This window comes from Narcine bancroftii, chromosome 1, assembly GCF_036971445.1.
Source record: "Narcine bancroftii isolate sNarBan1 chromosome 1, sNarBan1.hap1, whole genome shotgun sequence".
NCBI classification, from domain to species: Eukaryota; Metazoa; Chordata; class Chondrichthyes; order Torpediniformes; family Narcinidae; genus Narcine; species Narcine bancroftii.
Genome location: NC_091469.1, coordinates 449,536,241 through 449,608,329, shown reverse-complemented (window position 1 = coordinate 449,608,329; position 72,089 = coordinate 449,536,241). Strand labels below are relative to the sequence as shown.

Below are 72,089 nucleotides of genomic sequence, written 5' to 3'. Positions count from 1 at the left end.
CTCCCCAATGAACTCTATTCAATCAGATCACTCCTATGTACAGCCACCAATGCCACCACCCAAGAAAGGATGTTTTCGTTCCCTAGGAAGTCCTACTCCGGAAGCACGCGAGGAGCCATAATTCTGACCCATTGGTCGAAAAGGTCCAACTCCTCCATGCCAACCCCAAATATGCCTCCATGGTATACTTTGGTGAGCGCGAGGACATGGTCTGGATCTCCAGTTACAGAGGGGTGTTGAATCTCAGCAAGGACAGCTTCACCACCTACCTCTGGGGAATGATCATATAAAATGCCAAGCTTAAGTTGATGAACTGTAGCCTGGCATGAAGCATTGTTCCCCACTGTGGATAGAGTGAAGCGTCAAGGCTAAAGCACCATCTGTGGAACACTTTCTTCTATAGGCAGATTGAAATGGATCCAGTGTCTCTAGGAGGTGTGCTTTAATGATTTCCATCACCAGACGCTCGAAGCATTTCATAATGGTGGAGGTCAGTGCCACAGTTATTGAGGCTTGTTACTGTCACGCTTTTGGGTACTGGGATGATGGTGGCTGAACTGAACCCTGCGGGAATGATGGACTTCTGCAGTGAGGTGTTGAAGACATCTATCAATAGGTCTGCGCAGTCCTTCACTACCTGACCAGGCATGATGTCTGATCGGGACCTGCACTCTCAGGAGTCCCTGAGACCATTGCTGACTACCCTGTACCCCTTTCACCTACTGCTACCCACAATGCACCAGGACCATGGCATGTTACCCCAGTCCCTGTGAATGACAGGCCAGATCTGTCTCCATTCATCCATCAAGCTGATGCTGACGGCAACGTTCATGTGTTCCAGACTGCCCAGGATTCAACTGCACCACAGCCAGTACTACCACAGTCACAGTGGCAGACCAGACTGCCCGAAAAATTTAATTTGTTTTTTAAAAATATTTTATTTATAATTTTTAAATCATATAAGATCAATTATAATACATTCATACACAAAGTATATAATTGAAGAAAAACTTTTAATTTGTAAGAACATTTAATTTACTTCACCCCACTGCACTCTTTCTAAAACAAAACAATATGTTTGGCTGTGTTAGGAGATGCCCCTTCTGACTGCCTGAGGTTCCTCCCACAGATCCCTGAATAAAGGTGACTGTTCCACAGCTCCCTCCTCAGTCCAGGGCAGTCGACCAGCACGGGCATGCTTTCATTCTGTTGTCAATAAAAGCCTATCAGTTTCTCTATAACTTCTAGTCTTTGAAGTAATTGATGGTGCATCAAGAACTCCACTTTAAATGTACCCAATGGCTTAGCCTCCACAATGTGGCAATGATTTCCACCCTCTGGCTCAAGAAATTTCTCCTGTCTCTGCTCGAAAGGGACATCCATTTATTCTGAGGCTGTCTTCTCTGGTTGGAGACTCTCCCACATTGGAAACATCATCTCTATGTCTACTCTATCCATTCCTTTCAAGGTTCATCCTGCTAAATTCAAGAGAGTACAATGAAAAATGACATGATTTATGAGTACATCCGAATACACGTGAGGCAAATTACATGTGAAAAATTAAGACCAATATCAAAATAATTAAGAGAGTATTTAAGATGATTAGGGCAATGGAAGCATAATCCCAATATGCTTTTATGAAGTAGTGGATAAATATAAAAAAATTAGTAAAGAAGATGGAGTGAGATAAATGAAATATAATGATATTATTGCACTGGATGGACTAAATGATCACACTCCATGCTGTTAATTTTCTGCATTTGCTTGCAACAATAATTTTTATTGAAACAATATTTGTTTGATACATATTTAGAATTCATGCTAATGCAGTAGAAACATATTGGAGACATTTAGACCTTTGTTGAATAAAGGTAAAGAGACATGACAAAACATATGTTCATTAGAAAACAGAATTCTTTGACATGATTAATTAACGGTTTCAGAAAAGAAGAGGAAAACACAGAAGTCAGCAGACTCCATGGTTGAAGTAAAAACACAACGCGGGATATTATTTAAATGGAGTTAAGCCAGGGAGTGGGGTAATGCAAAGGGATCTGGGCGTATTTGTTCACCAGTCATTGAAAACTAGCATGCAGGTTCAGCAAGCGGTGAAGAAGGTATGTTGGCTTTCATAAAGAGGGGATTAGAGTATAAGAGTAGAGAAGCCCTCCTGCAGTTGTACAGGGCCCTGTTGAGACCTCACCTGGAGTATTTCATCCAGTTCTGGTCCCCAAATTTGAGGAAGGACATACTTGCTATAGAGGGAGTGCAGCGCAGGTTTACAAGGTTAGTCCCCGGGATGGCAGGATTGTCATACGTGGATAGGTTAGAAAGGTTATGAGATTGTATGCGATGGAGTTTCAAAGGATGAGAGGAGATATGATTGAAGTATTTAGGATTATCAAAGGGCTTGAGAGGGTGAAATCAGAGTACATGTTCCCAATGATGGGAGAGACTAGGACTAAAGGGCATATTTTAAGAATACTGGGAAGGCCATTTAACATAGAAATGAGGAGAAACTTTTTTACCCAGAGGGTTGTGGATCTGTGGAATGCATTGCCACAGAGGGTAGTGGGGGCAGATTCATTGGATAGATTTAAGAGAGAGTTGGATAAGGCTCTTGCGGGCAGGGAGTTAAGGGTTATGGGGATAAGGCTGGGATTGGTTATTGAAAGGGAAAGATCAGCCATGATCCGATAAATGGCGGTGCTGGCTCGAAGGGCCAATTGGCCTACTCCAGCACCTATTGTCTATTGTCTAATCATGGGAATGTTTCCTCGCACTCTCCACTCCCTTCCACACCTGGCCAGAAGTCCCATGTTTAGAGATAAGACTCTTTCATCTGTTCCCTTACAAAGATCAACATGAATCTCAAAGCCTCCCCAGAGGTTCTGATATGACCATTTTTAATCTTAGCCATGAGTCACCCTGTATTATCTCAGGCTCACAGCTTGGTATTCTCATTAATTCTGTTTGTAACCCTTGATCTTCCATAATTTTTTTTGTTTTTGCCATTATTGTATTTTATGGTCAATTTTTTTGGGGGTAGTGAATGTGATGATGTTATGGGGGGCGTATTATACTGATTGCTTGCTATTGGCTATGGCTGTAGAGATACTCCACCCTACTTGTACAACAGATGGAGATGCTTTTCCACTGGCCAGTTTAATGGTGGTTATATTAATAAAAGCCCAGTATTAGTATAACACTTGTCTAGTCCATGTCTATGGCATATCAGGATGGAACTGGAGATGAGGGCTGGAGGCATTTCATCAGGGCTGATTGATATAAAATATATGATCCTATTCATTTGAAGGGGACTACTGACCATGTGTGAAAGGGGAAGTGAAAATGCTTATAACAAATTTCTTAAAGTGTTAATTGTTTTTAAAATTGGAATGATTCCCTTAATACTCATTGACATTAATCCAACATTGGCTTTTATTCTCCCCAACTTTTACCAGATTCTACCACTCACCTACAAACTAGGGGCAATTTACAGTGGTCAATTAAGCTACCAACCAGCATTTTTCTGGGATGTGGGAGGGAACAGTAGGATCTGGAGAAAAGACTGTGTCAAGATCAAACCCAGGTCTATGGCACTTGCGAGGCAGAAACCGCTGGCTGTACCACCATATATTAGGGACATTTAAAGCCACTTCCTAAAACCTTGCTAGGCAGATGCTGCTCATTTGCAGAAAGCCACCCTGGCCAACCTATATATCCTGAACAAGCAACTGTGGGTAGCAAACTCAGGCAAACAGATATCAATGGGTCCACAAAGAAATTGATTGTTAAAGTATTGGTATTTTTGTCGATAGATTTCCTCAAGGAAAAACAATCACCAATTAGTTAAAAAAAAATTGCAAACAATCCTTTTTAATTTTTTTTCTTTTGAAGAGAGAAGAAATCAGACTCCTCAATGACAAACTCAATCAGAGACTCATTTAAGGACTCTTACTTGTGCACTTTATTGATTTTCTTTTTGTTCTCTCTGTATTGCACAGTCAGTTTGTTTACATTCATTATCTGTTTATAGTTCTTGTTTGTTTACATGTGTACGTTATGTGCACTACCAATTCGTGGTAATTCTGCCATGCCTGCAGGAAAAAGGAATCTCAGGTTTGTATGTGATGTCATGTATGTACAGGTGCCTAACCTTTTATCAGGAATTGTCAGGACTGAACACCTGCCCTTGTTCAGAATCTTCAGCATCTCAGAATCATTTTAACATGGAGACCCCTTTAAGCAAATGCGATGTTTCAAAATTGCGCAAAACAGGAGGAGTGGGAAGTTAAATAAATTTAGATAAATAAAGACCGTTAAAAAACCGTAATATCACCCATATGTTTTTAAATTTTAAAGTAAATCTTCAAAATAAAACTGGTTCAGACACATCAAACAGTGCAAATGCAGTAAATGCACATTACAGCTTGTTCCTCTGTGTTACTTGGGAGGCTTCTTCAATAACTTAGTTATTTAAATAACAAAAGAGATTTTACTTACTGATGCCTTCCACCATCTCAGGAAACTGTTCACACACTCACATATACATACACCCCACAATGGGGCACTACAGTTACTACAGTGAGAAAGGTGTATTCTTACGCAGTTACAAAATAGTTCTCATTATCCTAACTAAATAACATCCCTCCTCATGATAAAGAAAAATTTAGTGCTCTTTATCACTTTCTTTCCAGTGCAACTTAAGTAACTGAACTTGTACTTTGCTTGGCAAAGACTTTAGCCATGAACAATGTTCAATGACAATGAACCTCCAGGTGAAGACTTTGAAGCTTATCGTGTCAGTAATGAGAAGAGGATGATCACTAACCTCATTGCCAACACCAAAACTGTTGCAGCAAAATATGTAAACATGTTAGAGGAGCTGAAAGAAGTGTTGAACATTGACAATGATGGACCCATTGTGCATTCCTTGAGTGATGGGGCAATTGCTGAAATGGTATTAGACACCGATAAGCACGAGGAGAGTGGTGATGAAGACAAAGACATTGTGCACACAGGTGAAAAAAATGCCCATTTATGATATGGTTAAAATGTGCGATCAGTTAATTGGTGGAATGTTAGGCGCCTAAGTTATTTAGTCAGGATATGCCAAGCATATCTTAATGTTACTTCACTTACATTTTACATGCATTAACAAGTGCATAATCTGCAGAAGCTTTTTCACCACAGGTTTTAAGATATTTTATCCTGTGATACTCCTTAAATTTTTGCAGCCAACCATTTGAATATTCACACTCACCCTCAAGGTTCAGTTCTTCGTGGAATTTTTGAGCTTGTTTAATTACAAGCTGACCAGTTGGCGGTGTGTGTTCACTTCTTTGTTGTCGCACCCACTCAATAAGCACTCAGCCAATATCTTTTTTTTTGCCTTTTGCAAAGTTTTCCTTTTATTCATCACTCTCACTGTAAAACTTCAACAACTGTTCTTTTGTTTCCTCAACTCGTATATGGTGGACAATTCCACACCATAATCTTCCATTCGAGAATGCACAGGTGCACCACAAATGAGAGACGCTTCCTTTTCTGCATCTCACTGCTACCCGTAGGGGATTCTGCAGCTCTCTTTGCCGGGTTCATAAGCTTTACAGGGACTACCAACTGGTAGTCTTGACTGGGAGGGCAGGTGGCGATGGCACTTGACAGAGAGGTGCTCTAATAAAGTAACAATCAGCGATGGTGCCTGACAGGGAGTTGCTCTTATTAAGTGATCATCGTACTAATTAGCAATGGTGTGTGCCATGAAGGGCCACTTATTAGGTAATGATACCACAAATTATTGACACGGAATGCAACAGAATACATGAGAGTCATGGTCACGTTGGGCCATGTTAGGCGCCAAACTCCATCTTTGATGAGCACATGTTATCTATCGGAAAAAGTGCCGGGTTTTGGAGGTTGCCAGCTTTTTGAATTCTGGATAAAAGATTAGGCACCTGTACTCTGACAATAAATCTGAAATTTAAGTATAATTAATGAAATCCAGTAGAAAATATCTTCTATTTTGTTTAAACACTTACTAAAATATGGATTGTGCCTCTTGGTCTGTTCAGAACCTGAACAGTTGCTGTAATTTTTTTGATTGAATTAATTTGATAAGTGATGTATTGCCATCTAGTGTGAGCTGATGTCTATTTTCACACTTTGATGCAATGATCCAAGGATTATTTTCCTTTCTGCAAGGGAAACATCATGCTGAAAACTCATGGAGGAGTATAACGGTTAGAGGGGATCAGAGGACATTCTTTTTCACCCACAGGTGGGTGCACTCTGGAATTCTCTGCCTGAGGCAAATAGTCTCAAAACATTTCAAATGAGCACTTGAAATCCCCAAAGCATTGAAGCCTGTGGCTTAGCTGCTGGTAAATGGGATTAATTTGTTTCTGTACTGTATGATTAAATTTTAGCTAATGACAGTTTATGTACAAAATGAAATCAAAACACGTGTTAGCAGACCTGCACTATTTCGAATATAGAATTTCGAAATGTCATTAAATGAGTGAGAAAGGAGGCCTCCTTATCTGACCACAGAAAAGAACAAGGCCACACTTCTGAAACAACCCATAGAAAAATCAAATTTCCCTCCAATACATATGTGTTAGGTCATTGATCTGATCATTTCTGGTTATTTAAATCACTTTAGATTGTCCCACATTTCAATAGACAAAGCAATTTCCTTAAATTCATTTAACATTTCATTCTTATTAATTATAAATTATTCAGAGTAGGATGGAGTATTTTTGAGGAACCTAAGAAAATATTACTGCAATAAATGGATACTGTACTTTTGTAACATTACATTGTTTAACACTCTAGTCCTTTTCAATGATATACAATTAAATTAGTTGAAAGCTGAACTGAAAACAAAGCACTGATTGACTTATCGTGCCTTACATCTCTCTTATCCTTAGGTATTGGCATAGACGATATGTTCATTATGCTTGCCAGCTGGCAAAAGACAAAAGTACACGATAAAGTTGAGGAACGCTTGGCAGAGACTTACGCTGAAGCAGCTGTCTCCATCACAATCACCACTCTGACTGATATTCTGGCCTTTTATATTGGCATCATGACACCCTTTCGATCCGTGCAATCATTTTGTGTTTACACTGGTACAACTGTTCTGTTCTGCTTCATTTACAACATTACATTTTTTGGAGCTGTTCTTGCACTGAATGGGAGAAGAGAAGCCAGTAACAGGCATTGGCTGACATTCAGAAAGGTGGAAACAGATTCCAAACCGGGACAATCTACATTCAGTGCAATGTGTTGTGTAGGAGGGGCTTATGATGCAGAATCAGGGGTTGAATCAGAGCATGCAGCTTACTTCTTCTTTAAGGAACATTATGGCCCATTCCTTACAAACGGATGGACGAAGGCAGGCGTGGTGCTCCTGTACTTGGGATATTTAGCCGCCAGTATTTATGGCTGTTTACAGCTCAAAGAAGGGATTGATCTTCGAAATCTGTCCTTCGATGATTCATACGTGATTAAATTCTACGATTCTGAGAGTGATTTTTTTTCAGTGTATGGACCGCGAGTCATGGTCACTGTCACTGAACCTGTAGATTATTGGAATTCTACCATTCAGGATGAAATAGAAGTTTGCATGGACAGATTAGAGAACAACACGTATGTAAACCGTGAATTGTCCGAGTCCTGGCTTCGAGCCCACATTGATTTTTCTAAAAAGATGCATATAGATATAAAAGATAAAAACACATTCATTGGAAACTTACCTAAATTTTTTAAGTCTGTTCCTGCATTTCAAGAAGACGTTGAGATCTCCCAAGATGAGATGAGCATTAGAACATCAAGATTTTTCATTCAAATTGTGAATGCCAGTGATTCATTAGATCAAAAAAACATGTTGATTGAATTAAGAAGTTTGGTAAAGGAATGTAGAATCCCTTTACTTGTGTATCATCCTGCTTTCATCTACTTTGACCAATTTCTTGTGATAGTGGCCAATACAATTCAGAATGTAATCATGGCAACATTTGCCATGTTGGTTATTTCTTTACTATTAATACCAAATCCAATTTGTTCGTTATGGGTGACATTTGCAATAATATCAGTTTTAGTGGGTGTGGCTGGTTTTATGGCTTTTTGGAATGTCAACTTAGATTCTATATCTATGATCGACCTCATCATCTGTATTGGGTTTTCTGTAGATTTTACTGCTCATATTTCATATGCTTTTGTTGCAAATGATAAGACAAATGCCAACGAACGAGCTATTGATGTGCTACACACTCTTGGCTATCCTGTCATCCAGGGGGCTATTTCAACAATATTGGGTGTTGTTGTATTGTCTACTGCAGCGAGTTACATATTCAGGACATTTTTTAAGATCATGTTTCTGGTCATCTTTTTTGGTGCTCTTCACGGCATTGTATTTATGCCAGTGTTTCTGACTTTTTATCATATTTGCGGCAACCAGAATAATGACACATCAAGTGAAGTGAAAGACCGTGAAGAGAGAAGCCAGAGGAGAAATCCCAATGCCTATCAGGGTGTATATCATTGCGAAGTGAATGTAGGCAACTCTAGTGAAGTAATAGAAATATCATAACAGAAGCATGCTCAGTAAGGTAGCACCATTTTCCTGGGATTTAAAGACAGGAACAACTGAATTGAGATTTTGTTTTTACAAACTTATGTATCATAATTTATGTAATTTGAGATACTGGGAAAAAAAAGAGCCTAACAATGACACTGAATACACAGAATTAGCTATTGTAAAGTACCTTGTTTTTCATATGTTGCAACATGAAACGTATGTTAAATCGTTCTGATGAAGAATCATTAACTTGAAGGTTTATTTGCTTTTCTTTTCACACTGGTAGCTCGGTTCGCATAGCATAGCCTAATGTTAGCACAATGCTGTTACTACGCCAGTGAGCGGGACTGGAATTTGAATCCCGTGCTGTCTGTAAGGAGTTTGTATGTTCTCCCTGTGTCTACATAGATTTCCTCCAGGTTTCTTCCCACTCTTCAAAATATATGGGTTTGTAGGTCAATTGGGTATAATTGGGCAGCATGGGTTTGTGGGCCAAAAGAGTCTCTACCCATGCTGTATGACTAAATAGAAGTTTAAAGTTACTGTCTGACCTGCTGTGTATTTCCAGTTCTTTGTTTCATTTCAGACTTCCTGCATTTGCAGTTAATTTTATTTTCACTTTGGCCAGTCTTCTGTCATTGTGTTGGATTCAAGAATCATATTCTTATTATTAACAAGCACTACCCTCTCACTTATAATTTGCCAGAATTTAAAAACTCTGATGCTCCTTCAGTCTTCCAGTTCAGTGCAATTGAAGATTAATGATTATGAATTTGAACAAATGATTTAATTCTACTTTTTCAGTGTTTTCAGAATTAGCATGCTTCATTATTCTCAATAAAATTATTGTTTTTGTAGCCATTTTTCATAGAGGATATAAATTCCAAGATGACCATCTCCCTCACTGCTTCTCTATGTCAGGGATCAAACGGCAGAGAATGTACTATAGCTCCAACTGGTGAAGTTTCTTAATGATAAAACAACATGTGATAGACAAGGCCAATCAATTTCATAACCGATGGATGACATAAAAACTTTGCAGACCATCACTTTTTTCATGAATGTGGGTGGAAATTAAATAGCTGATGTGAGCATGGACCAACTCCATCCCAATCTTCAACAACAGTGAGGCAAAGGATACAAGTGCTGGAGAGAAGACATTTGCAATAGGGTTTGTCCAGAAGTGCTGAGTGCAGGTTTCATTTTAGTTCCCCTTGTGAGCATCACCATCACAGAAGTGAAACATTGCCCAAATCATTTCACTTTCATATGATATTGAGAAATGGATTATTATAATGGATACAACAAAGGCTTCAAGACTAGATGACAGCTCAGCAGAAGACCTAAATTATAAACAAAATATGATTCAAGTTATTTATTCCTTGAAGAAAGGTTCAGGCCCAAAACATTGGCAATATATCTTTGTCTCATATGGACACTGAAAGACTGGCTAAGTTCCTCCAGCATTTCTGTGTGTTTTTGCTTCAAGCTGAATGATTCTGATTAAGTTACAATGCAAGCATCCATGTAGTAGAGTAGGAATTTCTTAGATAATTCTTGTTGACAAGAAGAATGACAAATCCAACCTAGCTAATAACTGTCATATCAGTTTATTCTCAACTATTACTGACAGTCCTAGCAACCACCACTTACTTACCAACAACTTGGTCACAGGAGCCTAGTTTGTGTTCTTCCAAGATCACTTAGCTTCAGATCTTATCAGAGTATTGGTCCAAATGTGAACCTTAGAGCTTAATTCTAGAAGCAAGGAAAGAATTACTGCCTTTGTTATCCAGGTAATATTGGAATGAGTATGTCATCAAAAAGTTCTGAAGTTAAAGGATATCAAAGGGAAATCATTCCAGTGTTTGCAGTGATGTTTGCATTTGTCGACTAAACATCACGTGGTGGCTGAAGTGATAGATATAACCATGTAATAATTACAGCTCAGGAACAGGCATCTCAGCACTTCTAGTCCACACTGAACCAAGTACTCTCCTCTAGTCCACCTACCTGCACCCTGCCCATAAACTTCCATTCCCCTCCATCCATATACCTATTCATTTTTTCCTTAAATGACAAAATTGACCCTGCAGCCATTACTTCTCCTGGAAGTTCATACCACACAGCTACCAGTCTCTGAGTGAAGAAGTTTCCCCTCATGTTACTTCTAAACTTTTGCCCCTTAACTCTTAACTCATGACTTCTGTTTCCATCTCTCCTACCCTCAATGGAAAAAGCCTATCCACATAAACTCTATCTATTCCCCTCATAATCTTAAATACCTCTATACAATCCCCCCTCAACCGTCTATGCTCCAAGGAATAAAGAGCTAATCTGCTCACTTTTTTGTAATCTAGATGCTGAATCCCAGGAAACATTTTCATAAATCTTCTCTGCAGTCTCTCTTCCTTGATGATATCCTTCCTATAATTCTGACCAGAACTGCGCACAGTATTCCAAATTTTGCCTCACCAATGCCTTGAACAGTCTTAAGATCACCTCCCAAATCCTGCATTCTATGCTTTGATTTATAAAGGCCAGCATAAAAAATAAAAGCCGCCTTCACTACCCCATCCACATGAGATTCTACATTCAGGGAATGATGCACTGTTATTCCAAGGTCTTTCTGCCCCGCTGCATTCCTTTATGTCCTCCCATTTACTACTCATGTCCTGTTTTGATTATTCCTTCCAAAATGAAGCACTTCACACCTCTCAGTATTAAACTCCATCTGCCATCTTTCAGCCCACTCTTCTAAGCAGTTCAAATCCCTCAGCAATCTTTGAAAACCTTCTTCATTATCCACAATTCCACCTATTTTCGTATCATCCTCATATTTGCTAATCCAATTTACCACCCCATCATCCAGATCATTAATGTAAATGACAAACAGCAAGGGACCTAATACAGATCCCTGAGGTACACCGCTCATCACCGGCCCCCAGCCTGACAAGCAGTTATCCTCTACAACTCTCTTGCATGTCCCTTCCAGCCACTGTTGAATCCATTTGATTATCTCAAAGTTAATACCTAGCACCTGAACCTTCCTAGCTAACCTTCCATGCGGAACCTTATCGAAGGACCTATTGAAGTCCATATATACAATATCCACTGCTCTACCCTCATCAATATTCCTAGTCACTTCTTCAAAAAATACTACAAGATTGGGCAAACATGATCTTCCACGTATAAACCCATGTTGAGTGTTCCTGATCAGACCCTGACTCTCCAGATACTTGTATATATTATCTCTGAATGCTTTCCATGAACTTACCTATCATAGACGTCAAACCTACAGGACTATAACTGCTAGGTTTGCTCCTTGAACCTTTTTTTTTTAAACAAAGGAACCACATTATAGTTTAATTATAGTGCCAATTCTCCGGCACTATACCCAGCTCTTCAGCGCTTGACGTCCTGTTTTGTGGAAACTGCCAAAATGTTTGGCCTAGAAGTCAGCCTGAAGAAAACTGAGGTCCTCCATCAGCCAGCTCCCCACCATGACTACCAGCCCCCCCACATCTCCATCGGGCACACAAAACTCAAAACGGTCAACCAGTTTACCTATCTCGGCTGCACCATTTGATCGGATGCAAGGATCGACAACGAGATAGACAACAGACTCGCCAAGGCAAATAGCGCCTTTGGAAGACTACACAAAAGAGTCTGGAAAAACAACCAACTGAAAAACCTCACAAAGATAAGCGTATACAGAGCCATTGTCATACCCACACTCCTGTTTGGCTCCGAATCATGGGTCCTCTACTGGCATCACCTACGGCTCCTAGAACGCTTCCACCGGCGTTGTCTCCGCTCCATCCTCAACATTCATTGGAGCGACTTCATCCCTAACATCGAAGTACTCGAGATGGCAGAGGCCGACAGCATTGAATCCACGCTGTTGAAGATCCAACTGCGCTGGGTGGGTCACGTCTCTAGAATGGAGGACCATCGCCTCCCCAAGATCATGTTATATGGCGAGCTCTCCACTGGCCATCTTGTCAGAGGTGCACCAAAGAAGAGGTACAAGGACTGCCTAAAGAAATCTCTGGGTGCCTGCCACATTGACCACCGCCAGTGGGCTGATATCGCCTCAAACCATGCATCTTGGTGCCTCACAGTTCGGCGGGCAGCAACCTCCTTTGAAGAAGACCGCAGAGTCCACCTCACTGACAAAAGACAAAGGAGGAAAAACCCAACACCCAACCCCAACCAACCAATTTTCCCCTGCAACTGCTGCAACCGTGTCTGCCTGTTCCGCATCGGACTTGTCAGCCACAAACGAGCCTGCAGCTGATGTGAACATTTACCCCCTCCATAAATCTTCGTCCGCGAAGCCAAGCCAAAGAAGAAAGATACCCATTTCGAATGACATTTGAAAAATCACTGTCAGATCCACTGTTATTTCCACATTAACTTCTCTAAAGGTCCTGTGGAATATCTGTCGGAATCTGGAGATTTATCCACCTTTATATGCTTCAAAAGCTCCAGTATTTCAATGTACAAGGCATTGTGTGGCCAAATTTGGAGTACTGTGTACAGTTTTGGTCACCAAATTATAGGAAAGATATAAACAAAATAGAGAGAGTGCAGAGAAGGTTCACGAGAATGTTGACAGGATTTCAAGGTTTGAGTTACAGGGAAAGGTTGTGCAGACTAGGGCTTTTTTCTTTGGAGCGTAGAAGATTGAGGGGGACTTGTTAGAGGTGTTTAAGATTTTAAAAGGGACAGACAGAGTAAATGTGGATAGGCTTTTTCAATTAAGAGTGGGGGAGATTCAAACCAGAGGGCATGGTTTAAGGTTGAAGGGGAGAATTATAAGGGGAACATGAGGGGAAATTTCTTTACGCAAAGGGTGGTAGGGATGTGGAATGAGCTTCCGGCAGACGTGGTCGAGGCGGGATCATTGGTTACATTTAAGGATAGACTGGATAGTTACATGGAGAGGAGAGGACTGGAGGGGTATGGACCGGGTGCTGGTCAGTGGGACTAGGAGGGTGGGGATTTGTTACAGCATGGACTAGTAAGGCCGAACTGGCCTGTTCTGTGCTGTAAGTGGTTATATGGTTAATACAGTTTCTATAATGACCCTCTTTGCTTCCTTTACCGCACACAATTCAATATCCATCTCCTTAGTGAATACTGAAGAACTTGTTCAAAATCTCCCCCATCTCATTTGGATATACACACAGTTGTCCATTCTGATAAGATGTCAAAGTGGTGAGAGGGTGGGAAATATCTTCGTAGAACCTCCATGATCATTGAGGTTTTAAATTATTTAATTATAGGGGGAACAACAATTGACCAAATACAGTTTCAATAATGGGGGACGTCACGTGATGCCGTGAGAAGCACCAACGCATCCTGTCGACTCCCATGGGATTAATTTCACTTTCAATAATAACAATTGTAGAGTTTACTTTTACGGATGCAAATCCCTTGGAATTCCATATTTGCAAGGTGTTACGGGCCCAGAGGACCCCAAAAGCCAGCGGCAATTGAAATTCACCAAGACAAATAGTTACTTAGATAAAACTCATTTTTAATTTGCTTTATACATGATAAACAGGATTAAACTTTAACTTATTACTATAAACTTAACTTAACTAATACTAAGCGCATGTGTATGTAATGTGTACAAGTTCAAAAAAGTTCTTTGATTCAAAGTCCAATCTCACTTATCACTCCTCCAAGTTTACTGGTATCAGGCAGTTCTTATACCATACACAGAATTAAACATTTGTGAATTTTCACCAAGCTCTGGTGCTTAAAGGGTTACCACTCAGGAAGGTTATTGTTGGTTTCAGAGAGAGATTTGTTGCTTGTTGGACACACACAAACTGATTCCCTCCGATCAACCACTTCAGTGTCTTACCGAAGAAACTTGACCCATCAGGATTTTCCAAATGATAACCTCTTCTTCTCCAGGTCACCACAGAGTTCCTTTTGTTTTCCTTATTTCAGGTGAAACACTCTAGCCAGCCATTTCCTCTTGCATGGACCACAAGGGTTTTCAACAGGCTGAACTCAGAAATCACAACCCATTTTCAAAATGAGGTTTCAACAAGCTGCCAGCTTGCCATGACTGCAGAAACTGGTTCCTTCTTTCTCTGTTTGGTTTCCTCTCTCCCTCTGCTTGCCAAAACGTCAACCAGACAGATTGTGGCACCGGACCCAAACTTCTGAGTCAGTTCATCTGTTGCTTTCAAAACAATAATCCATTTCCACAGCATCAGTCCAATTAACACCTACTTGTGAAGTCTCTTGAGCTCAGGTTCTTCTATTTGTACCTCCTTGTGAAAACATTTAGCAAAGCAGTTTTCATTGTCCCTACAAAGGGATTGGACCAGGAGTGTCTGGGTTGAGCAAAGCTCTTGCGTTTTAAATGAGATCTGTTTTGTGAAGTATTTGTGTTTGTTTGTGACCTACATTATCCCCACAATCTGTCTCCTTCAAAAACATATCTATATACAATATAAAACATGAAATAATCTGTCACAAAGGGAACTCATCTCAAATGACAAGAACAACTCTGAATACTCAAGCATCTTTGCTGGAGACTCAGACAGCCAAAACCGTCTGTTTTTCTTTCCATTCTACTGAAGAATGGCACTTTGGATACGCAGAACAAATATGACCATGATTATGTTTGATGTATGTGGTTGCAAATTACTGTTTGATATATCCTTTGATCTCTTTTGTAATAGTGCAATGTTTCTTAGCTGAAGATGCCCATTGCTTCATTTGATGTAAGCCAATTAAGACAGTTGTATTGTTTGCATATGAAGAATTCACATGGTCCTGTCAGTTTTCATACCATATTTCTTACCTAGCTTCCCAGTGTGAGCCGGTAGTCTTCTCCCTTCACAGACAGTGCTCTTTGTTTATGTAACTGTCTTTGTAGTTTCAAATCCAATTATTGCTTATAATTTGCATTTGATAAAACATGAAGGCTCGTTCTTGCTTGAAATAAATTGCTATTTTGTCTTAAACTGTCATTATGGCTACTTCTCCCTACAAGGGAAAATGGGGACTGCAGTCATATTAGAGGGGAAACAGGGCTTTTCTGAGTTGACAGGGAGATCAAGAAATGCCTCGATGGAAATTCAGGCCCTGGTGCGTTCGTTTGAAGGGATCATTAACATCAGAACTCTATTATAGTAGATGGGAGAACTGAAGACAGGGCCCAGCAAATTTAAAGGGAGGATGGGATCTGAGTGTGTTTAAAAAGACCATTGGAAACATGGCCCACATAAGCCAGGTGTCAAAGAAGATGGACTTTTGAACCACGTGTTAGTGCATTATCAGGGTTTTACTGTAGTAAGCTGTTTCCACGTAATAATAAAAGACTTGGTAATAAGGTTGTTGTCTGTGTCCCAGAACCATTATTTCTCATAATTACCATCATTATAATCTCTCGAGAGATTTCCACATTGACTCATGGTCCAAAGTAGAATGTGTCTGGTGTAGAAAAATGGGGAAAGATTCCTCAATATTACTGATTCTGATATCAGAAATCAGTAATGAGGAAATGTACTGGAGAGAGGTAGAGCAGTTCTTTGAATCGTACTACGACAACAACCTTGCACTCAACATCAGCAAAATGAAGGAGATGATTGTAAAGTCAGGGGAACACAACCCGATCCTCATCGAGGGCTCAGTAGTGGAGAGGGTCAAGAACTTCAAATTTCTGGATGTCCAAATTTCCAAGGATCTGTCCTAGAGCCTCCATGTTAATGCAATCACAAAGAAGGCTTTATGAGGTCTCTGAGGAGATTTGGTATGGCACAGAAGACTCTCAAAAACTTCTACAGGAGTACCGTGGAGAGCATTCTGGCTGGTTGCATCACTGCCTGGTATGAAGGCACCAACTCTCAGGACAAAAATAAACTCCAGAGGGTTGTTAACTCCGCCTGCAACATCACAGACACCAGACTTCACTCCATCAAGGACATCTGTATAAGGCGGTGTATTAAAAAAAGCAGCCTCCATCCTCAAAGACCCCCACCACCCAGGCCATGCCCTCTTCATTCTGCTACCATTAGGAAAAAGGTTCAGAAGCCTAAAGACGAGCACTCAATGGCACAAGGACAGCTTCTCCTCGCTGTCATCAGATTCCAGAATAATCAAAGACACTGACTTACTTTTTGTGCACTATTATTTTTGTTTATAGTAATGTTGTAAGATGGTTATAATATGAATGTTTGCACCATGATGTTGCCACAAAACACCAAATTTCATGACTTGTTCTTGACAATTGATTCTGATTCTGATCTACTTTTGTGTAAAACTGCCTCAGGAAGATTGTGGAGCCCAGATAGGCCCTGATTAGCAAATTGCCTGAGAACACTGATTAACTCCTTTGGCGAATCTCTCACTAGTACAATTGAAGAAGTTCACATGAACTTTAAATATATGTACACACTTTCGAGAATCTAAATATTCTATTGCATAAAATTAAGAATGTGGAAGGTGCAGAATGTAGAGCGGGAAGATATACCTGGCAGATCTGGTTGGGCATGTCCTCCATTCCCATGGAGAAAAAGAGGTAAAATGAAAAAAAATAAAGCCAATGTCACATATAATACTGAGAAAAATTGTAAACGAGAAATCAAGTTACCTGAAGTTGTTGAATTCATTATCGAGACCAGAAGGCCATAACAGAGCCAGATGGAAGAGGAAGCGCTGCACCTGAAGCTTACATTTGGTCTCGTGACAGAGCAGGAGTCCACAGAGTATGAAAGGCATAGAGAATTAAATTGTACGGTTCCCCTGCAGACTGAATGCAGGTGTTTCATAAAGCAATCTCCCAATCAATGTTTAATTTTTCCAATGAACATAAAAAGCACATTGTGAACACTTAATGTAGGGTATTCAGTTGGTGGTCCTACAACTGAAACCTCTTCAAGTGCAAAGACTATTTAGGTTCCTGAATGATGAGGAAGGAAGGGAACAAATGATACATCTGGTTTGATTGCAAAGGGGTGTGGTTAGAGGCAATAGAATTATGAAGATAATGGTTCCTGCAAAATGCTGACAGGGGAGGAAAGTGAGGATATGTCTGGAGGTGAAATCACTTAGAAGGTCCAAGTAATTGTGGAGGATGTTGAAACTTGAGGATTTAAAATTTAAAAAAAGTTAGACATACAGCACAGTAACAGGCCCTTCCAGCATATCTGCATGAGCTTCCCAAATAATCCAATTAAGCTACAACCCTTGTATGTTTTAAAGGATGGAAGCAAACCAAAGAGCCCGGAGGAAACCTTCGCAGACACTGGGAGAGCGTACAAACTGTTTACAGACAGTGCTGGATTGGAACCAGGGTCGCTGGGACTATAATAGCACCGTGTTAACTATTACACTCATGGAGTGGAAAGGTGGGGCATTTAGGGGATCTCTACTCTTGACCTGTTCAGGAAAAGAGAGGGTGAAAGTCGGGGTTCAGGAAATTGTTGAGATTTTGTTAAGGGCTTTGATAAAGATGATGAAGCCACAGATTAGGAAGAGGGAAGACACTTGTACAGAATGATTTGCTATTGGAGTAAATGTGATGGAAACAGAGGGACTGGGAGAATGAATTTCCTTACACAGGATAGAATGGGATGAGAGCAATAAAGTTGGAAGGCTTTTAATGGATGTTACCAGCTATAGATGGAGACTGAAAGAAGTGGAGGAGTCAGATATGAGCAGTCAAAGTGAGGGCCTGATGGAAATGATTGAGGTTTGCATGAATACAGGAGACAGCACCAATATATTCAGTGAGGTTGCACAAGAAAAAAAATAGTTGAGGGAATAACTCAGGTAGGACTGAAACAAATACTGCTCCACATGAAATTCGCCTTCCATCAGCCACTGGGAGACACTGGACAACAAATATGAGGAAGACCACAAACCAAAATGATGCTCAACTGTGGTCCCACAATGTATTTTCTTAATCAAGGCTGGATATATACATAGCATCAAAGCATAATTGAGTCATACTGTATGGAACATGCTCTTCACCCATGCCAACAAAGTTGACATTCTGGGCTAGTCCATAACCTTCCAAACCCTTCCCATCTCTACAAGTCTCCAAATGTTTTTTTAAACTTTGTAATTATATCCACTTCAACAGCTTCTTCTGGCAGTTCATTCCAAATAAATTAAAAAGGAAACTTTTCACTCATGTCCCTCTAATGTCTCTCCCTCTCTCCTGAAACCTGACCCTCTGACTTTAGAGTCATCTAATCCTGGGAAAAAGACTCCACGTTCTCTTTATTTGCACCCCTCATGATTTTATGTACCTCTGCAATGTCACCCCTCATCCTCCTACACTCCAGGGAATACAGACTTAGCCTATCTAACCTCTCCTTGTACTTCAAGCTCTCCAGTTCTAGCATCACCCTGGACCCTTTCCAACTCAATGACTCTATCATGCTCTATCATAATGCAGTTATTCCCTGCTGTAATATTGAAAAATGTAGAAATATAAAAGTTGATGGTTCCTTTAAAAGAAAATATTGTAAAAAAATTACTTATTGAAATTTAGTCTACAGCACAGTAACAGGCCCTTTCAGCTCATGAGCCTGTGCTGGCCAATTACATCCAATTGACCTACACTCATGATACCTTTTTGAAGGGTGGGAGGAAACCAGAGCATCCAGGGCAAACTCATGCAGATTCGGGGAGAACATACAAACTCCTTACAGGGGGGATTCGAACCATGGTTCTGATCTCTGGCGCTGTAACAGCACTGCATTAACCATGCCATCCTAAAGTACTCACATTATTCTTTCCTTGATTTATATTGGCAGGCATGACTATATCTCGTGGCACAACCCTGCCAGGACCTTGCAAAATATGTAGAGGTGTCTCATGCGTTGATCTCTGCTGCAAAAGAGTTCCTTTAAGAATGATTGCTGGATGTTCTTTCCTCATAATGATCCTCCACTCCCTCCTCCTTTTCTTTCCGTGGTTGTAATGCTGTTTGCCCTCTTCTCATTCTCTCTAATCTTCATCCCTCTTGAAAAATGGTCAGCAAAGCATGCATGCAATATATTGGAGGTTCTTAAAATGGATTGAACAGCATCAGTGGAAGATAAAATAATTGTCAATGTTGCGGGCAGGAACCCTTCATCAGGACTGAGAGTCTGGAGGAGAGAGAGAGCTGGTATAATGAGGAGAAGCTGGGAGGGGTAGGATCAGGATTCCCCATTTAAAATCTTCCTCCCTCTCTCACCCTCACTGTAATTGGTTCTAAGTGGCCTGTCATTCTACTTCTATTGTTATTAGATGCAGGAGTGAATGCCTAGAACTGTAAAGCACAGGAACAGGTTCTTATCACTGAATCATGAATCTTTCTCCATCTCGCCTCTTTGTTTCTTTTGCTTCTTTCTTCCTCTATCTGGCTTCTGTCAGTCAACAGCCTCTGTCCATCATCCTTCACCCCTCCTTGGTCCATCAATTTCCACTGGCCCCAGTTCCACCCCTCCCATCCTATCCTTGATTCTTGATTCCTTGCCAAGTTCACAGGAGAGGCATTTTATTCACCCTGGCATTTGTTTTAATCTGAGTACTGGAGTTTTTCCTTCCAATATTCAGATTAAAACAATTGCAAGGCAATTAAATCAGTTCCACTCCAATTAAATTGTCTGGTTTCAGCCTATTTCCTCTAATTCAGAGTGGTAGGAATCTTCATTTTAAACTAGCCTTCATTAGGCATGGTACATTCAATTCATAACAGATAGGTGTGTCCATACATTCTTTAGATGACTTAACCTGGCTCTCAAGTGCAGTCGTCAAAAGGACAGATATTGAGGTATGATTTGCTGTGGTAGAGAATTTAAAAGGTCATCATAATAATTGGGACACATAGAAACAGTCCTTTCAAACTCCGAGCATGTGGGACCATCAACTGCCCATTTCTATTAATTTGACAATAATCCTATTATTTGCCCTCTGATAGACTTGATTCAAGATTAAATGTTTATGAGGAACCAGGCTGTTGGTTATGACACCTCACTTGTTTGGAGCCACTGACTGTTGTGTTATCGTCAGTGACATCTGAAATAAAAAGAAAATACTCAGCAGGTCTGACAAAATCTGTGGAGAGAGAACTGACAAGAGTAGTTGGAAATAATTCCTACTAAGATTCATCTGTGTGCACTAACCACAGCATTTTTGGCCTCCAGTTTAGCAAGGCAATATAAAATCTACCATTGCATGGCCCCAGCAACAAAAGGTGTCCTAATTTTGTGACCTTTGATATTTAGTTGAAAAGTATCTTCATTGATGAATATTTGTGATGTAAAACAGTAGCCCTGTTTGTCATTCCCTAGATGCTCACCTCACTGACAAAAGGCAAAGGAGGAAAAACCCAACACCCAACCCCAACCCACCAATTTTCCCCTGCAACCATGTCTGCCTGTCCCGCATCGGACTTGTCAGCCACAAACGAGCCTGCAGCTGACGTGGACTTTTTACCCCCTCCATAAATCTTCGTCCGCGAAGCCAAGCCAAAGAGAGATGCTATTTAACCGATTTTTGTTTTCATTTTACTGCAGTTTTTTGATTTTCAATTAATTTTTAGATTTTATTTGTGAAAGCATAAAGTGCAATCTTTCAATAACAGGATCTTTCAACTTTTAATAATTTACAGTTTAATAATTAAACTAGGAACATGATGAGTCTGACCATTTAGAATTTCCTGAACTGCTAGCAGTATAAATATAATTGACTTCCTCTTGACAAATAATAAGATTCCAAGGAAAGCCTTTACAAGGTTCTCAAGCTGAACTAGTAATGGAATAAAATACAAGGTAAGAACCATAATGCTGAATGCAATTTTTGATATTTACATTTTTAAATATTTGAAACTTAGTCTTTAGTTTTCCATACTGTCATTTGCATGTCAGTGCCATTGTTTTCAATAGGCAAGTTTGCTGGGTTATGTAGATTACAAAAAAAAAACACCAAATTTTGCCAAGTTGTGATGATTTTCATCTAAACCCTTTGAATACTATTTAGTCAAAGCATATCTGTTCTGGACATTGACCAGCTTCCTCTACACTGATTTTAGTGGGCTAAAAATCAACAATGCTATCCAATGGACAATGCTGTCTATGTGTCTGTATCAAGCATGATGCCCAAGATAAACTAAAACTCTCTGCTTTGTCACCCCTCAGCCTCTGTCACTCCAGAGAAAACAACTTGTTTGTTCATCTTCTCCAAAATATCCATTTCAGAATCAGAATTTATTGTCGTAAACAAGTCATGAAATTGTATTGCAACAGCGTCACAGTGTAAACATTCATATTTTAACCATCTTACAACATGACTATAAATAAGAAAAAGAAAAATAATAGTGCAGCAATGTGATGGCAGCGGGGAAAAAGTGCCATTGAGTGCTCACCTTTAGGCTCCTGTACCTTTTCCCTGATGGTAGCAGAGTGAAGAGGGCTAGGCCTGGGGGGGGGGGGGGGGGTGGGGGTGGGGGTCTTTGAGGATAGAGGCAGCTTTTTTAAGACACCGCCTCATGTAGATGTCCTCAATAGAGTGAAGGCTGATGCCTGTGATGTCGCAGGCCCCTTCACATACATAATATTACCTGTTTATACTTTAGTATCAATAAAGGGTCACAACTCCAAACTGACCATTTGTATCCAGAGATGCTATGTGACCCCTTGAGTTCTTCCAGCACTCAATGTTTGCTCAAGATTCCAACATCTGCAGCTTTTGTGTTTCTCAAAACAAAAATATTCAGTATTTTTATCTTTAGCTCACCATGTCACTTAGCATAAAAGAACAGTCTTCTATCTCAGGTGGTTTTTCACTCATAAATTGTTTCGATTTACTTCTTAGCAAAATAATTTTTGAATCTAAATACATAAATTCTTTTAATTGAAAAATTGAAAAACACTTCATATGCATGGATCAGGAACTTTGCTAATTTTACTTTTTACATGTTAAGAGCTCAATGAATTGTAATTTATTTCAAATACTTTAATTTTTTCACTGATTACTGATAAAATTATGTTGGCTTGTGATACAATTCCAAAGGTGTGTAATGTTTGATTTTCACAGACTGGGTCATTTTAAATCATTAAAAATGTATTTTCTCAACCTAAATGGAGCAGCCAACAAATCTTTAACATAACCAGGTAGAGTTGTATTGTATAATCAACCATTTGATTCTAAAATTCTGCTGGAGTCTAATCAGTAATTTAAAGAAAGATTATGTGGTCTTTTTGACAACATAATTAATTCCAAACAAAACATAAATGTTTACTGAGAATTGTGAACAACTAATGATACACTGCCAGTTTAAGTGGTGAATGTGGGCTCAATTTTGACATTTAAGAAAAAAAAATGGATAATTGCATAGATGAGAAGGGTATGGAGGTTTATCGCCCAGGTACAGTCATTGGGACTAAATACATTATTTCTTTTCAGAATAATCGTTTGGGACAGACTAGATGGGCTAAAGAGCCTGTTTCTGACCTGTAGTGTTTTATTGTTCTATCTAAAATTTTGTTACATTCTCATTTTAACAATAGGCTTGAATGGTTAAATATGGAAAACATAGCTGAAGATATCGCTATTGTTGGAATAGGATGTAATTTTCCTGGAGGTAAGGAAATTAAATTTGGAAAACTAAACTTTCACCAATGTTATTGTGCATGATTAACACATTAAGTTGATTTTTCCTTTTATTGTGCTTGAGCATTTAACAAACGGCCAGCTCAAAGAATTTTTTTAAAAATTACTGAATGACAATAGGAAGAACCAATTTTCTTCCCTTTTAGTTTTTTCCGTCGGCAGAAATCTCTTTCCAATGTTCACCTCTGTGTTAATGTCGCTGATTCTTTATGCCTATGTATGATGTAAGTAAAGTGACCCCTGTAAAACAAAGAAATCATAGTTTACGCTTTGCAAAATGGTAGCCGAAAATCGAACACCGACGTGCTGAGCATTGGTGCACATCGGAGCTGTGTGCTCAGCCCACTCCTGCCACTGACCCACGGCGGCATCACCAGATCCAGCTCCAACTGGGTCATCAAGTCTGCAGATGATACAACAGTAGTTGGCCTCATCAGCAACAATGATGAATTGCAGTTCAGAGAAGAGGTGGAAAATCTCATGATATGGTATGAAAACGACAACCTGAGCCCCAAAGCGGTCAAGACTAAGGAGATGATCATGGACTTCGGGAGGACCAAGAACAACCACCCTCCACTACACATCAATAACTGTGTAGTGGAGAGCACAAAATTCCTTGGAGTCCACTAAACTAGTGACCTATTATGGACACTCAACATCTCCTCACTTGCCAGGAAGGTGCAACAATGACTGAATTTCATGAGAAGATTGAAGTAGGCAAGGCTACCAGCCGCCATCATCGAGAATGCCCTAGCCAGCTGCATCAGAGTGTGGGTACATTTGCCGCAGAGAAATGGATCGGAAGTCAATCCACAGTATGTTAAGAGTGGCAGAGATGTTCACTGCGGTCTCCCTTCCTCCTCATCAATGTGATCCACCAGGGTTGTTATCTGAAGAGAGTGTGCGAAATTGTTAAGTAACCCTTCCACCCTGCCCACAGCATCTTTCAGCTACTTCCGACAGGAAAGAGAAACAGGAATATCAGAGCCAGCACAACGAGGCTGAGGAACAGCTTCTTCCCATGGGCAGTGAACTGCTCACACTAACTATCCAAGACTCTCATATTCATAAATCAATATTTATTTATTTGTATATATGCATGGTTGCAGAGAATCAATATATGGGTAATATGGTTAACATGGTGGTTAATGCAATGCTGTTACAGCACCAGCGATTGGGACCAGTGTTCGAAAACCACACTGTCTGTAAGGAAGTTGTACATTCGCCTGTTGGATGGGTTTCCTCCGGGTGATTCAGTTTCCTCCCACTGTTCAAAATGTACTCGTGGGGGGTGTCGGTTGATTGGATGTAATTGGCGGCACAGGATCATGGGCTGAAAGGGTCTGTTATTGTGCTGTATGTCTAAATTTAATGTATTTTTCTTTTTTTAATCTTTTAATTGGATTTTGAGAAAAATAATAACACAAAATACATAGACACATATGATATAAATTTCAGGTGAAAGTAATTTGAAATTACAGATTGTAAACAATGGTAACAAGATACATATGATCCATGTTGTCAATAAAAAAGGAAAAGAAAAAAGAAAAAAACCTATAACTAATGTAATTTCTAACCTCAACCTATTATCTGAGTGATTACAATCAAAGCCAGGTGTCAACTACTAATTTCAATTCTAATAGTTCAAAAAATGAAGAAAAAGAAAAAAAAAGATTTTTAATGAACAAATAATAATAATGTCCTTATGTGATAATGACACTGAATTAAAGCACCAGTGTCTTTTATCTTGAGGAAAATTAGGAAGAGACAATGACATTATAACAGGAGCATGATCAGATATTACAATACTGTGGTATTCACCGATTATCATTAAAAAAAATAATCAATACGTAAGGTGTGATGAACTGAGGAAAAAAATACTCTCTATTAGTAGGATAAAAAAAACACCAAACATCTGAAATGCCATAATCAGATATAAAAAAAAAGAATGTATCAACGAGACAGATTTGTTTAATGTACTCAGGTTAGAAGATGAACGATCTCGGATAGGGTCCAACCAGCAGTTGAAATTCCCACCTAGAATGTGTGAATATAAGCTTAAATCCAGCAAGGAAGTAAAAAAAAATTCAAAACCCCAGATCATTAACATTGGGAACATAAACATTTGCAAAAATGACCTTTTTATCATGTAATTTCCCTGAAACAATAACAACACAACCGTTAGAATCTGAAACAACATTATATATACTAAAAGGAATATACTGATTAATAAGGATTGATACCCCTCTAGATTTAGGTAGAAAATAAGAATAATATTGCTGCCCATTCCAACATGACATTGGGAGCAAAACATTACTGTCACATATATGTGTCTCCTGTAAAAATATAATCACAGCTTTCAGTATTTTTTGAATGTGAAGACACTTTCCTTCATTTTAGTAGATTATTTAAGACTTTCATGTTCAAACTCAGGAACTTAATAGGATAATCCATGATCACTCAGTTATAAAAAGTATAATTTCAGAAATTCCAATGCGCATGAGCAAAGCCGAGTTTGTGTAGCATGTGCAACGACCTCACATCTGCTGATGGCCTTATTAAATTAAAAAATACAACTCCATAAGCTGGAACCAGAATGACCATAACTGTAAATCACCATGGGAACTCAAAACACCCATGATCCCACCCCTGTTCTTCTCCAATCCCACCCCATTAGGCTAACAGAAAGACCGACAGCAAGCGAATTAATTCTAAGGACCCACTATCTTCCAGTAGAGATTTGATGTTCTTGCTCCGAAGTTTAATAATACACAATAGCTGTTCATAACAAACCAAAAGTAGCCATGTTTAGTCTAAATACAGTACACATCAACAAAAATTAAAGACTTCTCATGAAGTTTTAAAAAAAATCTTACAGGATATATAAAAAAAATTATTTTATCCTGTTTTTATAGAATAATCTTAACCGTAAGTATAATCAAAGTGTGTCGAATTCTTTTCCTTCAACAATTCCAAATTAAATCAACTCACAATGAAAATGCTTTCCCTGTGGAAGCCTTCAAAACAAATGAATGAACCTTTAACATATTAAAATTCAATCATCAGTTCAAAGCAGCCATTCAACAGAAAAAAAGAGAGAATGTCATTCAGGAGTTGGAGCGGGGAGGATACGAATGTATTCCACTGAGCCAAACCATTCCTTGCTTCTGCTGGGAAGATAGATGAGCAAACAAGATGGGAACAGCAGTGAAAGCTTATACCAACGCTTGTATAATTCTGACATAACTTCCCTGTAAGCGCTCGCTGCCTTATAACTTTGAGAGAGTAATCTTTCATGATTCTAAATATTTTGCCTTGGTATTGCAGGGTGTCTTTCTGTCAGGCTTCACGAATTAGCAGTTCCTTTGTTTGATAATGATGTGGCATACAACCACCGAACATGATTTTTGCCCTTATTTAGGCTTAGGCAAGTTCCAGTGGTGTTGGAAACATATTGTCCCCAAACACTGTTACTACCAAATCAGAGAAAAATTTAGTAAGCATACAAGTTTCAGTATTTTCTGCCAAGCCTACAATGAACAGGTTCTGCCTCCTAGTTTGACTTTCCAAATCGATAATTCTCATTGTTAGACTCTCATTATTGTCTTCCAGATGGCAGACCCGGTCGTTCAAATTCTTAGGTCAAACATTGACCTTGTTCTTCTGTAGAACAACAGACCTGTGCAAGTCGATTTTCCATTGCCAAAAGTTTACCATCTTGATGTTTAAATCCTGTATCAATAAAGTCTTTGATTTGTTCAAGTACCTCAGAGGAGCCCTCAGCAGTCGAGTTGGCTGTGGATTAGGAGACATACTTGTTTCTTCCCATTTTTTCTGCTTTTACTGATCTTTCCAGCTCTTGTAGCCATATTCAAATGCAGAATATGCAATTCGATACCACTTCGAAAGTTAAAAAAAATGTAAACAGGGAATTAGTATACTCAAGGTGTGGAGCTGTGATAAAGACGTCTACTCCATATCATTCCAAAATAAAAAAATTAAATTTGTTTTATTGATCAATCAATATAAATCAGTGGTTTTCAAACTGCCTCCCTAAACTCACATTCCACCTTAAACAATCCCTATGCCTTAAGTGCTCTGTGATTAGTGAGGGATTGCTTAAGGTGGTATGTGAGTGGAAAGGGAAGGTTGAGAATCACTGCTCTAGATCCAATTGTTACTGAAATGTTTTGCTTAAGAAAAATTGTCATTGGCCCATTTCCTTTGGAGATATGAAACCGTGCACATAACGAGTCAATTAGGTACGATTAGAACAGTAATTTTCAAACTTTTTCTTTTCACTCACATACCATTTTAAGCAGTACCTTACTAATCACAGAGAACCTATGGCATAGGGATTACTTAAGGTAGAATGTGAGTTTAGAGGGGTAGTTTGAAAACCATTGATATATAATGATTTTGAAATCATTGGTGTTTTCTTAATGGAAGGACATTCTAGGGAATTAATCAAATGCTTATCCATTTTCAAACACTGTGAATACAGTCTTTTTCTCAGAATTATTTGGAATCTGATAGTTATTTAGATTGACACTTCGGCTGGAGGATCTATGCAATGACAGAACTAGAAGTCAACCTGCTTGATGTTACTTCAGAGCCCATCTCATGAACTATGGCACAGAGGAAATAGTATGAGGCCACCTAGTCACAATATCCAGATATCCATCTTCCTCATAAGGAGATTTATCTCAGTTCAATTACCCTCTGGTAGGTGAAAAGAAGATAGTCATCTCCAGAGGTAAAGGTCCTGCAACTGCACATTTGAGAAACGCCAGAATACCAAAATACTTCATTTGGAATATAGAAGCACACTTTCTGGAAAGTGGTACCAGTCCTCTGGTATATTCAGATGGCATTTTAATAAGGAAACACACTAATTTGGTGCTGGTAATGTATTAATTAAAGCATTTTGGGTTGAAGGATACAGCATTTATTGTAAAGCAGGGGTGAAAAAGTTGAGGAAATGTTGATGCAGATGGTGACACTTTAAATAGAACTAATATTTTGGTTATCCGCTACGTTCTCAGGCTCTCAGAAACCCTCAGAAAAAAAAGAAGCAAAGGCTGGAAATCTAATATAAAAACAGAAAATGCCAAAAATATTCAGCAAGTCAAACAACATCTGTAGAACAAGAAACAAAGTCAAATTTTCAGGTTGAAGATACTTTGAATTCTGATGAAGGGTCTTTGACCAAATGATAAAAACTATTCCTCTTCCTACAGAAGCATCCCAGGATTTTCTATGGTCTTTCTCCAGATCCATCTGCTTTGAAAGCAGCTATACTCTTCTCCCTAGCAATACTCGATGTCAGGCCTTTCTATATGGTAATAACAGGATGGGCACCATGGATTTTTTTTTAACAGAACAATTTCATTCTCCTACTAACTTTCCATATAATACACTCTCTCCCCGTTACCCACAAGGACATGGGCAGAATGTACAAAATCCTTACAGACACCATGCTGCCCAGCAGCTAATTAACATACCAGCTTGCACTACCTCTGGACAGAGACTGAAGCATGTGGATAAAACCCATACAGTCGCAGGAAGGTTGTGCCAAACAGCACCGGAAGTCAAAACTGAACCTCATGTGGCTGGAGGTAGCAACTTTACTCACTGCCCACATATAAAACCGAGGACATTGTATTGGTCCTCATTACCTGTTCAACCAAACTCCCTGACCTTTGCATTCTCCGAAGCCATGGTAGGTTAATATCAATAAGGGCCGTGGTATGCCTTTTCACGTTGAAGACATTTTTATTCTTTTATCAATGAGATTACGGAGATCCAGATTTCAAAATCGTAATGAATGGTGGCAAATTTCAACAATTCCTTATCAGCATGCAACATCAATATTTTGTCTTTCAAAATTCAAAACACAAATGCATTTTTTTTTAAAGAGGAAGACTTGCATCCAATGAAAATAATTTTGAAAATAAGTCATTTTGGAAAGTAGGAAACAGAATGACAAATTTGTACACAATGTGCACCCAACCAACATGATGAAAAATGACAAAATCATCGGCATGTTGAGTAATGTTCGGCAAAGAACACGAGGGATAATTCTCCTCTTCTTAAATGACATTTCGACTTCTGTGGCCAACTGAGAGAACAGACAAATTTTGCATCTCATTCCAAAATGACATTGCCAACAGTATGATCTTCCTTTGTAGTCCCCTGGAGTGTTAACTAAGATCTTTGCTCATGTCTCTGAAGTGAAACCTGAAAGTGGAACCTTCTCGCAGAGAGCATACGAGGAATGTAAGCCATTCTAGGAATTTAAGTCCCTGCTTGCATTTGTCACCCTCACCTCCTTGAGAAGCCTGTAGCTTCATAAAAATGAATGCTCATATTTTCTCATTATTATGTGAATCTTAAGTGAAGTAGAAATTACAGCTAGCAGCAAGACACCTATAAGCTGGCACTGGTATTCATAACAAGTATTTGGTTCACATGCTTGAATTTGCAGGCAACAGCTACAGTAATACAAAATGACCAGGATCCGCATTTGAGGAGGGCTCTGCACAATAAAGGCAGTTGTGCAGGCAAGCTCCCAACACAACTGAATAAGTTGACAAATGGCATTGACATGCTCACTGACTGATGTGAAGTGGAATTTTGAGTTCAAGTGTGATGAATCCATGATGAAGTGGGTGTCAATATTTATTGTCCAGGCGTGAAATTGCAGAGTAAGGATATTGGCGACTCACATGAGAGCTGTCTCAGTCCATGCAGTGTTGTCTTCCTCATGGACCAATGAATAGATTACATTGCTATTATCTAAATGTTTTTCATTTTTCTCCCCCAGGTGAAGGGATTGATAATTTCTGGAAAGTTCTTCTTCAGGGAAGAAACTGCGTGGATGATATTCCACCAAATCGCTTTGATGCACAGTTCTGGTATGATACAGATGACAACAAAGCAGGAAAAATGATCACAAGACGAGCTTGTTTAATTGAAGGGTAATACTGTCTAAAACATTCCCGAAACAATGAACTCAATGATCAAAATATTAATAATTACAAATCAATATGTATTTTTAATCTTGGGGTCTATTTGAACTTGGAAGTAAATATGAAAATCACCATGGTTAAAGATTGTAGCACAAGTCAGAGGCGAGAGTGTGTCTGACATAACTAGTACACAGGTTAGGCGAAGTTAGCGATATTTTCATCCCTTTCATAAAAGTGCATTGAATCAAAAGCCCCTGATGCAGCATTCCCCTAAAATTTATGCTGCCCATTTATCCCCTATCCCCTAAAATTTTTGCTGTCCATTTATCCCCTAAAATTTATGCTGCCCATTTATCTCCTATCCCCTAAAATTTTTGCTGTCCATTTATCCCCTAAAATTTATGCTGCCCATTTATCCCCTATCCCCTAAAATTTATGCTGCCCATTTATCCCCTCTCCCCTAAAATTTATGCTGCCCATTTTTATTGCTTCTCATTGCTCTTCTTTACAAAATAAATAATCACCTTACATTTCTTCATTAAAACAATTTGCCAACATTGTAGATTAATTTCCGTGAAGGTTGTCCAGATGGTCCGAATTCAGCAGAAGAAGTGGCCTGGAAAACTTCTCATTAGGTGATATTAATGATTCCCCGCCCCCCACTCCCTCTCCCACAAATAACTTGTGATGAGTTACAGTATATGAGCATATGTGCACCCCAGAAAATCATTCACCAATAGTTAATACAATCTTTTTTTAATTAACAGATTTAATGAATTTGATCACAAGCTCTTTAACATAAATCAAACAGAAGCCAATAGTATGGACCCACAGCATAAACTTCTGTTAGAGTGTACATACAAAGTGTTTGAAAATGCAGGAATGCCAATGGAAGATATCAGTGGGAGTAAAACAGGCGTTTTCATTGGTGAGTACATTTTACTTGATCATGCAAACTAAAGATTATTTAGACCAGTGGTTTTCAAACCTTTTCTTTCCACTCACCTACTTCCTTAAGTAATCCCTATGTCATAGGTGCTCTGTGATTAGTAAATGATTACTTAAGGTGGTAGGTGAGTGAAAAGAAAAAGTTTGAAAACCACTGTTTCAATTGAACCTAATTGACTCGTTATGTGAATGGTTTCATATCTCCAAAGGAAATGGGCCAATGACAATTTTTCTCAAGCAAAATATTTCAGTAACAATTGGGTCTAGAGCAGTGATTCTCAACTTTCCCTTCTCATTAACATACCACCTTAAGCAATCCCTTACTAATCACAGACCTTTTTTTTCCTACTCAAATGCCACCTTAAGTAGCCCCTTACCAATCAATCATAGAGCACCAATAGCATAAGGATTACTTAAGGTGGTATGTGTGTGGAAATAAAAAGTTTGAAAACCACTGATTTAGACCCTCTAAACTTGTTTGGCCATCTATTACTCAGTTTGTATTAATAGCCTTTTTGCAGGGAATTCTAGATTATCTTTAGTGTGTGTTGGAACTGATAAAATCTAAGGAACTGTAGATTAGCTAGCTGGATGATCTGACCCAATACATTGATCCCTGTACCTTTGATGTGTAATGGAATGTGTTGATCCAACTTTTCTGTCTAATCTATTATTTTATATGAATATGCATTCCATTGTTCCAAGGACAGCATATACCGTAAAACCCCTAGTATCTGGAATTCAAGTAACCAGCAGCCTCAAGCAACTGGCAAAAAAGAAATGGAAGAAAATTAATAAAAAATTTAAATGAATAAGAATAGAATAATAGATAAAATTAAGTGAGTTTAAAATTGTAAAAGAAAACGTTCTCTTAAGTAACATAAAACTTTGGTAAAGATGGGAGCAAATATCCAGCCAGTGGAGTGCCTTAGTTGTGCAGTTGTTTGAATAAAGTTGAATGAAACAATAATGGCATCACCAAGGATGAAGATCTGGTTGATGCCACTTGCCATTGGGGTGACTCTCTTAAATGGTCTCCTTATCCCAGTTTAGTAATAGTCACCCTGGTCAAAGGCTTTCTCTGTAAACTTAGTGGCGGTGGGGGTTTGTAATTATCTATAATGTTATTGATTGTCTTTCATGTGGCTCTGTGGAGGGCAAGGAACCTGCAGATGGTTAAATGTTTTCAAAGAATATGACTGAAAATTAAGTAAAATGCTTTAAGGTTTTTATATTCATGCAGGCGAAGTTTATTCAGTGTAAGTACAGAATAGTATTTTTGTCTTTTAAACTGTTTATTATTAATGCAGGTTCAGCATTGTAAGTGAAAGTCTCAAGCAGGGAAATACACTTATCTGGCATCTACCAATCCCAAATAGGTGCCAAATACCAGGGGTTTCACTGTAATTCCTGAGGTGCGGTAGTCCGAAACTGTGGTGGAACACTGTATAACAGTCATTGTACTGGTTGGCCTGCCTCCAATACTGTAACTACTTCCCTTCCAGGATCCCTAATAAAAGCGGTATTTCCCAATCCCCCTCCATCAGTACAGCCTTGGAATCGGGCCAACTCCATGTAAGATATGACTGTAAGTTTATAGTGATCAAAGTCTATTAATCTCGACTTCTGGCCTGTTGGGTCCAATTAATAGACCTACAATTTAGTCACTATACCCATGTGCCTTGGACAAGGCTATTCGAGCAGAGAAGCTGGACACTGACCCTAAAGGATCCAAAGGCCTCTGTAAAATGTGATCAGTGGCTTCACTGCCTGGACATCTTCATGAGGTGAGACAACATTCAGAATGAGGATGATAAGAGAGACCTGCGGTTTGCACAGGTCAGCCACCATGTCTTCCAGGTGATTAGAAACTGTTAAACTTACTCAGCTGTTATGGGGCTCCTCCGTTGATGAATATATTTGAGCCTTGCGGGAGCTGGGGAGAGCTTGTGTCTGCATCAAAGTTACTACAGCTGTTTACCAGGAGGAACTGATCAGGGATGCCTGTTTGGCTGGCCTCAGACAAAGGTTCCTGAGAAGGGCCATCGAACCCTGCTAGATGTGGCCGACCTCACAAAGGCACTAGAGACAGCCCAACAGAATCTGGAGGTTTACTCCACAGGCAGCGTGGCTGCCATGGGGAGAATTTGGGTGCTATCATCTTGAGACGCGGGGTCTCAACCTGTAGCTGCTATTGCTGAACACCCGAAGTGTTATTACTACAGCCAGACAAAGCACCTGCGGAAGAATTGCACTGCTAGAAGCTGTGGAAGAAAAGAATACTATGTACAGGTATGTAGGTCCAGACCTTCCCCTTGCAGCACTACATGTGAACAGCGACCATCACCATGTTGGACTGCGTCACTTCTGGCCCTACTTCCGGTCACGTTAAACAGCATGGCGTGGGCCCGAGCATGACGACCAGGGTCAACGCCACTTCTGGCTTCACTTCTGGTGGTAACCACATGCAAACCATGGGGGCAGCCATCTTTGGGACGGAAAACTTGGAGGTCACGAATGCACACATACAGCAGCAGCGAGTCAGACAACAAACTGATGCTGGCATCCATCGTTTTGGATCAAAGCAGCCCACACCAATTAGCGAAGTCTACCATGGACATTGAGGAAAATGGGTGGATTATGAACTGTTTGTTTGACACAGGGAGCAGCACTGAAAGCTTCATACACCTGGGTATTGTACAGCATTGCTCCTTCACAGTGATCCCAGTCCAGTGTAAAATCTCTTTGGCCTCCAAGTCCTATTCGACCGAAATCCAGTAACATTAAGAATGGGTGGCACCAAGTACAAGAATTTTAAATTGCTCATGATGCCACAACTCTGTGCATTGGTTATACTGGGGCTTGACTTCCAGTGCCAACTTAAAAATGTTCTGATGGCTTATGATGGGCTCTGCCCCTCCCTCATTGTCTGTAATAACCAACTTTTAAACCCCCCTCCATTTTCCTGAAAACAGCCAATCAAAAACCTGACTACCACCCAATGATCATAACCTGCAGTCTGTCCACCCTCCACCTCACCCCCAACTGTAAGGAGGTGATACAATCTTGCGGACAGAGACTTTATCAAGGTTAAATGACTCCTGGCAGAGGGCATCATAGAGCCCATACCAGCCCTTGGAGAGCGCAGGTGGTGGTGGTAAAGAGTGGAGAGAAGCACAGGATGGTCACAGTCAGACCATCAACTGGTTCACCCTCTTGGACGCCTATCCCCTCAGCTGCATGGCCAACATGGTGAATGAGATTGCCCAATACCGAGTCTTCTCCACCATTGACCTCAAATCACCCTATCACCAGCTCCCGATCCGCCCAGAGGACAGCCCATACACAGCGTACAAGGGGGATGGCCACCTTTACCATTTCCTCAAGGTCCCCTTTGGAGTCATGAATGAAGTTTCGGTCTTACAGAGGGAGATGGGCCGAATGTCCCCTACTTGGACAACTTGACCATCTGTGGCACGATGCAAACCTGCAGAAATTCCGCCAGACAGCAAAAGCCCTAAATCTCACATATAACCAGAAGAAATGCATGTTCCGTACCATGTCTGGCTATATGAGGGTGTGTGGTGGAGAATGGAATCATTAGACCTGAAACTAAGTATATGCAGTCCCTGCTGTAGCTCCTATTCCCCCATAACGTCAAGGACCTGAAAAGGTGCTCCATAGGACCCAAATGAAGTGGACAAAGCCCGCCCCTTGGTTAAAAACTATTTTTCCCCCATTGGGAGAACCTCAAGCGGCCTTCACTCACATAAAAGGCAACATTGTCAAGGCTGCGATGCATACTGTAGACAAATCCATTCCATTCCAGGTGGATAGTGATGTGTCTGACTTCGCCCTGGCTGCCATGGTTAACCAGATGGGCAGGCCAGTGGCATTTATTTCCCATACCCTCCAGGGTCCCAAACTCCAGCATTCAGCCATTGAGAAAGAGGCCCAAGATATGCGCCATTGGAGGCATTAACCAGCCGGCAAACCATTCACCCTGCTGACTGACTAACATGCAGTCACATTTATGTTTAACAAACAGTGGGGAAAAATTAAGAATGACAAGACCCTGAGATGGAGAATTGAGCTGTCCACCTACAACTATGATATCTTGGGAAACTCAACAAGCCTCCTGTTGTCCTATCCCAAGGTACCTGCGCCAATTCACAAGCAGATCACCTCCAAGCCCTTCACAACAGCCTCTGCCACCCTGGGGTCACCAGATTCTTTCATTTTGTGAGAGCCCACAACCTTCCATACTTGGTTGAGGACATCAGGGAGCTGACCCACAGCTGCCTGGTCTGCGCGGAGTGCAAGCCACACTTCTACTAGCCAGAGAAAGCTTACCTTATCAAGGTCCCCACCCCTTAGAACATCTAAGTATGGACTTCAAGGCCCTCCTCTCCTCCATGAACCGGAACATGTAACTCCGCAACATTGTTGACGAATACTCACAATTCCCGTTCGTCATCCCCTGCTCAGATATCACTAAGTCCCTGTGTAACCTCCTCACACTCTTCAGATACCTGAGTTACATTCACAGTGACCAGGGATCCTCATTTATGTGTGAGGAGTTGTGCCAATACCTGCTGGGCAAAGGCATAGCCACAAGTAGAACCATCAGCTATAACCCCCAAAGGGAATGGCCAGGTGGAAAGGGAGAATGGCACCATTTGGAGGGCAGTCCTCCTGACACTTAAATGAAAAGGGCTGCCTGTCTCCCAATGGCAAGAGGTCCTACCAGAGGCACTCCACACCACCAGGTCCCTCCTCTGTTCGGTGATAAATGCGACCCCGCATGAAAAATTATTCTCCTTTCCCAGGAGATCAGCGTCGGGAGCAACGTTACCAGTCTGGCTGACAATCCCAGGAGCTGTGCCGTTCTGGAGACACTCCAGAACTGACAAAGCAGACTCCCTGCTCGAGAAGATCCACCTCTTCGATGTGAATCCCCAGTATGCCTACATGCAGTACCAGGAAGGGCAGAGAGACAATGTCTCTGTCTGGGACCTGGCTTATTCAGGGACCCCCACAAATGAGGTGCTCGATCGACCAGCATCTCTCCCCTTCCCCGTGACTAGCAGAGACACAGCCGAGGAACCGACCCCATCGTTGGCACCAGCTACACTGCCCCAATGCCAACCCCCCTTCCCGAACCAGCCCCAACTGATTCTGTTCAGCCATCTAAATTGCAGCCTATCATACAGAGCACTGCCCAGAAGCCTACAGCCACACCATTGCAATGGTCACTTTGACAGACTAAAACACCGGACAGGCTAACCTGTAAATAGACTCTGAATTGACTCTGACACTTTCAAAAGAAGGGGTGAATATGGCGGAACACTGTATTGGTCATTGTATTGGTTGGCCTGCCCCTCCAGAATTCCTAATAAAGACGGTATTGCTTAATCCCCCTCCCTCAGTACTGCCTTGGAATCGGGCCAACAGCATGTAAGATATAACTGTAAAATTATAATGATTAAAGCCTATTAATCTCGACTTCTGATTTATTGGGTCTAATTGAACCAAACACAGATTCTGACATCACAAGCACAATTTCTTTCCCATTTTTATTCCAACCCTCATGAAATAAATGTCAACTTTCCTTGCACCTTTGATTACTTCTGTAATTGGTAGTTGGAGAAATGCCGACATGATGTCGAGACTCCATGATTTTTCATTGTGTCTGGTCTCTTGGGGTTTAAGGAAATATTCTGATTTGCAGTTTTTGAATCCAAAATGATTGGCCTCACTCCTCACTGCTTTTAGCTACATCTGCCTTTTTAAATAGTCACCTGTGTTTCCTTATTAATTCCCTGCTCTCTAAAGAGACATTTCTCCATAATCTAATCCCACTGATAACAAAATTGTTATTCAGCAGGTCAGACAGTGCCTTTATGTAGCAAAGGTGAAGATACTTCACCAACATTTGAGCCCTTCATGTATCTCCACCTTTGCTACATAAAGGCACTGTTTGATCTGCTGAGTTTCTCCAGCATTTTACTTAAACACGGTGTCAACAGTATTCTGTGTTTTACCACAAAATTGTTATTGCTCTCTCCTAAACTATTCCAAGCAGGTCTCTCATCTCCATCTACTGGGAACCTTAGCTTTTTAAAAGTTATGTTGTCTTTATCCCAATCTACTCCTGAGTCATTCTCACCCACAACACTCTCCGCACCAACTTATGTTATCTTCAGGTCTCTCAGCATTTCCACTAAATTCTCAAGCTTGTATATTTCTGCAGAGCCTCTTCCTTTTTGATTGCCAGCCATCTTCTTTCTTTCTTTGGCATGGCTTCGCGGACGAAGATTTAAGGAGGGGGGTAAATGTCCACGTCAGCTGCAGGCTCGTTTGTGGCTGACAAGTCCGATGCGGGACAAGCAGACACGGTTGCAGCGGTTGCAGGGGAAAATTGGTTGGTTGGGGTTGGGTGTTGGGTTTTTCCTCCTTTGCCTTTTGTCAGTGAGGTGGGCTCTGCGGTCTTCTTCAAAGGAGGTTGCTGCCCGCCAAACTGTGAGGCGCCAAGATGCACGGTTTGAGGCGATATCAGCCCACTGGCAGTGGTCAATGTGGCAGGCACCAAGAGATTTCTTTAGGCAGTCCTTGTACCTTTTCTTTGGTGCACCTCTGTCACGGTGGCCAGTGGAGAGCTCGCCATAGAACACGATCTTGGGAAGGCGATGGTCCTCCATTCTGGAGACGTGACCCACCCAGCGCAGCTGGATCTTCAGCAGCGTGGACTCAATGCTGTCGACCTCTGCCATCTCGAGTACTTCGACGTTAGGGATGAAAGCGCTCCAATGAATGTTGAGGATGGAGCGGAGACAACGCTGGTGGAAGCGTTCTAGGAGCCATAGGTGATGCCGGTAGAGGACCCATGATTCGGAGCCGAACAGGAGTGTGGGTATGACAACGGCTCTGTATATGCTTATCTTTGTGAGGTTTTTCAGTTGGTTGTTTTTCCAGACTCTTTTGTGTAGTCTTCCAAAGGCGCTATTTGCCTTGGCAAGTCTGTTGTCTATCTCGTTGTCGATCCTTGCATCTGATGAAATGGTGCAGCCGAGATAGGTAAACTGGTTGACCATTTTGAGTTTTGTGTGCCTGATGGAGATGTGGGGGGGGCTGGTAGTCATGGTGGGGAGCTGGCTGATGGAGGACCTCAGTTTTCTTCAGGCTGACTTCCAGGCCAAACATTTTGGCAGTTTCCGCAAAACAGGACGTCAAGCGCTGAAGAGCTGGCTCTGAATGGGCAACTAAAGTGGCATCGTCTGCAAAGAGTAGTTCACGGACAAGTTTCTCTTGTGTCTTGGTGTGAGCTTGCAGGCGCCTCAGATTGAAGAGACTGCCATCCGTGCGGTACCGGATGTAAACAGCGTCTTCATTGTTGAGGTCTTTCATGGCTTGGTTCAGCATCATGCTGAAGAAGATTGAAAAGAGGGTTGGTGCGAGAACACAGCCTTGCTTCACGCCATTGTTAATGGAGAAGGGTTCAGAGAGCTCATTGCTGTATCTGACCCGACCTTGTTGGTTTTCGTGCAGTTGGATAATCATGTTGAGGAACTTTGGGGGACATCCGATGCGCTCTAGTATTTGCCAAAGCCCTTTCCTGCTCACGGTGTCGAAGGCTTTGGTGAGGTCAACAAAGGTGATGTGGAGTCCTTTGTTTTGTTCTCTGCACTTTTCTTGGAGCTGTCTGAGGGCAAAGACCATGTCAGTAGTTCCTCTGTTTGCGCAAAAGCCGCACTGTGATTCTGGGAGAATATTCTCGGCGGACCTAGGTATTATTCTATTTAGTAGAATCCTAGCGAAGATTTTGCCTGCAATGGAGAGCAGCGTGATTCCCCTGTAGTTTGAGCAGTCTGATTTCTCGCCTTTGTTTTTGTACAGCCATATGCATATGTGAAAAAAATAGAAAATGCAGGAAGAATTCAGAAAGTCCGGCAGCATATGAGGAAAGAGAAACAGAATTAATGTTTCAAGTTGTAAATTTTGATGAAGGGACTTTGACCTGAAACCTTAACCAAGATGATGAGTGTTCTGTTGATGACAAAAGTGCGATCAGTGGAAAATGAAAAGGCTGGACAGTTTGTTGTGTTCATTACATTAACAGTTGGATATCAGATTTTTATGGGCTTTGGGATCAAAACTTTTAGCCTGCATCAGAAAACAAGTATCTGGGATATATATAAACAATTCATTGAATGGTCTAAGGATAGTTAAATCTCCTGGACCAGAGTGAAAACACCCTCCAGTTCTGAAAGAAGTAGCTATAGAGATTATGGAGGCATTAGTAATAATCAACAAATTCTTTTGATGAAAACACAGAAGATGCAGTGAAAGTTGTCTTTTCGGATTCTCTAATGGCCACACATGAGGTGCTTAACAAGATGAGAGCCATGGAATTATAGGAAGGGCACTAGAATGGATAGAGCATTGGCCGGTCGGCAAGAAACAGAGAGTGGGAATAAAGGGGTACTATTCTGGTTGCCTATTGGTTCTCAATGGTGTTCTGCAGGGGTCATTGTTGGGGCCACTTCTTTTTATGTCATATGTTAATGATTTGGATTGCAGAATAAATGACTTTGTGGATACGTTTGCAGATTATAAAAAAGATTGGTGGAGGGGTAGGTAGTGAGGAGGAAACAGAAAGGCTGACTTGGATAAATTAGGAGAATGGGCAAAAAAGTTGCAAATGAAATACAATGTTGGAAAGTGTGTGGTTATGCGCTTTTATAGAAGGAATGATCTCATTCGGGATGCCTATGTGGCTGGGGTTCAATCGAATGAGGTGAGGCAGCGCCTGCTAGAGCATGGGGGAGAAAACCTCGAGGACGTGATCCAGATCGCAGAGACGATGGAGGCTGCGGTCTTAAGTATGGACATGTACTCTTGGGGCTGGACCCCACACTGATGTGAGTAGGATGCCCTCCCTCTACCCTACTACTGCCGCTATGCTGCCCGATGCAACCCAAAGTGTTATTTCTTTGGGAGGAGCAAGCACAGCAGGTCCCAGTACCCGGCGAAAAAATCCAGATGCCAGAAGTGCCTTAAAAACGGCCACTTTGCTGTAATCTGTCACCCCAAAATGGCTGCAGTCAATCACAGTGCCTCATGTGAAGCCAAATCGCTACTCTCCATTTCAAACACTTCTTCCTCAGAGCTCTCGTCCAATGAGAGCGAGGAATCCACTGCGTGGCAGCGCCTGACATCATGGGGCAGACACCGAGCGCGAAAGGTACAACTCACCCTCGCCCAATGACGTTCACCCTACCTCACAAAGCAACGTCGGACCAGGCCCCAGCCCCGACCTCAACGCCTGCAGCCGCTGCCGACCAGGGACCCGCCGCCACCGCCGCTGCCGACAGGGGACACGCTGACGCTGCCGACCCGGTACTCACTGACGCTACCGACTGTGGATCTGACACTGCCGACCAGGGACCCGCCACCGCTGACCATCCCACCACTGACCGTCCCACCAACGACAGCAAGCAGCGACCCCCAACACTTACCTTTGGCTGCAGGCGGCAACACCAACTCTCTGACACTGTTTTCTCAGGCCCAACTGTTTGCGTGACGTCATCACGCACACGTTGTATGACATCATCATGCAGGACTCCACTGTCCCCATTACAAGTCTCTGCATCAGTAACCCTTGACCAGGACTTCCCCCAACCCCTCACAAAAGCAATGGAACTGATTAAAGTGCATGGACACTATACCAATTGCTTTTTGACTCGGGGTCAACTGACAGCTTTATCGACCCAGACCTGGCCCACCGTTGCGGACTGGCTATTCTCCCCACTGCACAGAGAATTTCATTGTCGACCAGATTGCGCAGAGACCCTAAAAGTCCAGAGCATCACGTTCACAGACTTCAAACTATTAGTCCTTCCTCAATTGTGAGCCCCTGCTCTATTGGGACTGGATTTTTAGTGCCAGTTTCAAACCATTTCCCTGCACTTTGGGGGGCCTCATGCTCCACTCTCTGTCTGTAACCACTCCACCCTGGAAACCTCCTGCCAGCGGCAGCCTGAGCCACCCGCCCCCGTGCCCTGGGGCTCACCTGTAGTCTCTCCACTCTCAGAGTTGCTCTGCCAGCACTTTTCACAAATCTCACCCCTGGCTGGAAGCCTGTGGCCACCAAAAGCTGGCAATATAGTTATGAACACAGGAAATTTATCACAAGCGAGGTGCGCAGACTGCTGGATGAGGGCATTATCGAACCTAGCTCGAGTCCATGGAAGGCCCAGGTAGTGGTTTTTAAAAACAGGGAGAAGCCGTGGATGGTGGTTGACTACAGCCAATCAATCGCTTCACGCTCCTGGATGCGTACCCCTTTCCACGGATCACGGATGTGGTGAATCAGATCGCCCAATATCGTGTATTTTCCACCATTGACTTATGTTCGGCCTATCATCCGCTCTCGATCCGCCAAGAAGACCGACCTTTCACAGCCTTTGAAGCAAATGGGTGGTTGTATCAATTCCTCAGGGTACCCTTAGGGGTCACAAATGGCGTCGCGGTCTTCCAGCGGGAAATGGACTAGATGGTGGACCAGAATGGGCTAACTGCTACTTTCCTGTATCTGGACAATGTCACCATCTGTGGCCATGACAAGCAGGACCATGATGCCAACCTCGAGAAATTTTTTCAGACTGCAATTCGGCTGAACTTGACCTACAATTTCAACAATTTCGACACTTGGCTCACAATTCTGGGTTGTGTGATGGAGAACGGGGTGGTCATGCCGGACCCTGACCGCATGCGTCCCCTCATGGACTTGTCCCTCCCCCCCCCTCCCACACCCAGAAGGCACTCAGACGCTGCCTGGGTTTTTTCTCTTACTACTTACTATGCCCAATGGGTTCCACACTATGCCGACAAGGCACGGCCACTCATCAAGACCACCTCCTCCCCGCTGTCAATCGAAGCCACAGTGGCCTTCAACCACATCAAATCAGATATCGCTGCTGCAACACTGCACGCCATCGATGAGACCATTTCGTTCCAAGTCGAAAGCAATGCATCTGACTTTGCACTGGCAGCCACTTTGAACCAGGCCAGCCAGCTGGTACCCTTCTTCTCCAGAACCCTCCATGGTCCTGAGAGCCGACAGGCCATAGTCGAAGCAGTATGTCGTTGGAAACACTACCTTACTGGCAGGCGCTTTACGCTGCTGACCGACAAATGCACGGTCTCCTGCATATTTAGCAATACCCAGCGAGGTAAGATCAAGAATTACAATATCGCCAGGTGGAGAATCGAGCTCTCCACCTTTAATTATGACATACTGTATCGGCCCGGTAAACTCAACGACCCGCCAGATGCGCTCTCCAGGGAGACTTGCACCAACATACAACTGAACAGGCTGCAGAAACTCCACGAGGAGCTCTGTCATCCAGGGGTCACTAGGTTTGCGCACTTTGTCAAAGCTTGCAACCTGCCCTACATGGTCGAGGAGATTCGCTCCATGACCCGGGCCTGCCCGGTGTGCGCTGAGTGCAAGCACCACTTCTTCCATCTGGAGAACACCCACATCATCAAAGCCACCCGCCCCTTTGACCATCTCAGCGTAGACTTCAAGGGGCCCCTACCATCGACCAACTGTAACACCTACATCCTTACGGCCATCAATGAGTACTCCCACTTCCCGTTCGCTGTGCCCTGCTTGGACATGACTGCCTTCGCCATCTTTGGGTACCCAGTTACATTCACAGTGACAGGGGGTCCTCGTTTATGAGCACAGAGCTGCGGCAGTACCTTCTGGAGCATGGTATTGCATCAAACAGGACCACCTGCTGTAACTCATGCGGTAATGTGCAGGTCGAAAGAGAGAATGCTACCATCTGGAAAGCAGTTACGCATGCCCTCCGGTTCAAAGGTCTCCCCACTAGCTCAGGTCAGACTGTTGACAACGCCATTGGGGAATTGAGCGAAGCAGTGGCAACACCCTACAGGCCTGCAGGCGACATGACTCCGGCGACCCCAATCCCGGCACCAGGGCGGTCACGCCAGATGGTCAGGTCCCCTGACTGGTACAGCTCCTAATCTCCATCCACCCTGGGGTTGGTTCTCAAAGAAGGGGTGAATGTGATAGTACAGATTCTATCACCAATGTGTATATGTACATATGTACAGATAGTAGTGTAGGATGACTGTGATTGGCTGAGAGTGTAGCCACACCTACTGGCAGGTCTTAAAGGATTGCTCCTAGCCAGACCAGGTCATTCTGGACTGGTCGACCTACTTGTGATGTGCTCTAGTCTTTTAGTTAATAAAAGCCTTGGTTTGGATCAACAAGTCTTTGGTTCTTTTGACGCGCACTACAAACCCATGACTGCATTGACATGTCCAGCTCCAACAGTGTCATCAAGTTTACAATTGATACAATAATGATGAGTTGCACTACAGAGAAGAGTTGGAAAATCTCATTAAATGGTGCAAGACGAACAACCTGAGTCTGAATGTGGATAAGTCGAAGGAGATGATCGTGGACTCCAGGAGGACCAGGAACAACCACCCTCCACTACACATCAAGAACTTTGTAGTTGAGAGAGTGGAGAGACCAAGTTCCTTGGTGTTCAATTAAACAGTGACCTATTGTGGACACTCAACATTTCCTCTCCTCAGGAAGGCGCAATATTGACTATACTTCCTTAGAAGATTGAAGTGGGCAAGGCTACAAACCACCATATATAGGAGCTCTATCGAGAGCATCCTGGCAGACTTTATACAATGTGATATGGTTGCTGCAGAGAAATGGATCTGAGGTCAAGCCATAGGACCATGAGGATCACAAGGGCTCACAAAATCATTGAAGATCCCTTTCACCCTGCACACAGCATCTTTCAACTGCTCCTGTCAGGGAAGAAATACAGGAGAATCAGAGCCGGCATCACCAGTGTGAAGAACATCTACCCACAGGCAGTGAGAATGCTGAACGACCAAAGATACAGCTCACGTTAACTATTGAGATTTTCATATTCATGAGACAAAATCTATTTATTTATTTATTTGTATATATGAAACATGTCCTGAGTATGTATTGTTTGTCTGTATGTGTATTATGTCTGGTTATATATCTACGTGTTTTGCACTAAGGACCAGAGACCACTTTTTCATTGGGTTATACTTGTACAATCAGATGACAATAAACTTGACTTGATAATGCTTCAATACCCAAAGAGTTGAACACTTTCTATGCCCGCTTTGAGAAGAAGAACCAAACAGTATCTACTAGAATCCCTGAAAAGACTGAGGAATCTGTGATATCTGTCTCTGAGGGTAACATCAGAACATCATTCAAGAGGGTGAACCTTTGCAAGGCATCATGCCCTGATGGCATACCTGGCACGGTACTGAAAATCTGCACCAACCAAGAAGCCAGAGGGTTCACCGACATTTTCATCCTCTCCTTGCTGCAGTCAAAGGTTCCCACCTGCTTCAAAAGGGCATCAATCATCCCAGTACCCAAGAAGAGTAGTGTGAGCTGCCTCAATGACTATCACCCAGTAGCACTAACTTCTACTGTGATGAAATTCTTTGAGAGGCTGATCATGGCCGGAATTAACATGCACCCAAGTAAAGATCTAGACCACTGCAATTTGCCTATCATCACAATTGCTCCATAGCAGATGTTATATAACTGGCTCTCCACTCAGCTCTGGATCACCTCGAAAACAGTAATTCTTACATATGGCTGCTCTTCATCGACTACAGCTTGGCCTTCAACACCATAATTCCCTCAGTGCTGGTCAAGCAACTACAAACTCTAGGCCTCTGTACCCCACCTCTGCAACTGGATCCTTGACTTCCTCACCAGAAGACCACAGTCAGAATGAATTGGAAACAACATCTTCTCTTCACTGATTATCAACATAGGTGCACCCAAAGAATGTGTACTTATCCCACTGCTCTACTCATTATACACCCATGACTATGGCCAGACACAATTCCAATGCTATCTACAAGTTTGCCGATGACACCACAGTTGTCAACAGAATTACAAATGGTAATGAGGAAGTGTACAGGAGGGAGATAGATCAGCTCGTTGAATGGTGTAGCAACAACAACCTTGTGCTCAACATCAACAAAACCAAGGAGATGATTGTGGAGTTCAGGAGGAAATCAGGGGATCTTCGAGGGTTCAGTCATGGAGAAGGTCAAGAACTTCAAATTCCTGGGCGTCAACACCTCTGAGGATCTGTCCAGGAGCCTCCATGTTGATGCAATCACAAAGAAGGCTTGCCAGTGGCTATACTTCATGAGGTGTCTGAGAAGATTTGGTATGCCACCAAAAAATCTCAAAATATTCCACAGGTAAAGTGTGGAGAGCATTCTGGTTGGTTCCATCACTGCCTGGTCTGGAGGTTAATTTGGTCTGCAATATCACAGGCACCAGACCTCAATCTATTGAATACATCTACATGAGGTGGTGTCTTAAAGAGCAGCCTCTATCTTCAAAGACCCCCACCGCCCAGGCTATGCCCTCTTCACTCTGCTACCATCGGGAAAAAGGAACAGGAGATGAAAGATGGGTACTCAGTGGTGCCATCAGGTTCCTGAATAATCAATGAACCAAAGACACTGCCTTACTTTTTGTGCTCTGTTATTTTAATTTTTTTTATTTACAGTAAGATGTGCCACAAAACACTGAATTGCATGACTTGTTTATGACAAATTCTGATTCTGACTGATATTGGTGAGGAGTCGCAATATTTAAATTTCTGTCAGATTCTTTCAGTTAAGGTTAAATAAAGGTGTGGAAAGAAAATAAATGGAAAGCACAGATTAAAGAGTGTGAACAATACAGCATCCAAAAATATAGAAAAGTAATTGATTTTAACACTTAAACACTTCAGCATCAGCGAATATTAAAGGAATGGACATTCATGTATTGCAGTCAATTCAACATCGATTCATAGAGTTACACAGCATGGAAACAGTTCCTTCAGTCCAACCTGTCCATGCCAACCAAGGTGCCTATCTGTATTAACACATTTGTCTGATTTTGGTTCATATTTCTGTAAACCTTTCCAATCCATGTACTTATCCAAATGTCTGTTAAACTTAATTGCACCTGCCTCTACCACCTTCTCTGGCATTTTGTGCCATATACAGTACCTACCACTGTCTGTGTGAAAAACATACACCTCACGTCGCATTTCAATCTTTCCCTTCTCACTTTAGAGCAATGCCCCCTAATTTTAGACTCCCCTGCCAGATTAAAAAATCTGTAACTGTCTGCCTTATCTATGCCCCATATTATTTTATAAATGTAAGGCCACCTCTCAGTCTCCTTTGCTCCAGGGATAACAATCCCATCATATTTAACTGCTCCTTATAACTCAAGTCCTATAGTCCAGGCAACATTCTTGTTAATTTTTTAACACCCTCTCTTATATCTTTCCTATGGCACAGCAACCAGAACTGTACACAATGCCCCAGGGGTGGTCTAATGTTTTGTACAGCTGCAACATGACACCCCAACTCGTGCCACAGCCAATAAAGGCAAGGAAAAGAGGCTGGCAGCATATCAGATTGTGAAAGACTGGAAACATGTTTGGAGTAGCTTTGGCTCCTTTAATTCAATTAGTTTACTATTATAATTTTTCTTTATAAGCTACAGCAAGAATTTCAGGCATATACACATTGTACAATGTGGATGACAATATATTTGTTATCATTTAGCCTATACAAATGCCTATGTACTCATAACTTTATGTCACATTATCCTTTCCTCCTTTTAGGACTCATGAATCGTGATTATGAAGGGATATTAAATAATGTTGCTGACAAAATCACCCATTATAATGGGACAGGGTCAGCGATGAGTATAGCAGCAAATAGGATTTCCTTCACTTTCAACCTCACTGGACCGTCATTGGCTATTGATACAGCGTGCTCTTCATCACTTGTTGCTTTACATTATGCTGCTCAAGCTATCAAACAAGGTACAGAGATTATTTTAATTTATGTTGAGAATATTCTCTCATGAGCAAGTAATATGACAGACACTTTGAGAGTTGAAAGGAAAGCTTAAGTATGGAACTGTTTTGTTAAGGTTAATTGCAGTATATCAGCATCTTGATAAAATGTCTGTCTTCTTCCACAAACGTGACTTCCCCTCCACCACTTTCAACTCAGCCCTCACCCACATCTCCTCCATTTCCCGCTCATCTGCCCTGGCTCACTCTGCCCCCAGATGCAATAAACATAGAATCCTCCTCATCCTCACCTACCACCCCACCAGCCTCCGCATCCAACACATCACCTGTAGGAATTTCCAACACTTACTACAGGATCCCACAACCAGACACATTTTTCCCTCTCTTCCCCACTCGACCTTAGGCAGGGACCACTCCCACTGCGATTCCTTTGTGCACTCATCCCTCCTCACCCATCGCAATCCCAACACCTTCCCCTGTGCCCACAGGAGGTGCAACATTTGTGCCCACATCTCCTCCCTCACCATGGTTCGGGCCCCCAAACAAGCCTTTCACGTGAAGCAACACTTCACTTGGACATCCAGAGGACTGATTTACTTATCATACTGTACATTTGAATTTAAATTCTTGGCTTTCAAACCGCAGGGTCGGAAATCAGAGACTAACTCATCAGTGAGGAGGACTTTGTTGGTAATCTCTATGTGGTCAGAAACAAAACACAAGTAGATTTAAGTTGTATTTGTGTGGATATTCACATTATCACAAAGTGTTGCAAAAGCAGAAACTTTAATTTGAAGCAGATTGGTTTGCAGATAATTTTTCACTGCCCATTCCCACAGGCAGTAAACAAGATAAGTGAGCTGTTCAATTGTTTTGGAGGTGGTTGCATGATGAATGTTGGTCTTATCAACAGGAGAGCACATTGCTTTTTCTGGAAATATCTGAACAGACAATTATTTACCATTTGACTTCTCTAGATGTTCTGTGAGATTTGCCAGATATGCTCATTAACAGGGCTTCATCATGCTTACTGATTTAATTGACAGCTGCATGCATTTCCATTTGCATCTCTGTCATTGCAAACATGTTTTGGGCACTGTTGAAAGATACATCTACCATTTGTTTGCAGGGTACGAGGAAAGCCATCCTGTTTCTCCATCTGCAGAATGTCAGGTGACTGGAAGGAGAAGGCCAATTGAAGATGTGACCACATTACATCACTTGACATTCCTTAGATGATATAGGAACATAAGAAATAGGAGCAGGAGTAGGTCACCTGACCTTAAAGACCATCACCATTAGGGAGGAGCAGAATTTTTAGAGGGAGATATGTTGGGCACTAGTGCACTGCAGATTCGCATTAAATGTTGAGAAACTGACATGTGATCTCAACATTGAGCAGGTCCACATATCTGTCCCAGACAATTTAGGATTACAAATGATGTTGTGGCAAGACTGGCATGAATAAATATCAAGATTTCAGCACATTGTTAGACATGACTGACTAAATGCAAGGCACACAACAAACAGTGAGAAATTCCCCCGTATGCCCTTATAAAATGCTACACAGAATTAGAGAACATGATGTTGAATCTGGAGTTCATGGGCATTGATTTAAATGGCCTTGGCCACAATCCTGTACAGCACTTCTTTTTTAAGCATCGGCTAATGTGGCAGTACTCACGTGAAATCTTTCTGCGTTTGTCCATCTAGTTTCTAGTGGCTACACAGGAATAACGAAGCCTTAAAAAAGAGCAAGCAGGTGTCCTCTTTTAGCATAGAGATCATGAATAGATAACAGCTCTTGGAGAAATGGAGACGTGACTTGTGCTTCTTCAGAATCAAAGTAATTCTGCTTATTGGAAGGTAATTGTTCCTCACCAACTGATGCTGCATGTCAGTAGATTGCTCTCCTACTGGTACTGAAATATGACAACTGTGGACTCATCTGCTGGGCCAGCAATGTTAATTGTAGCCCCACACCCCCCACTTCTTCAGCATGAGCAGAACATGCACAGAGAACTGAGGAATGAGAATGGTAAAGGGAGCAGGCATCCAATACCTCTGACAGGAACAGAAAATATTGGTCCTATTCAGCAGGTCAAGCTGCATCTGTGTGAACAGATGCACGGCCAATGTTTCAGCTCGGCGACTATTTGTCAGAACCGAAAAGAAGAATGTGGGGAAGGGGTTAGAGAGTGTGTACAGATGCAAAAGAATTCAGAAAAAAAGAACGCATTCATCTCTATCACAAACGTACTCAATGACTTGGCCTCCACAGCCATTCATGGCAATGAATTTCATAGATTCACCACCGTTGGGGTAAAGAAATTCTTCCTCATCTGAAGAGATGTTTTTTGTATTCTGAGGCTATGCCCTCTGGCCCCAGCCTCTCCCACCACAGGAAACATCCTTTCCACATCTACTCTATCCAATTTCTTTCAGTATTCAATGAGACACCCCCCCCCCACCCATCCTTCTAAACTCCCATGAGTACAGTCTCAGAGACATCAAATGCTCCTCATATGATAATCCTTTCATTCCAGTGATCATTCTAGTGTACCTCCTCTGGACCCTCTCAAATACCAACACCTCCTCCCTTAGATAAGGACCCCAAAACTGCACACAATATCCAAGTGCGGTCTCACCAATGACTTCTAAATCCTTAACATTACATCTCTGCTTTTATATTCAATCTCTCTCAAAATGAATGCCAGCCTCACCACTGACTCTACCTGCAAGTTAGCCTTCAAGAGGACTCCCAAATCCCTCTGCATCTCTGATTTCCTAACATTGCCCATTTAGAAAATGGTCTACACAATTATTCTTTCCACCAATGTACACAATCATATTCTACCCTACGCTGTATTCCGTCTGCCATTTCCTTGCCCATTCCCCTAACTCGATTATCTACCCATCCATTGGATCCAGCTAATTATCATTGTTGAACAGATTGGCCAGGAGAGGACAACCTTAGTTTTCTTATCCTGCCAATCAATTCAGAGGATTTTGAAGATACAGGTAGTCCCCAACTTAAAACCTAAGTGACTTATGGCCATCTGTGTGAACAGACTGAAAAAAAATTTAAAAAAGAAAAATATATAAAAATTGTGATTTTACGAGTGGAAGTATGGACCTGTCTATGGAAAATAATGCCTTTGGGGCCAACCTCTTGTGAGAGCCCGCTGGTAGACAAACTCTTGTGAAAAGGCCATGGTGGCAGCCATGTTGTATGTGACAAACGATAAAGCAGATACAGTGAATTTCCGACATACATTCATTTTGAGGTATGAAATCTGATCTTGAAGCTATATTCTCAATCAATATTTGGAGTGGATATTAATATTTGAAAAAAAAGGTTATTTACAACAAATGTTCAATTTGCAGGATAGGCAACACTTGTTTCTGGATTCAGGATAACTCTGACTAGAGTATCTTAATAAAAAAGATGATTGCATTTAAAAATTATTTGGAAATGTTCATTCATAGGAAATGTTTATTCAATGGGAAGTTTAGGTGTCCCCAAAGCATTGGATAGTAAAACAGCTGTGGCCTTTAATTTTGCACAGATCACTTGTTTGTTTTCATTGGGCAAAATACTTTTTCCTAAATTTTGAGTTCCCTTTGAAAAATATGGTGTATGTTGAAAGATCTCTAAGATGAGTAAATCTATGAATCTTAAGTTTAATTTTATCACCTCACAAATAAGTAAATAAAAATTGAGCTATTTGGGTTTTCATTAAAGGTGAGCTTTTAACTAATTCACCAATATTTTTATTACAAATTATTTTATTCTGGTTTAATTTTGTTCACACATTGTTCAAACTCACAATTTTGTCTTTCAGGTGATTGTAAAATGGCAGTTTGTGGTGGTGTGAGCTGTATCATTGAACCAAGAATCAATGTAGCACTTAGCAAAGCAAAAATGATATCTCCAGATGGAATGAGTAAGCCATTTTCCATCAAAGCCAATGGGTATGGAAGAGGTGAAGGTTGTGGCATTTTGCTGTTGAAACCATTATCGAAGGTAAAGCATATTTATTTATATTATTTTTTATCCAATGCACTTCTCCTTTAACATTTAATACAGATAAATGTGAGGTGCTACATTTTGGAAAGGCATATTTAAATAGGTCATATACATTGAATGGTAGACAATTGAGGAGTGCAGAGCAACAAAGGGATTTAGGAGTGATGGTAAATAGTACCCTCAAGGCTGATACTCAGGTAGATGGTGTGGTGAAGAAGGCATTTGGAATGTTGGCCTTCATAAATTGGAGTATTGAATTCAAGAGTAGGGAGGTTATGATGAAATTGTACAAGGCATTGGTGAGGCCAAATTTGGAGTGCTGTGTACAGTTTTGGTCACCAAATTATAGGAAAGATATAAACAAAATAGAGAGAGTGCAGAGAAGGTTCACGAGAATGTTGACAGGATTTCAGGGTCTGAGTCACAGGGAAAGGTTGTGCAGACTGGGGCTTTTTTCTTTGGAGCGTAGAAGATTGAGAGGGGACTTGATAGAGGTGTTTAAGATTTTAAAAGGGACAGACAGAGTAAATGTGGATAGGCTTTTTCAATTAAGAAAGGGAGAGATTCAAACTAGAGGACATGGTAAATATGCAGACGATACTAAGATAGGTGGAATAGTGGATAATGAAGAAGGTTTTCAAGGATTGCAGAGGGATTTGGGCTGCTTAGAAAAGTGGGCTGAAAAATGGCAGATGGAATTTAATGCTGATAAGTGTGAGGTGCTTCATTTTGGTAAGAAGAATCAGAATAGGACATATGTGGTAAATGGGAGAGCATTGAGGAATACAGAAGAGCAGAAAGATTTAGGAGTAACGGTACATCGTTCCCTGAAGGTAGAAACTCACGTGAATAGGGTGGTGAAGAAGGCTTTTAGTATGCTGGCCTTTATCAATCATTGCATGGAATATAGGAGTTGGGAGGTGATGTTGAGATTGTATAAGACGTTGGTGCGGCCTAATTTGGAGTTCTGTGTGCAGTTCTGGTCGCCTAATTATAGGAAGGATATAAACAGAGTGGAGAGAGTGCAGAGAAGGTTTACCAGAATGTTGCCTGGGTTTAAGCATCTGGAGTATGGGGAGAGATTGGACAGATTGGGTCTTTATTCTTTGGAGCGTAGAAGGTTGAGAGGGGATTTGCTAGAAGTATTTAAGATTATAAAAGGGATAGACAGAATGGATGTGGATAGACTATTTCCATTAAGAGGAGGAAAGTTTAAAACAAGAGGACATGAGTTAAGAATTAAGGGGCAGAGGTTTAGAGGTAACATGAGGGGGAACTTCTTTACTCAGAGAGTGGTAGCTGTGTGGAATGATCTTCCGGGAGAAATAGTGGCGGCGGAGTCAATTGTATTATTTAAGAAAAGGTTGGACAGGTATATGGATGAGAAGAAGATGGAGGGTTATGGGCATTGTGCAGGGAGGTGGGACTAGAAAGGGGTGTTTGGTTCGGTGCGGACTAGAAGGGCCTAATGGCCTGTTTCCGTGCTGTAATTGTTATGTTATGTTATGTTATGGTTTAAGATTGAAGGGGGAAAATTATAAGGGGAACATGAGGGGAAATTTCTTTACGCAGAAGGTGGTGGGAATGTGGAATGAGCTTCCGGCAGATGTGGTCGAGGCGGGATCATTGGTTACATTTAAGGAAAGACTGGATCGTTACATGGATAGGAGGGGACTAGAGGGGTATGGACCGGGTTCTGGTCAGTGGGACTAGGAGGGTGGGGATTTGCTACAGCATGGACTAGTAGGGCCAAACTGGCCAGTTCTGTGCTGTAAGTGGTTATATGGTTATATGGTTATATTGACACATGACAGTAATTCTATTAACAGGCTCGGAAGGATCATGACCATATTTGGGGTGTATTAGTCTGTAGTGCAATCAATCAGGATGGCAGAACAGTCACACCAATTACCAGACCCTCCCAAAAGCAGCAAGAAGAACTATTAAGGAGTATTTATCCCAGAAATGTGGACCCGTCACAGATACAGTACGTGGAAGCTCATGGAACAGGAACTCCAGCTGGTGATCCAACTGAAGCAGCCAGCATATCAAACATTGTTGCGCTTTCCAGGCATTCAGACATTCCTCCACTTATAATGGGCTCAGTCAAAGGAAACATTGGTCACACGGAGTCAGCTGCGGGAGCTGCAGGTCTAATTAAAGTTCTCCTCATGATGCATCATGGAAAAATTGTACCATCGCTCCATTACTCTGAAGAGAATTCAAGCATCAATGCAAAGGCATTGAATCTACATATTCCAACCAGTGTGAAGAAATGGGGAGAAAACTGGGAGAAAGGAAAGATGGCAGGGATCAACTCATTTGGATTTGGAGGAACAAATGCTCATGTTGTTGTAAGGCAGTTCAAGCAGGAAACTGTTCGTAACTGTGCACAAAAGCCGCTTGAAATATTTGTTCTTTCTGCTGCCTCCCAGTTATCACTTAGGATGATGATGAAGGATACAAGTAATCAAATAAAGGAAAGTGAGGACATAATTCTTCGGAACCTAGCATACACATCTGCATGCAGAAGGAGCCATAAGAATTACAGATATAGGAAATCATTTATAGCTTCTTCTCTTGGGAATCTCCAACAGCAGCTTAGATCAGCTGATGACATTGAAGTGGCTCAGACCAAGACTAACGTGAAATTAATATTTGTATTTTGTGGAAATGGTGTTTTGTATCAAGGCATGTGCAAGCAACTTCTACAAATAGAACCAAGTTTCAGGACGCAGATTGAAGAGGTAGAAAGAATACTTCAAAAATACACAGACATCAGCTTAATGGAGTTAATTGAAAATGATTGTGATAACCTTACAAGACCAGACATCGCACAGCCACTGCTGTTTGCCATTCAGGTAATGATTGTGACTCTTTTGAAGTTTTGGGGAATTGAGCCTGACATTATCATTGGACATTCAGTTGGGGAAGTTGCTGCAGTGTATTGTGCAGGGATTCTTTCTCTGCAAGATGCTGTAAAGGTAATTTACCACAGAAGTGTTTTGCAAACAATGGTGAGAGGAGGGAAAATGTTGGTGGTTAGTAATTTACCTGTGTCAAAAATGTCAGAGAAGCTTGATTCGTATTTGGGGAGACTCTGCATTGCTGCATTCAATAGCCCTTCGTCATGTACAGTATCAGGCGATGCCAATGCAATAGATGAATTGCATAAAGATTTATATAGTTCATTTGGAGACAAAAACATATTCCTTCACATTTTGGATGTTCCTGCAGCATATCACAGTCATTTAATGAAACCAATCTTAAACCAAGTAGAAGAGAGAATTGGTAAATTACAAAAACATGAAACAAAAATTAAAGTAATCTCCACTGTTACTGGACAGTTGGTTTCAGAAAATGACTATGTGACAGGGAAGTATTGGGCAAACAATATTGAAAATCCTGTTGTCTTTGATCAAGCCATTAGAACAGCAATCACAGAAGTAAAAAGTCCAGTGTTTATTGAAATAGGACCAAGAAGGGCCTTACAAAGGTACATAAAAGAAATTGTAGGAAATGGGGCTCAGGTTTTCCCTGCAATGCAGCCAGAAAGAGATTATGAAACGCTGCTTTCAGTTTTATCTGGGCTTTTCGAAATGGGATACAATCCAAATTGGCGAAATGTCTTTGGCGAATGTGAGATTGTTCCAACATTGTTTCCATGTTATAAGTTCGATTGCACAAAGCTTAAGATCAATTTTGAAGATTTTAGACAAGGCCATGAAAATGTTTCCTCTATAACTCATCCCCTTCTCACCAGTTCAAAAAAAGGTGGTAAGGAGTACAATTACAGCCTAACATTAACAACAATGCCATACCTGTTGGATCACAAAAACAATGAAATACCTGTATTACCTGGCTCCATGCATGTAGAACTTGCACTGGCATCTGCCTTGGCAAGCATTAAACCAAAAATACCTCTCAGGTTGTGTAAAATCAGTATTTATTTCTTGAATCCCTGTATTGTGCAACCAAACTCAACTGATCTCCAGGTACAACTTAACATGGAAGACAGAGTGATTGAATTTGCTATTATGGCATCAACTGTTTCTTATGCAAAGGGAGAGGTTCATCAAAATAAGGAATGCATTGTTGAAGAAAATAATCTTTCTCTTGAGCATATTTCGCAAAGAGCCAATCAAAGCTTAAAAACAGAAGATATCTATACATTCACCTCCTCTTTAGGTTTCCAGTATAGTTCAGTCTTCAGAAACCTTCAAGAAGTGTTGTATTCAGATGAACTGGAAGAAGCTTTAACATATGTGAAAGTACCAGAAGAACTTGTATCACAGATGCATGAATACTACATTCATCCAGTTATTTTAGATTATTACATGCAAATGGCTGCTACTTTGGCAATTAAAATACCAAACTTGAGGGCAGGGTTCCCAACTTCCATCGGAAGTTTGGTAGCATGTCGGCCAATGCAACAGGAAATGATGATATACATGAGGATCTGTAAAAGTACGACAGAATATTTTGAGGTCTCTGGGGCATTTACTGATAGAAAAGGCATGATCATTGTTGAATTAAAAAATGTCAGAATCACCTTCCTTGGCCAAGACAATTCCACAGAATTCAAAAACTTTTTCTACGAAAATACTTGGAAGGAAATTGTTCACCATGATAGAGATGTAGATATTTCTCCTGCACCTAAATCATTAGTATTTGCTGACAATTTTGGAATTGCTAACGGTCTGCAAAGATACTTGCATTGGCAGTCCTCATATATTCCTTACCAGGATCTGGAGACCTTGATGGATACAGAGGTTACAAAGATTTTACGACAGCATGACGTTACTGATTTGAACAGCTTTGATGAAGTGCTATTCTTGTGGGGGATGAAAAAATTAACTGACCATGACAGCAAAGCGGTGGTAGATCATGTCAGCAGCTGCTGTGACATTTATCGGCAAATTTTACAAATGGTTCGAGAGAAAAAATCCTCAAAGTCTGTCAGAGTAATCACCTATAGAACATCAGAAAAAACAGTGGATGAAATCAACCCAGGTTTTGCTTTATGGGGAATGACCAGATCATGTCTTGTAGAACTTCAAGAGATTTCTTTTCAGCTGATTGACATTGGATCTACCAGTGAGGCTGACATTGCAGCTTTGGCTAACATGATTAGACTGCCTCAAAATTACCCTGAAATAATGATTCAGCAAGGAAAGGTACATATTGCATATGTCAGGAGATTAGCCAATATGAGTTCCAACAATATTCACAGTGCAGTTCCTTATATTGGTTGTGAAATTGTTAGTTTCCAGACCATGAACCCATATAAAGTTGTGGATTTCCATGGAAAGCTACAAGAAAGGAAAATGGATGAACCTGCAAAACAAAAAGTACATGTGAAAATCAATACAATGTGCATTCATTCTTCAGATTATTTTCCAGTCAGTGTCTCTGTTATGAATTTTGGACAGACACTGTATTGGAACACAACCATGACTCAAGGACACGAGCTACTTGCTCTAGACTTCAGTGGTACAGTCACAGCAGTCAGCAAATATATAACGACCTGCAAAGTGGGAGACCATGTTGTTATATGCTACCCTGTTGCTGCATTTTCATCAGTCAGTCTTCCTGCATCTGTTTGTTTCAAAAGCAGCAAACTTCCATTACTGAAACAGACACCCTGCTTTTCATACTTCATAATAGCATGGGAAATACTCTGTAACATTTTACCTCAGATTAAATATCAGAAATCCTTGGCAATTCTTTCCTCAACACCAGAGTCTTGTTTCAATAAAGTATTGACTCTGGCAGCTAACTCAGTGGGTTGGAAAGTAAAAGTTCAAAGAGATCCTACTGACTTTTCACAAACTTATCTTAATTCTGATGCATTGCTTCTCTTGCCACCTATTAAAACAGTTCCAGTCGCTAAAATCGTGAACAACTCTTCTGCTCAACGTATCGTTGTTCTTTTTGACAACAACTATTCATTTGAAACTCTTCAGAATGTTCTTGGAATTGAAAAAGATAATGTTCAAATTCACACTTTTCACGTGGCTGACATATTTCAAAAGTGGTATCTTAAAAAATCAGCACGTCATGTTTATAAGTGGATGAGATCATTGCACTTGAAGAGCAAACATCTTGGTTTTACAAAAATTTATTTTCACTCAGAGACCTCTGATCTGGGTGAATGTAGGCAAGAATCCTACTTCACATGTAAAGCTGTCTCAATTGTGGACACGGAGAATACAAAGATATTAAATGGTAACATTTCCAAGGTACCAGTGTACCAGAGTCCGAAACAAATTTTTAGGAGAAATGCTGCATATATAGTGACGGGGGGGCTTTCAGGGCTCGGCCTTCAGACAGTCTATTTCATTGCTAAACATGGTGGAGGATATGTTATTGTTCTGTCACGAAGCGTTCCATCTGCTGAAAAGCAGGAAGAATTTAAACATTTCTGGAAAGAGTTTGGGACAACTGTAGTCAGCATTACCTGTGACATCTCAATCCTGTCAAATGTTGAGATAGCAATCAATCAGTTTCATCACTCTTTCCCAGAGATTCCAATTAAAGGAGTGTTTCACAGTGCTGTGGTATTGCATGATGGCCTTATTCAAACTCTAAATAAATCGTTATTTGATAAAGTTCTGCGACCCAAAGTTGCAGGAGTTCTGAATCTTGACTATACTACAAAATCCTTCCATCTGGACTACTTTGTTTGCTACTCATCAATTGCATCAATTATAGGCAATTCTGCCCAGGCAAACTATGCTGCAGCCAACTCTTTCCTTGATTTCTTTATGCATTACAGGAGAAATCAAGGACTGGTAGGGCAGTCTATAAACTGGGGTGCCCTCAACCTTGGCCTGTTACTCAATAAGGATGGCATCCAAAGATTTCTGGAAACAAAGGGAATAATGATTTTGGAAATTTCAGAAATTAAGAAATGCCTTGAACAATCACTAGTCCTAAACAATCCACAGCAAGTTATCTGTAAATTTAATTTCTCCAATTTATATTTTAATGTTGTTTCTCAAAATTCAGCCCTGAGCACACGGCTCTATTCAATTGTGGAAAATGAAATCAGTAAAGCACAAATCAGTTCAAAGAAAGCTTTGTCCAATCATTCACAAATGACTCCTGAGCAGTACATTATTGGATTGTTAAGTGAGGTCAGCAACGCTGAGCCTACAGAATTCACAAAAGAAACGTACCTTTCCAGCTTTGGCCTTGATTCTATGCTAAGTATGACGGTGCAAAATCGTATTTACCAAGAAAAATCTATTAACTTGCCATTAGTGACATTCCTTGATCCAAAAACAACCATAAGTACTGTGGTATCAATGTTTGAAGAACACAATTCTGTCCAGCCACAATCTGGAGAAACAAATTTGGCACTGAACAAATCTGAAGAAAGCACCATATTCTAAGAAAATTACACATTGTTGCACTGATGAAGGAGAAAGTAAATTTTCACGTGTAGAAAATATCCATCGCCTCTGGTCGCCTTTGTTCTGTAAACAGACTTGAAGCCCTTCTAGCAATTACAAAAGTTAGAGATGCGGAATAATTGAATTTTATTTCAGATTTCAGATTTATTGTCATACATGACATCAACCCTGAGATTCCTTTTTCCTGCAGGCGCAGCAGAATTACCACTCATATGGAGTGGAAAATAAATTGTACACAACATAGATGTAAACAAATAAAAAACTGTAACCAGACAACGAATGAAAACAAACTGAATGTACAATAATACATAGACTATTAAAAAAATTAATATAGTGCAAAAGAGTCCTTAACTGTGTTTGTTGTTGAGTAGTCTGATGGTGGAGGGGTATTTCATTGTTAAATATGTCGATCTTGGTGAATTTTAGATACTGTCAATCATTATTGAGCTATCCATGCTTATAAAGTGAATCAGATTGTAAGAATTTGAACAATTATACTGTACTAAATATTGTCTATTGGAAAATAAAATGAAAGTCATGTGTGTTCATTCTCTAATCCTGAAAGCCTTTATATTGCTAAAGAATACTATTACATTTTGAATTCTGCATAAATGTTTGTACTTTTACTTTGCAAGGCAGTAGTAATTTACATTCATTTCCTGTTTATAGGCATGATTTCTCTTATTATTGTCCAGTCTGTAGATAATGTAAAATCACAATACATTTTAAATTCTTTTTATCATTTCATATTTAACTGAATGTCAAACTCTTATTGGAATATTTCTCTGTTGTGTAATGGATAAATATTGGGAGGAATTTGGTAAGATTAGTGGGTTACGTACATACACACATTTTAAAACAAATCTTATTTGAAAGACTGAATAATTCATATTCAGGAACATTGCAAAAAACTATGAAGAATGTTATGCACATTTCACAAGTAGGTGCTAATTGAAATGATGTCATGAAATGAATAGACCATTGTTTGGAGGAGACAAACTGGCTGTTTGAAAGTATCTACAATGTGCTCACTGAAAGGCCACTCCTGGGTTTTGTCTATCTAAGACAACAGCTTGACCAAGAGAGGAGAACTCCTGTTGTTTGCTGAAGAAGGTGGGGTTTTTTGCAAGTGAGAGAGTCACATGGGCTTTCTGGCAGTCTCAGTTGGAGAGAGAGGGAGAGAAGACAAGCTTTCTCAGTTAGTGTGTGTGAGACACTGAAAGCAGCTGAATAATGCAAGTCAAGAAAAGCTGGTTGGAAACAGAAAGTTCCAGAGCAGTGGATGGCTGGAAGTGCTATCTGTCTGATGGTTCTCTTGGAATAAGCGGAACAGAAAGGAAATCTGTGGTAGCCTGAAAGAAAGAGGTTACCATCTGGAGAACTCTAATGGGCAAGTTTCATCAGCGAGATATTGAGGTGACTAATAGTGGTACCTCAGTTGTGGACATCCTGGAACAGCAAATATCTCTCTCTGCAAACCCTACAAGAATCTTCCTGAGCAGTAAACATTACCTTTCGAGCACCAGAGCCTGGTGAATTTTATACATGTTAAATTCTGTGCACAGTAGAAGAATTGCTTACAACCAATGAACTTGGAAGAAGGAGAAGTGAGATTGAACTGTGAACCAAAGAACCTTTCTTAAATTTACAAAAATTATATACACGTGCGCTTAGAATTAGAAGGGGGTTAATTTGAGTTAGTTAAGTACAGAGTTAAATTAAAGTTTGATTCTATTTTCATGTTTAAAGTTAATTAAAAATAACTTTTGTTTAAATAACCATTTGTTGTGATGAATATCTATTGTTGCTGGATTTTGGGGTCCTTTGGGCTCATAACATTTGTTATTAATAAACCTTTTACAAAGATAGTTTTCTCAAAAAAAGCCAACTTGAATTGTTGAAATATTATGATGTATCTACATTTAATTGTGAATGCTTGTACTGATTTACAATATAATAAAAAATGCCTATGAATTCCAAAAATATACTGTATGCTGATAATCCATGGTCTTAATCATCCTTATTACAATTCACATCCAGAGTTCCCCACTGTGACTCTATGATGGAGATAGAAAATTGTATCTACAATATATTTCCAGCATAGTAGAGAAGAAAGCTCCCACTCATAAATGAGGACTGCATTCTAACCATTTCATGTTGTTTCTGAGGAACAGTATAATATTCAGAATAAGCGGACATCCAAGAATCCCAAGTGTTTAACAGGACAGCTAAGCACATTGAAAGAACTGAGAGGCTCCAGAATTGCATTCTCTACAGTACTTGATGTGGTATCAAGTGAGGGCCAGAATACCAGGATGATTAAGAAGCATCAAAATAGAACTGAACAGAATGCCAGCAGGGGACTAAAATACTAAAGCAGAAATTGTTAGTCAAAAGGTCTAGTTTTGTAAGTGGGGGAGGGGGGGGGGTCATGCTTAACAAATCTGATTGAGGATTTTGAAGGTGACCAAGAAGGTTGATAAGGGGAATAACTCGATACTGTAGATTTCAGCAATACATTCGATATGGTTCCACATAATAGGCTGCTCTGGAAGGTTAGATTGCATGGGATCCATGGTTGCCAAAGATTGAAGCAGGATTTGAATCAGTTGGGCAGGTGGGCACAGGAATGGCTGATGGACTTTAAATACAAGAAATATGAGGTGTTGAATTTTGGGAAGTTTTACATGAGTAAGCACTACAGAATAATTTGTAAGGATCTGGGCATGTTGTAGAACAGAGGATCAAGGAGTACAAGCACATAATACTGTGAAAATGATTTCACAAGTCGATATGGTGATCAAAAATACTTTCAGTACATTGGTCTTCATCAGACAAAGCACAGAGTATAGCAGTTGGGAGATCATGCTGCCATGGTATAAAATGCTGGTGAGGTCCCATCTGGAGTATTGTTTTCTATTTTGGTCACCGTGCTATAGGGAATATGTTGTCATGCTGGAGAAGGTAAATAGAAGATTTCTGAGTATGTTGCCAGAACAGGGGCTTGAACTATAGGGATAGGATGAGCAAGCTAAGAGTGCAAGAGGATGAGGGGTAATCTTAAAGAAGTATATAAAAGCATGAGAGAAATTGATCAGATATACATACAGAATCTTATGCCGAGATTAGGGGAATCAGTTACCAAAGGGCAGAGGTTTAATGGGAGGAGTGAGAGATTTAACAGGAACCTTAGGGATATGTTTTTTTTATACAGAGGATGGTGAATGTATGAAATGGGCTGCCAGAGAGGTAGTTGAGATAGATGCTATGAGACGATAAGATATAGGAGAAAGAGGCCATTTGGCCCATTGAGTCTACTCTGCCATTCCATCATTTTTTAAAAATATTTTATTTAAGATCAACATACATATAACAAATAAAAATCCCATATATCACATTGTTACAGAATTATTAATTAAATACATGGTGATTTATATAAAGAAAAAAAACTACAAAAGAACCCTAACGAAATCCTCACTCCAAACCCCCAACCCCTACTACCCCCACTAAAAAACTATACTAAACTAAAAAAAACTGACTTACTGAAATACAGAATGAATATGATTATATATTAAATCTGATTGCTTTAGGAAATGCTCAAAGATTCCAAAAACACTTCATAAGAAAACATTACTTATTTATTAAGGGAAGACTTCTCTGGTCCAGAGGATTCAAAGGAATTATTTATAAATTCAAACCTAATGTTTGAGCATAGGGGCTCCAAATCTGTAAAAATATAGAATATCTACCTCTCAAATTATATGTAATTTTTTTCTAATGGAATACAGCTTTGAATATCTATTTACCATCTTCCCTGTGTTAAAGAAACATCTGATTTCCAAGTGACAGCAATACATTTCCTTGGTATCACCAGGGCTAATTTAACAAATTTCAACCGAAAGTCTGATAAATGTAATTTAGGAGTTCTATTTTCAAAGTCCTACATCAAAAATAACTAAGGATTCAATGGAAAAACCACAACTGTATCCTGTTGCAAATATTTACAAAGAGAAATCCAAAAAGTTTTAACTTTTGAACAAGACCATGTAGAATGAAGAAAAGTTTCAATATCTTCACCACATCTAAAGCATTGATCCGATATGTCCAATTTCCACCTATTTAATTTCTGAGGGGTAATATATAACTGATGTAAAAAATTATAATGAAGTAATCTATATTTTACATTAATTGTATTAGACACCTCCACCTGGAATGGAATAAGATTCATCCACAGCATGCAACGTGGCTTTAGCGAAGTCTCTTTTGATTTGGTCACATGCTGCCCGGGCTTCTACTGATAAGGGAAACTTGTGGACCTTGCAAAGGGGTAGGCTTTATCGACATAATTGGGCACCCATTGGGCATAGTAAGAAAAGAACCCCAGGCACCGTTTCAGCGCCTTGAGGTTGTGTGGCATTGGGAGTTCCATGAGGGGATGCATGTGGTCAGGGTCAGAGGAAATGACACATCCAAGGAGGGCCAGATGAGTCGGTCTAAACACACACTTCTCCTTGTCAAATTAAGGGAGTTGGCAGTGTGGAGAAATTTTGGCAGGTTTGTGTCATGGTCCTGCTGGTCATGGCCACACATTGTCAAGGTAGGGGAACGTCGCTGTCAGTTTATGCCTGCCAACAATCTGATCCATCTCCCTTTGGAACACTGAGACTCTGTTGATGACTCCGAAGGGTACCCTGAGGAAGTGATAAAATCTGCCATCTGATTTGAAGGCGATATATTTGTGGTCCCCCGGGCGAAGGGGGAGTGGTGGTATGCTGATTTCAGGGTCATTTGTGGAGTACACTTTGTACTGGTTTATTTTATTGACCATTTCAGCTATCTGGAGAAGGGGGTAAGCATCTAGTTAGTGAAATCGTTGACAATCTGTCTGTAATCGATCAGCATATGGGGTTTTCTCCCGCTCCTGACTACCACGTCTTGTGCTCGCCACAGGCTCAAACTGGGAGTTATGATGGCCTCCGCCAGGAGTCGCTGCACCTTGGACTTTATAAATGCCCAGTCCTCGGCACTGTAACACCTGCTTTTCATCACGATGGGCCTGCAGTCCAGGGTCAGGTTCTCAAATAATGATGGAGGGGATATGCGGAGGGTGGAGAGGCCACAGATGGGGTCTGGCTGCCAGGGAGAGGGGGTTGTAAGTCAGGGGTTGTGTACCATTATGGGTGGTTGTAATCCTCCAAACACCATCATCACGCTTCTAAACTGGCTCTGGAGGTCAAAGCCCAGGAGTATCAGTGCACAGAGCTGTGGCATTACAAGCAAATGAAAATGATCATAACATTCACCCCACCGCCATTAGCAATGCTACACAGTACCCCTGGATCTCCGCAGATTGGTCCTTTGCGGCCATAGAGATGGTGCTGCTCGTGGGTCTGACAGCAGTGTCCAGGTGAATAAAACTCTCTGTGATCCCATTGTCAAACAGGCGGTTAGTTCTTTTCCCATTTACCTCGATCTCCATCATTGAGTGGTGATCGGATGAGGGCTGCCCTGGTTCAGAGTCACAGAGGCCAGGATTGGATTGTCGTTGTCGCAGTTGGAGGGGAAACCGGACCGGTAAGATGGCAGCCTCCATGTGGACCATGCTGTCACATCGGTGGAAGAAGGAGGAAGTGACATCATCTGGGTGGCAGAAGGCAGAGATGACATCATCCAGGAGGGCAGAGGAGACGCTAGGTAAGACCCCCGAGTCACGCACATGGTCGAGTCATTCCGGGCTGGATGTGACGTCAGCACTGTTCTGCTCACTCGGGAGGGTTTGAACTTACAAACACATTGGTAATGTCCTTTTTTTCCTGCATCCCGAACAGATCACTCCTTACTCAGGCAGAATCGTCAGGGGTGTGTCTGTTGGTCACAAAAGTGGCACCTTGGGTGTTTGATTGTGGCAGTGGTGGTGGTGGGGTTGTGGCTCGCTATCATGGAGGCCATCTGTGATGCTGGGTTCCAACATGACGGCGCTTCTGGTCTGCATGTGGAGGCCCCGTCCTTACCTGCAATCTTATCAGCATTGCGTTGGGTCGAGTCAAGGATCCTGAAAAGCTGGAAGGCTCTCTTCAGGGGCAGCTTGTCCTCCTCGAGCAATCAGTGATGAATGTAGTTAGACATTACTCCAGCCACGCAGGCATCTTGAACAAGCTCCTCCACACACTGGACTATGGGCACGGGGGCTGTAACAGTGCCCCAACAGTCTCTCTCCAGATCGTACAGTGCTTAGAGGACCTCATCCATGGACTCACCAGGTTGCTGACTCCTTGAGGCCATCTGGTACCATCAGTACACTTCGTTCACCCAGGGTCGGTAGAGTTCAGCCATGGCTTCCAGGTAGGTCATGCAGTTTCGGATCATCATGTATGCTCGGTGGCCCACTCTAGCTTGCAGGACCTTCAGTTTCTTCTCATCAGAGTCCACCAGGCCCACTGACACTTTGAGGAAGTTTGTGAAGCATACCATTCAATAGTTCTAGGCGTCTGTGGATCGATTTTGAGTCAGTCAGGTCTCAGCAGCTTGTCTCTCCTGTGTGGAAAATTAATGTGTATTTAATTGATACGCTAAAGACTGAGTGAGGAATGATAGGCTTTGATACACATTAGATTTCAGCTGGCCCAACTCCATATGCTTGAATGAATGGAAGGGTGTAAGGAGGGTGACCTTTATGGCCAGGTCACAGGTGGAGGGGTTGCAGGGGATCGAGTCGTCATTGGGCAGGCCAGCCACTCATACACAGGATAGCACATAACAGCATATTCATAATACCACACTCCCCTACAATGGTAAACACTAAGCCACATTTACTCTGTCCAGGCCTTTCAACTTTCAAATTGCTTCAATGAGATTCCCTCTCAATCTTCTGAACTCCAAGGAATACAGTACAAGATTATTCAAACATTCCTCAAATGCTAATTCTTTAATTCCAGGAGTCATTTTTGTGAATGCTCTCTGAACTCTTGCCAATGCCAGTATTAAAGCCACGCTTCCTGTTAAGGTACAAATGTACAGCAAAACCATAAAGTACAAAATATGGAATTTATTCGGTCATGCCAGCAGGAATGAGCAGTATTAGAGGCAGGTAGACAAGGTCACTTCACTAATACTGTTGAATCTCATTCAAAGAACCTAGTCAAGGGTACAATATTTAAGGACCATTCTTGCATACAAATTGGAAAGGTATATCTTTGAAAATATTGTTGCAAGTTAAGGCATTACAGTCAGTATTTCGCAAGGCAGGAAAATAGTTGACGTCATTTGGGTTTTTACATATACATGTAATAATTAAAAGATATGAATTTGTAGCATATAAATTTAGAAGCAGTATGGAAAGCTGCTTGCCATAAACAGTGATTTCTGTGCTCTGTATGCCTTTAGCCCCTTTCACACTTGCATCCCAGTAAATTGGCCGTTCATTGTCCCGGGATAGGAATGGGGGTTTGGCATTTCACACTAGACCACTCCTAATTGGGACACTGAACGCTTTAACACTTGAAAGGGTTTATCCCCGGCATTTGGTCTGTTCTACCTTTAATAGGAAGTACCTGCAATGCAATTGCCCGTTTCACACTTGCCTGATCTCAGCACCAGTGTCTGCAGATGCCGGGGATTGAACTAGGGGTCGAGGCCGGCAATCCCCAGCATGAGATGACGTCACCTGACGCTGGCGTTGAGCAGATTTTTCTTTCACACCTGCCTCTTTGAAGGCCGATTAGCGTTCGATTCCTGGGATCACTGGCAAGTGTGAAAGGGGCTTTAGTTTCAGTCATTCATTAACACTTGCAAATGCAAGTTCCACCTTAACAGTAGCAGGGGAAGGTGCTAGTTTGAAGGTCTGTGAAGCTTAGGTCTCCTAGTCAGTGTGGCCATGTGCATCCTGCAGCTTTTGACAGCTAGATCGTGTCTGACACATAGTGGAATCAATCAACTGTTTGGGTGGGAAGCTGATTTATGAATGGGAGCCCATTTGACAAGTTGTGGAATCGGTCAGCAAGGCATTTAGTGTCTTTATGTTAAAGGCATTATGTATTCTAGAGCCTGGGGGTATTGTGATTACTTTGAGATGATCAAGGCAGAAGAGATAATCAATTTAAATTTCCTGTCTGGAATGTTCCTGGGCTTAAAATTTGTCTCTCCCTTCCAGCCTGCTCTCTGGAAGCCTGTGACTTTATTTCTGTTACACAGAGGAAAGTCTGTGCTGGTTTTTCTCATAATTGATATTTCTAAATAGGCTATATACACAAACTTCTATACCAGCGCATCCTTTCTTAGATAAGGAGCCCAAAACTGTACCCCATTCTCCAAGTGAGGGCTCACCAGTGCCTTATAAAGCTCCAACGTCACATCCCTGCTCTTATATCCTATTTCTTTAGATATGAATGTAAACATTGCGTGTGCCTTCTTCACTACCGACTTACCCTTAACCAACACCATTTGGGTGTCGCAGCCTCATGCATACGCATGTTTTGTGTAGGGCCTGTCGGTGCTGGTACTCACCAGAGGCGATGCTTTGGAGTCCAGATGCACCTACGTGTGCCAGCCAATCAAGAGCAGGATAGGTTTGTGGCCATGTTCAGGATGCAACTAAGGGGCAAGGCAGGCCGGGGTTTAAGCAATTAGTTCTGTAATGAAATCAGCCTAAAAAGTGAAAGCATAACCTGGCTTGTTTAACTTAACGTTTTGCTCTATATCTGTAGCGAGATTTAGCAACACCTACAACTGGTGACCTTGTGGTTACACAAAACCTTCCTTGCATGTAGGGAAATGGCTGATGAGAGAATCGACACGGTGTCAGTCAAGGGAGTCAAACTCGATGTCCCCACCCATTTTACAACCAACACATGAGCATGATTTTTGATTCTGGGAGTATGGTTCCATTCACTCAGTGCCAATAACCAGAGGACAATGGTTTCCCTTCTCGCAGCTCGTCTCCCAGAGCAGATTGCCTGTGAAGTAGAAGACGTGCTGCTTAATCCTGATGAAACAACACCATACAATGCGCTTAAAGCAGCCATCTTGGAGCAAATGCAGCCCTCGATTCATGCCTGCATTTCGGAGCTGCTGGCAGATGACAACCTTGGCATTGGAGGCCATCACAATTGCTGCAGAAATGGAGAGGGTCAACAGCTAGGTCTAGAAATAGAAGTCCCCTTGCTGCATGCTTACAGAGGTAGACAGGAATCTGATAGGCATCTTTCAATTGGCCAGCATTAATGAATTCTCAAAACAGGCTGACATTGTCACGAAGGCGACCTCTGCAATGCAGGTAAGTGCAGTCATTGCAACAACCATTAACCTGGAGAAGACAGAGCTGGAATGACATAGTGCTGAATGTGCACTGTGGGTCTTGGACAGTCCAGTGGAACCATCCCCATTTTTGGTTCAACTCAATTCTTGTGGGTCGGGGGTGGGGCAGAGGCAGTGCCCAATTCATTTGCTGGAAACACCAGAAATATGGAGAAGCAGCCAGGTTGTGAAAGGCTCTTTGCTCCTTCTACAAAGAGCACCTAGAAAACAAAGAGGCCTGGCAGTGGAGGCAACTGCTACCTGTGGGCAAACCAGCTTTCACCTTTTCCTCACTGACCATCTCTCTGGTAAAGAACATCTCATCGATTCAGGCCTGAAGATAACTGTTGTTCCTCTCTCGCTCCAAGAGCACCATCACCCTAACCCTGGATATGTTCTTGCCACTGCGAACAATTTGAGTATCCAGACGTTCAGCTGGAGGTCAGTCGTACTCAATTTCGGCCTCCAGGATTTTTCTCAGTGGATTTTCTCTGCAATATTGTCACGGATTTCCTTTCACATTTTCCCCTGCTGGTAGATTTAAAGTATCACCATTTAGACTGCCACACATGTGCACAAGTGAGCTGCATTCGTTGCCTCGACATGACTCACTCATATTTAACCAGCCTCCAGCTCAGTGCCCGCTCAAACAGTTCCCTTTCCTGATAACTCCTTTGTACAAACATGCAGTGACACATCACATCCAGACTTCTTGTCCTCCTGTTTCAGCTTGAGGGCACAGGTTAGCCCCAGATCGCCTAAAGATCATGAAAGTTGAGTTGAATCATATGGAAGAACTGGGGATGTTTTGACAATATGACGGCTACTGGGAATCATTGCTACATATGGTTCTAAAAAAGTCTCCAGGAGATTGGCTGCCTTGTGGAGAATACCGTGCCCTGAATAATGCCACAATTCCAGACTGATACAGCATTTGTAGGATTTCTAGGCAACCCCACATGGCAAGCAAATGGCTATTTACCATATCTATGCCTCTCATGTTTTTATAAACTTCTATAAGGCTCCCTCTTAGCCTCCTATGCTCCAGGGAGAAAAGTCCCATTTTATCAAATCTCTCCTTATAATTTATCAGTCTCAATTACATTCTGCACCCTTTCCAACTTAATGGTTTCTTTCCTATACCTGGATAACTAGAACTATGCAAGTGTGATCTTACCAATGTCTTGCACAGTTGTAACATGACCTGCTTCTGTACTCAGTGCCCTGAATGCTGAAGGCTAATGTGCCAAACACATTCTTCACAACCCTGTTGAAGAACTAAGTTACAGGGAAAGGTTAAACAGGTTCGAGCTTTATTTCTTGGAGTGCAAAAGAATGAGGAGAGATTTGATAGACGTATACAAAATTATGATGTGTATAGGTAGAATAAATGCAAGCAGGCTTTTTCTACTGAGGTTAGGTGAGGTACAAATTAGATGATATGGATAAAGGGCGAAAGGGGAAAAGTTTAGGGGGAACTTCACGCAGAGAGTGGTGGGTGTACGGAATGAGCTGCCAGCTGAATTGCTAAATTCAGGCCCAATTTTGACATTTAAGAAATGTTTGGACAGGTACATGGATGGGGAGGGTTATGGTTTGGGTGCAAGTCCGTGTGACTAGGTATAAAAATAGTTTGGCACAGAGTACGAGGGCCAACAAGCCTGTTTCTGTGCTGTAGTGTTCTGTAGTTCTATGGTTCTACCACTTCTTTGGTAGAAGCACAGACACGTGTCAAAGACAAATATGGGAAAAAATGGTGAGAAACCAAATACTTCAAACTGACACAGTAATGAATGCAGGTGCTAAAGGATCTCAGGAATTTGTCAACTAGCATCAATTGTTCTGTTTCATTCAGCAGAAGGAGTTAAGCAACTAGCTCAATGTAATGGCAGAACTTGCAGCAAGTATGAGTGCAGAAGCCAATGCTAAATCCTTCACAACTATTTTGAACAGTGTGGTGCGCTGTCGGTCAGAAGAAAACACACAAAACCGAAAGACTGTTCAACAGGCTTTATTCGACATAAACTTCCACAGAGCCAGCTGTGAGGAGAGCTGCTGTAAATTCTGAGAGTGTCTTCGAATGGCCGGCTCAGGCTTATATCCCGGATGGTGATTGACACCGACTGGGTGGGGCTTGGTCTATTCAGGTTGGCTGATTGACAGCTGGAAAGGTGTTGTCTTGTCCTCGTGCTCTTCTGCAGGTACAGAGGTTTCCCTCTGCAGTAGGCCACTGGTGTACCACAAAGAAGAAAGGATAACTCTTCTCACTCTTCATTTCATGTTCCAATGAACAACAGATGCAGTTTTATAGCCGATAGGACAGAATATTTAACATCTAGATTAGAGGGGCATAGCAGGAACTTGGGCTCAGTGTAGAAAGAGGAGGATGCACTGAGCACTTACTCCAAAAACTTAAGAAGGTTGAATGGGGGATGGTCAAAGACGGGTGAGCTAAGAGCTGGAGGCTTGAGTAACAATGGCAGTGAATGGAAAAAGAATCAAAAAGGAAGGGAGATTGGCAGCAATAATTTTCAGTTGAGTGAACTTGTAGGAAAGAATGAAGAGTCAGGAATCACAGTGTAATAAAAAGAAGGGACAAATGCAGAGAACTGCAGGTGAGTGTGTAAGCAGAGCTGGACTGATTGAAAGAACCGTTGGAACACAGAGATAGAGATAGATAGCGAGAGAGAGAGAAAGATGTATAGAAGAGTTAGATCTGGCAAGTGGAAATCTGCTTGAAACAGGAAGGATAATACTTAGCACTGCTTTTTGGGATTGCATTTATTAAGACCAGGCAACTGCAGGCTCTGAAACTGGTGACCTCAGCCAGCCACTGACATACATTACCACCATCACAAGCCCTTCATCCCAGCACTCCACCCAAGCTGATCTCACTTATGACAATGCAGAATTATTTCTTGTTTAAGGTTGAAGAAATGCTCAAAGCCCACCAAATTCACCCCAAAAGTGTATAGGTTCTGGTTAAAACTAAATGCCCGAAAAACATGTTGGAGAATATGGCTCAGAAGATGTTGGATGATACAAGCACATCAAAGGCAATGCCAGTCATGAGGAGAGAGGGAGTTAGGACAGTGACTGGGTGCAGTGAACTGGGATTCACTGGTCATGTGTTGTACTGATGGGTGGCCCTGCTTCCTGGCTCTGCCTCCATCTGCTCATATATAACCCTGGTTTCCCGGCTAAACCCAGAACCCTTCTGAAGACTATTGTGAAACCCTACCCTCAGTTATAAGCTAATAAATTGTTTGTTCTCCCTCCAATCATGAGAGCTTTTATTTGTGCTATACTGGGAAGAGGCGATATTTACTCTGAAGGCTGAAGATCCTTCAGTGGACAATGTTGAGCATAATTATTGGTCCTTTAAGGAATACTCAGGGCTTGTCGCTCCAGCTCTGAAGGGGATCTCTTTTGCTTGTCTTTTTCTTATTGGTGAGGGCACTGGGCTAGTGGCACCTCTTTGAGTGTGCCTTTGTAACATACATAATACACAAATTTTGGTAATTTCTGTAAAATTAACAAATTTTGTGAATTATGTGCATGACAATAAAATAAATCATAAATTTTGAAAAACAAACAAGACTGGTGGCAGGTCAAAATAGACCTGATTAAATAGAAGAAAAACAATATAAACTCACACATATGTGTACAGTATCCCAGGATAAGTGGAAGCAAGAGTCTGGAATTAAGAATGGCCCAAAATGATAAGATTAACAAATCATATAATCCAAGAATGACCATCAATTAGAGATTTCAAGGCGGGAATTATGGTGCTTTTATTGTGTCACGCTTTCTGTGTAAAAGGTATGAACACAGAATGGGAGGTGGGGGGGGGGTGTCATTATAGTCCCACCTTTAAACCAGCAGCAGAAGTAGTCACAGATCCGTATTGACATCTGTGTAAAAAGGACGAGCCAGCAGCCCGGGACCAGGATGGGAAAGGATGTGTAGGTATATGTAATACGCCACACTAGACACCAATGCTGACACTATTGTGTTACAAGTCACACATCCTTTGCTTCTGGAATGCCAACATGCTTTGTAAAATGATGCACGGGGGCATCTTTATGCTAGTGTTGTTTGGTTCAGTGTAAACAAGCAAAGCCGGCTGAATGATGTGTCTTTTTTACAGCAGAATTGCAGAATCTCTGTGTAAAAAGGGTTTATGACTCCCCCTGAACTCATTTGGAAATATTGTCTTCACTGGTACTTAAGCCCAATCTTTGACCC

The 72,089-nt window shown here is 41.4% G+C and overlaps 2 protein-coding genes across 2 annotated transcripts in view; both read left to right on the top strand.

Moving 5' to 3' along the window:
* LOC138751773 (patched domain-containing protein 3-like) overlaps positions 1–9,339 on the top strand; it is a 42,190-nt gene extending 32,851 nt beyond the window's left edge. The window contains exon 5 of the mRNA XM_069914542.1: positions 6,936–9,339. Within this exon, the coding sequence (XP_069770643.1) occupies positions 6,936–8,599 (1,664 nt within the window). The 3' untranslated portion in view covers positions 8,600–9,339. The remainder of the gene's footprint in view (positions 1–6,935) is intronic.
* Positions 9,340–23,140: 13,801 nt separating this feature from the next.
* On the top strand, positions 23,141–58,570 carry LOC138753608 (phthioceranic/hydroxyphthioceranic acid synthase-like). The gene is made up of 6 exons (XM_069916808.1): positions 23,141–23,198; positions 30,054–30,207; positions 30,966–31,126; positions 46,905–47,108; positions 50,948–51,129; positions 52,962–58,570. The coding sequence occupies exons 1-6, from the start codon at positions 23,141–23,143 to the stop codon at positions 58,527–58,529; spliced, it is 6,327 nt and encodes a 2,108-aa protein (XP_069772909.1). The 3' UTR covers positions 58,530–58,570.
* Positions 58,571–72,089: the final 13,519 nt, after the last annotated feature.

Excerpts from the sequence above, each read along its gene's own strand:
- LOC138753608 (XM_069916808.1), top strand. The coding sequence starts at position 23,141 with ATGGAAAACATAGCTGAAGATATCGCTATTGTTGGAATAGGATGTAAT. Across the intron at positions 47,109-50,947 it reads TGCTCAAGCTATCAAACAAG|GTGATTGTAAAATGGCAGTT; the intron begins GTACAGAGATTA and ends TTTGTCTTTCAG. Across the intron at positions 51,130-52,961 it reads TGTTGAAACCATTATCGAAG|GCTCGGAAGGATCATGACCA; the intron begins GTAAAGCATATT and ends TTCTATTAACAG.